This window comes from Mus musculus, chromosome 13, assembly GCF_000001635.26.
Source record: "Mus musculus strain C57BL/6J chromosome 13, GRCm38.p6 C57BL/6J".
Lineage (NCBI taxonomy): Eukaryota > Metazoa > Chordata > Mammalia > Rodentia > Muridae > Mus > Mus musculus.
The window spans coordinates 116,283,366-116,355,454 of NC_000079.6; the positions used below are offsets into that span (position 1 = coordinate 116,283,366).

General features: G+C 40.1%; 1 protein-coding gene across 1 annotated transcript, besides 10 other annotated features; it reads right to left on the bottom strand.

Moving 5' to 3' along the window:
• Positions 8,925-12,789: an enhancer, noted in NCBI's record as "Isl1-F". NCBI's record gives its function as "enhancer in second heart field (SHF)" and the evidence as "EXISTENCE:transgenic organism evidence [ECO:0001131][PMID:19580802]".
• Positions 9,349-11,205: an enhancer, noted in NCBI's record as "Isl1-F2; EcoRV/DraI fragment". NCBI's record gives its function as "enhancer in second heart field (SHF)" and the evidence as "EXISTENCE:transgenic organism evidence [ECO:0001131][PMID:19580802]".
• Positions 9,790-9,825: a protein binding site, noted in NCBI's record as "FOX3 site". NCBI's record gives the evidence for it as "EXISTENCE:protein binding evidence [ECO:0000024][PMID:19580802]".
• Positions 10,589-10,618: a protein binding site, noted in NCBI's record as "FOX2 site". NCBI's record gives the evidence for it as "EXISTENCE:protein binding evidence [ECO:0000024][PMID:19580802]".
• Positions 10,738-10,769: a protein binding site, noted in NCBI's record as "FOX1 site". NCBI's record gives the evidence for it as "EXISTENCE:protein binding evidence [ECO:0000024][PMID:19580802]".
• Positions 14,905-26,323, bottom strand: Isl1 (ISL1 transcription factor, LIM/homeodomain). Its single transcript, NM_021459.4, has 6 exons — positions 26,030-26,323; positions 24,909-25,098; positions 21,853-22,112; positions 19,681-19,967; positions 18,246-18,413; positions 14,905-16,231 (listed from the first exon to the last, which is right to left on the bottom strand). The coding sequence occupies exons 1-6, from the start codon at positions 26,055-26,057 to the stop codon at positions 16,115-16,117; spliced, it is 1,050 nt and encodes a 349-aa protein (NP_067434.3). The 5' UTR covers positions 26,058-26,323; the 3' UTR covers positions 14,905-16,114.
• Positions 26,120-28,837: a promoter, noted in NCBI's record as "-2772 to -65 promoter fragment". NCBI's record gives the evidence for it as "EXISTENCE:reporter gene assay evidence [ECO:0000049][PMID:24610003]".
• Positions 26,122-26,500: a promoter, noted in NCBI's record as "-246 to +133 promoter fragment". NCBI's record gives the evidence for it as "EXISTENCE:reporter gene assay evidence [ECO:0000049][PMID:20960024]".
• Positions 26,420-26,453: a protein binding site, noted in NCBI's record as "oligo3 containing octamer motif". NCBI's record gives the evidence for it as "EXISTENCE:protein binding evidence [ECO:0000024][PMID:20960024]".
• Positions 26,420-26,453: a protein binding site, noted in NCBI's record as "oligo3 containing octamer motif". NCBI's record gives the evidence for it as "EXISTENCE:protein binding evidence [ECO:0000024][PMID:20960024]".
• Positions 28,337-28,369: a protein binding site, noted in NCBI's record as "-2300 TCF/LEF site". NCBI's record gives the evidence for it as "EXISTENCE:protein binding evidence [ECO:0000024][PMID:24610003]".

Sequence of the window (72,089 nt, forward strand, 5' to 3'; positions counted from 1 at the left end):
ATTGGACTGAGCTCTGGCACTCTTATGGAAGAGTTGGGAGAAGGAATGGGGGCCCTGAAGGTAATAGGAACCCCACACAAATGTCAAAAGAGCCAACTACCTTGGACTTTTGAGGGCTCGGAGACTGAGCCACTAACCAAGGAGCATAAGAAGGTTGGACCGAGGTCTCCCCAAACATATGTAGCAGATGTGCAGCTTGGTCTTCATGTGGGTCCTCCAACAACTAGAGCTGGTGCTGTCCCTAAAGCTGGTGTCTGTCTATGGAATCCATTCTCCTAACTGAGCTACCTTACCTAGCCTCAGTGGCCAGACCTGACCCTGCAGAAATTTAATTCATCGGATTAGGAGTTAAAGAGGGCAGTCTCTACCCTCTCAGGAGAAAGGAAGGGGAAATGGAAGGATGGACTGTGTGAGGGGGCAGGAAGGAACAACTATCAAGATGTAAATTTAGTTAATTAATTAATTGGGAAAAAAGGAAAAGAAATATTCAGCCAGACATTGTGGCGCATACCTTTAATCCCAGCATGCAGGAGGTAGAGGCAGGCAGATCTCTATAAGTTTGAGACCAGCCTGGTCTACAAAATCCATTCAAGGATGCTACAGAGAGAAACTCTGCCTCAAAAGTGTGTGTGTGTAAACATATACATTTGTGTATGTGTGTATACATAAATACTTATACACATATGTAAGCATACATAAATGTACATGTACATGTGGTGGGGAATGATTAATCTTTTGAAGTTATTTTAAGTTACTAAGATTAAACAGCCTAGCATTTATATATGTACTCTTAGATGTAATTGTCACTTAATGGGCCTGCCTTAAAGGCACACCTATAGCTGTTGTACCATACCATTGTGCACAAGCAGACTACAATGAAGAGATTCTATATGGTTTTTCTATTTGTTTGTTTGTTTGTTTATATACACCCTAAGAGGGGCAAGTTACGAAAGATAGTTTTCACGATTTTCTCCTACAATAGACCAATCACTCTGTGATACAAAACAATATATCATCTTGTTTTGCATGTCTTTAGACTGACCCAGTGTCTGCTGAAGGCTGAGTCATCTTACAACATACACAAGTGCCTTGCTACTCAGCATCTGAATTTCTACGGCCCATTGATTTGTTTGAATTTAATGTGATGTTCAAATGCACTGCCATTTTCAGAGCCTTTCATTGAGGTTTTTTTTTTAAATAGGATAATACACAGATTATAGAGTATACCTTCTGATGAAACAGCAGATTTTAGCCCAGTGTCAACAAAACCAAGCAAATTGCTAACCTCTCAAACAGTTTTACAACATGCCAAACTTTTTTCTCCCTCCTAAATTTTTGCCTAGACTCTTGCAATTATTGGATAATTACCTGTCCCCACTCACTTTTCCTTTGACAGCTTAGTCCCAGACTCTGGGAGTTGAATGTCTAATTGGTCTGTCTGCTTGGATTGTGGAACCTTGACACTTCTTGAATTTAGCCAAACCAGACATCCATAGGAGCGAGGAAAGAAAAAAAATGTCTTCTGTAAGTTCTAGCCTTCCATAGCACCTAGAAGTACTAAAGAAGCAAGAGGCTCTGGTAGAGTCTATCCTCCCTCAACCATCTAAAGGGTTAAAGATGTAACAGGCTCTGATAATTCAGCCACTCTTCATGAACCTGGTAACTGGACACAGTGAATGCATGGTTATCAGAGTAGAGCCTCATAGAATCACTACACTCAATAAATGTCCAATAACAATGGTAAAGACTTAGACGGACTATATTTAAAATATTTCCCCCTTAATTCCCCTCCTAAATCTGGCTTCCATCTTTACCTCTTTATGGTATCCAATGACCTCCATTCAGCCAAGTTCAAAGGCATTTTCTCGGCCCTTATCTTCCTTGATCTCTCTGATGTGTGGGGCACAGCTTTTCATACCTGCCCCTTTGAAGGCTTCTGGCTTCAGTTCCTGAGACATTTCTATTGTCTTTTATTTCTCCTCATCGCCACCCAGATCTCTTCCCTTATTTCTCACATTTAGAAATGTCCTTCTCTCTTCTTTATGCCTTTCCTGTCACTTTTCTCCCAACAGATCTTTGGTGAAATTCTATATCACTTGTGTCTCCCTGATCTTTTTATTCGATGCATATCCTTTTGTTTTGACTGTCATGTAGAAGAATAACTTCCAGATTCTTCCCCTCCAACACTCATCTATTTCTTTCTGTGTAGTGTACAGACATCAAGAGAAAATCTAAATTTAAAAACAGAGTTTCAGGATAGAGCTAATATATACATATGTACTTAATTGTCACTTACTGCCCTCCATGTCTTTGAAAGATTCTCTCTCTCTCTCTCTCTCTCTCTCTCTCTCTCTCTCTCTCTCTCTCTCTCTCCCTCTCTCTCTCTCTCTCTCTCCCTCTCTCTCTCTCTCTTCTTTTCACAACATCTATGTAGACCTATACATCACAAAAGAAAATGCTTCATGAAGGCAAGAACTTTATGTTTTCTTCATTTTTATTTAAACAGAATATGAATGATGTGCGGCAAGCACTAAATAGTTAAATGCACTGGGAAATGAAGGAGGAAGTAAACAGAAGGGACATGCCTGGTAAAAAATCAATCAGGTTCAGAGCATTAGGGACACCACCATCGACTTCTTGCCTACCTCCGTGCTTTAGTCTGCATTCATGTATTCTAGACTCTGGAGTAAGGATGTATAGATACACTACATAGGCAGCACCCACCAGACTTCGTGTTTAAAGAAAATAAAAATGCACTTCGCCTTTGCATTTTAAGCTGAATATTTTAACTTGGAAGCCAGCTCCCCCCCCCAAGGTTATTTACAACATTTGTTATTACACAGTGTTACTCCCCATAACTTTTGTGGTCCCTCATAGCCTGATTTGCTAAAGCTGTGCCATGGTGGATGACAGACAATTGGAAAGAAAAAGGAGCAAAGAGGGAGCACATTCCATATTTCAAGATCTAAGGAAATTAAGAACCATGCTACTTCTAAGTTTCCCTTAGCAATAATCTAGCCATGGAACCTACCCAGAACCAAGGGGACGAGATGTGCTGCCAAGCCTGTTGATAAGAAGGGAGGGGATGGTGAGGTGGCTCTGTAAGTAAACTCCTTGCTGGACAAGTGTAAGCATCTGAACACAGATTCAGTCCGCAGGTATCTGGAACTCCAACACTGAGAAGGCATAGAGAAGAGAGCACATGCCTGTACCTCATTGGCCAGCTAAGCAATAATGAGAGAACTTATTTCAAACCATAAGGTGAAGAGTGACCCAGACAGAGAATCATACAACATTCACTTTTTGTCTTTATATGCATGCTTACAAGTGCCAATGTGCACCAGCAAGCATATGTGAATATACATAAACACACATGCACACACACATGTATACACACACACACACAAACACACACACACAACAAAAATGAGGGCAGTGGGTAGACAGCTACCAGTCTAAATAGCCATTCTCCGATTCTCTTTCTTTAAAAAAAAAAATCCCCAGCACTTGGGAGGCAGAGACAGGAGAATTTCTGAGTTCGAGGCCAGCCTGGTCTACAAACTGAGTTGCAGGACAGCCGGGGCTACATAGAGAAACCCTGTCTCAAAAAAAAAAAAAATAATCCCTTTTTTCTTAAATGCTGTCATGATTCATCTTGATGGCTAAACGTATATGAGTACACTGTCTCTGTCTTCAGACACATCAGAAGAGGCGTCCCATTATAGATGGTGGTGAGCCACCATGTGGTTTCTGGGAATTGAACTCAGGACCTATGGAAGAGCTGAACTCAGGACCTCTGGTAGAGCAGCCAGTGCCAGTGCTCTTAATGTGGGTGTGCATGCATGACTGTACTCATATACCTCATCTTAGAAGACAGACCTTTAGGCTTTTGTTTGACTTATTGCTCTTACTGTTGCAAACAAGTATCTGCTGATAATCAATTTGAGAGATTTGTTTGGTTGATAGTTCCATTGATGGAAGAGAGGATATGGATGCAGGAGGGGAAGGCATGACAACAGAAGCAGGAGGCGGGCTTATCAAATTACACTGCCACTCAAGAAGCAGAAACTTAACAGGAAGTGGATCCTGACTCTAAGGTCTCAAAGCCTGCTCCCAGTGACTCATTTTTTCCAAAAAGATTCTTCACCCTAAAGTTTCTACAGTTCTCTGAAGCAAAACCACCAGACCAGGACTAGATTTTCAGTCCAACGAGCCTATGAAGGACATTTTACATTCCAACTCAATAGCATGACTTTATGCTTCCATAGGTCTTGAGCAGAGGTTGAGGCCCTACCATGAGTGTGAGCAGCCCCATTTTGTGACATGGACTTGCAGAATGAATAAAGAAGGAAAACTGAATGGATCATTCATCGATCTCTGCTTCCTGACTGGAAGCAATTTGACCAGCTGCCTCACACTCCAGCCACGGAGTCTTCCTTACCATGATAGAACCGTCCTTCAGATTTTAAACTCTTCCAAGCATAAGTTGTTCTTGTCAAGAATTTTGTGGCAACGTGAAAAGTAACCAGCACACATATCAACTATAACAAACACTTCTCTAAACCATCATGACACACACCTCTTATCTTCCTGTCGGTATTCTTTAGTCAGCCACATTTATAGCAAAAGCCAAGTGACTTTTCCAAATCATAATCTCCATGCTGAATTCATTATATCAAAATGGGATCAAGTTCCATCTAGCATCAATAGTACTGGGTACACACTGGGTGTTCAGCACTTCGATAACTTCGAAAGGTTAGGTTTTATAAAAAGCCTGGGGTCTCAGATGCTTTAAGAAGATCACTGAGCACACATGTGCCTGTCGCCTCAAGCCTTTCTTATCATGCAGACTTAAAGTGTTCATCATGTGTCCATTATTTTTTCCTTGATACAAAGAACTTTCAGATGAATGTCTGATGGGGGAATTTAAAAGTCACACACACATACACATGTGTGTATATATCCATATATATGATCGAATTATCATAAAAACATATGTAAAACATATATAATATATTAGATGCAAATATATACATCATATATAATAAATATATGTATATAATGTATTTGTATATTATTTAGTACCTACATACACACACATAGAGAGAGATGATGGATTTATTTTAAAAAACAAAAACAGGGGGCTGGAGAGATGACTCAGAGGTTAAGAACATTGACTGTCCTTCCAGAGGTCCTGAGTTCAATTCCCAGCAACCACATGGTAGCTCACAACCATCTGTAATGAGATCTGATGCCCTCTTCTGGAGTATCTGAAAACAGCTACACATAAAATAAATAAATAATTATTTTTAAAAAAACAAAACAAGAAACAAAAACAAGGGGCTAGAAAGATGACTCAGCAGTTAAAAGAATTTGTTGTCCTGGCAGAGGACCTAGATTTGGTTTCCATCACAGAACCAATTCACAACTACAATTCTAGTTTCAGGTGATCTAAACTACAATTCTAGTTTCAGGTGATCTAATGCCCTCCTCTGGCTTCTGTGGGCACCATCCATCCATGCGCATGATTTGTAGAAAAACATAGGTATATGAGCATATATATATATATATATATATATATATATATATATATATATATATATGAGCATACATATGTATGTACATGCATAGAAGAAAAATAAATATTTATAATAACATCTAACATTAGCCCAATAATATGCATAAATAAATGTCCACAAGCAACAGTTTTCTATATTCCTTTTGTACAAAGCCATTTTAAGGTTATGTTTGTCATACGTTTGTCTGTTCTGAGCCTCCCTGAGAAGATTTTCTAGGGATTTGTGAGTCAAAAAAAAAAAAAAAAAAATGTTAGCACATGCCTATTTTATAGATGCTGGGTTTTGTTTGTTTGGTTTTTTGCTTTGTGAAAGGGGTTGATTTGCAGTTCTGGCTGGCCTAGACACTGCTGTGTACCCCAACCTAGTCTCTGCCTCCTGTCTCTGCCTCCTGTATGCTGGATTAGAGGTAAACAGCACCATGCCTAACTTGAAAGCAAAACACTTATCAGAATAATTCTCTCATGCCATTTGCCTTTTAAGCAGGCACTGAGGTGCAGAAGCTACAGCACGTGTGAGAGCGCCACAGACAGAAAGAAGAAACGGCGACAGCAACTCAGACGTCATCTAGCGACCAAAAAGCCAGAAAGTGAGGCAACTCTTTCTCAGCTTTTTTTTTTTTTTTTCACAAGCAAAAGTTATTTTTGTCATTAACTCAGTGGTAGAGCACTTGCCTAGCAAGCCCAAGGCCCTGGGTTCCGTCCTCAGCTCTGGAAAAAAAAAAAGTTTATTAAGATAACACATAGCGAGTTCTTTAAATGAAATAATAACATTGTAAGTTTTGCCTTTTAAGTTTATCATGTAACAACCAACCATAAATGTATGTGACTCTCTTTAAGAAAAATGTTTTTCTCTAAATGTGTATCATGGCCTGGAGATAAAGAAATGCCAAGATCTACTGCTCTAAGAAGATAATTGTTAGGTTTGGTTTTTTGCAGCTTGTGGATCCTGCCCACTATCTTCTCAACAGCATCTTCCTTGACACCTGGTGTACTGGCTAGTTTTGTATCAACTTGACACAGGCTGGAGTTATCACAGAGAAAGGAGCTTCAGTTGGGAAAAGCCTTAAGGCATTTTCTCAATTTGTGATCATGGGGGAAGGTCCCCTTGTGGGTGGGACCATCTATGGGCTGGTAGTCTTGGCTCTATAAGGGTGAAGGCTGAGCAATCCAGGGGAAGCAACCCAGTAAGGAACATCCCTCCATGGCTTCTGCATCAGCTCCTGCTTCCTGACCTGCTTGAGTTCCAGTCCTGACTTCCTTAAGTGATGAACAGCAGTATGGAAGTGTAAGCTGAATAAACCCTTTCCTCCCCAACTTGCTTCTTGGTCATGATGTTTGTGCAGGAATAGAAACTCTGACTAAGACACCTGGGTTTAAAGAAAGTGGACATCACTAAAAGCACCTATAGATAATACCCTCTGAATTAATGCCGACCTTACACAGTGGAGTCACCAATGACATTATATGACTTCTTGGATGCACTGTATATGAAAGAGAGATGAAGAGCCTGAGAGCAGTGCTAAGAAGCAGGTGCCCAGGTCACTGGGAACCAGGTCTTGGGCATGCTCCTAGCCTAAGTGATGCCTGGAAAATACTTTATGTAGAGACACAGTGTTCTGTCGTGGCAGAAACAACCACACTCTACCAGTGGTACAAGAGAAACCGACTCTTGTCTTAACATTCCCTGTTTTAAAAGACCTAAAAGAGGTTTTGGTCTACAGAGTCCCTTCAGAAGATTTAGATTCAACAACCTAAACATCACACAGATCGATGCTCTACTCTAAAAAGTTACAAGACCGCAGTCTAATGCCACACTTATCTTTGCCCCAAGAAACCTATAACCACAGCCAAGCAAGGCTACCATCATACACACCACAAAGGCATATATATTTATCCACAGGACTGATTTCACATTGTATACCCTTAGTGCTAAAGAAACACAAATAAACAGCCTCATTCAAATGCCAATATACAATCTAATGGAAAAGACCTCCTCTACTGAGGGTTTGTAAGCAGCATCAAACAGCTCTGGTTCTAAACATCTCTGTATTTTGCCTGTCTGTATTTTCTTGGAATATTAGTTAATTCTCTAAATTGGTGTTAAAATTCTAAAAGCTGTGGGGAATTATTTCCAGAACATTTTTTTCCCTTTCACAGAGCATCTGTGTCTAAAATAAATTCTAATTCTACCATTTTGTATGTTTACTTTCACTTGCGAGACTAGAATACTGACTGAGCCTAGATACGATCAAAATTACTTTGTAGATTGTTTCGGCCTCGGAACACTTTCTGTGAAGACACTGCTGGTTGAAATCACTCCAAGATCCTTTTTACGCATGATACTCAAGGACATTTTCCATTAATGTTAATGAGACATACTAGTCTCCTTTGATAGGTTTATAGAACTGAAATGCAAGCTTTTGTTGGTGATATACTATGCTTCACGCAATTGTTCCAATCTGGCAAAAGGGAGGAACTTGCCCATGTGCAAAATGCAAGAATGACTACTGAGACTGAGGTTATAAAAACAAAAATTAAGAATATGGGATAAGATAAAGTGTCAAATATACTTTCACACACACACACACACACACACACACACACACACACACACACACACACACAGCACCCAGAATTCTAGGTAGGAAACTCCAAAATATTTTCACTTATGAAAAAAAAACTGAGTGATTTCAGAATTTTCTACAAAGTTTTACTTTCTAGGAATTGATAATCCATATTTTACTCCTCCGATCTTCATAGGAACCAGCACTTAATTCTTAGTGAGAGTAAATGGCCATATCATCTAATACAAGGAAAGACACTCCTATTGTTTGGTGAATTAACATTTAATTGTTATTTCAGTTGCTTGGCCACTTTCCTTCAATTCTTTCTCTGTACAAAGCAACCTCCCATGACAAAAATTCTTAAACAACAGAAATAAAACATTAAATAACTCTGGGCTACATGTGACATTTTTATTAAAATGATATTTTAGCCCCTTAGCCCAAAATGTTTTCTCTTATTAATATTCAAAAATAAATTGTTTAGAAGTATGTGTGTCCATTTTAGAAAAAAACAAACTCTTTTCTTTCTTATTTTGTAATAATCTCGCCAGAAACCAACTATAGATTTGTGCTTGTTAAACATATTTCAACGACCATGAGGGGGACAGTGACCAGGATTTAAAGTGAATAAGTAAAGTATAAAATTAAATTAAAAAATATTTCAAAGTAAACGTCTTTATTTAAAATGTTAACAATTATTCCAATGACTCATTGTTAAAATCTTTCAACCAAATATTTTTCTACTGTTTTAGCTGCTCTATAGGCCTTAATTCTAACAAAAAGAAAAGCATTTACATCCCCTGAGAGTAAAATTTAGCGTATCAAAAGAGCTACAGACTAGAACCTACAAGTAATATTTTTCAAATCTTTCTTTTGCATTGAACAAAGACTAGTTTGCTGTTTTGTGTTACAGACCTCTATGAGAAAGATAATAAAACATACTTAGAACTATGAATTTTAAAAAAATATATTAGAGTAAACTCTTTCCTGGCTCTTAAAACTGAATACCCACCATGCTCCACCTTATCATAGTCAGTGGTCTGTCTACTACTATCTCTCTATACCTGCTAAGTTTAACAAGTTTCAAGCAACACGTTGTATTCATGACAGGCCCGTATAAACAATCACCTTTATCCATGAGAAAAAGAAACGATGGTGCCAAGTTACTGTTAGAGATTATTTTGTAGAGAAACAAAGGACTTTTACTTTAAAACCTCCCTACAGGAAATTGATACATTTCATGAAAGTGAACGACTGAATTTGCCTATCTGGGTTTCTGGTGGTACACAGTCCTTATGCAGAAGAGAGACTGAAAACTGCATTTGCTGCTCCACAAAAACAGGGAAAGAATGTTTCTCTCAACACTGCCTTTAACAATAATCCAGGAATCCAATTACTCTCACCTACACTTATGATTGGTATAAAAAGAGGCAGTAATAATTCTCTGTGTGTCTGTCTCTCTCTCTCTCTCTCATCTGCTGTCTTTCTCTCTCCCTGGTCTCTCCTTTCCTTCCCTCTCCCTCTTCTCTTCTCCACTCACTCTCTCCTCTTCTCTCTCCCTCACCCTCTCTCTCTCCCTCACCAAAAGTTGAGAATAACAAGAGGCAACTAGAACCCTTTCCCCTCTTTTTCCCCTCCTTTTTTTTTTTTTTTGAAACAAGAAAACAAATCCAAAGGGAATGAGTAAAATTATAATTAGGTTAATCATGTTCAATTAATTTGAAATACAAGCCACAAAATGTTTATGAATCCCCAAGACTGGTTGTTTGTTACCCCAACAAAGGATTGTACGATCTAACGCTTGGGTTCTCTTGTTCCCAAGCACAAGGCAGTGCCAGCATCTCTGATGGAAGCCAGTGAAGAAATACCAAGGTTTCCATGGTTTGTCCAGTGGAGTGGTCACAAAAACACAAGTCAGGACACTGACACTCACTTATGCTAGCAGTGGATAAAGGGCATCAGCCAAGCAGGGACACCCTGTCCAAGATGCTGACGCATTCTTTTGGGTACATTTTGAAAGGAAAGAAGAGCAGCTTATTATTGAACTAAATGTTTTTATTGATCGCCCTTGAGCCAGTGCCCACTGACCCCGCAAACCATAAATGGCTGTAGCACAGAATAGTCATTTCCAGGCAACTCTTGGAGATACTGAATTCTCCCACCGCTCTCTCCACAGTCCCTCGGATCCTCTGCCTCCTGGGTGTGTAGAAACAAGGAAAAAGGCGGAGGTTGGGTTTCCCCAAGGTTCTATCCAGGAGACCTGGAGGCCATGTGCACTCACAGGCACATGGCACAGCTGCCCAGTGTGAGGACCAGATCAGCCCAGAGCTGGAGGACATCCCCACCCAGCGCTGGTGGCATAAAGCAGACAGGGCGCGGGCGCGCAAAGACAAATGAATGTTTTGCAGCATTCTCCATTAAACAATAAAGCAAGCTGTAAAGCTTCAGGTGCTGTGTTTGCTGTGCGGTCTGCGCAGCGCGGTGGCTCCGGCCCCGGGAGCCGAGTGCAGTGGGCCGGGGAGCGCCTCTTCGGCTGATCCCAGGGAAAGATAAGGAGCCGCCGAGCCACCAGCTCTGTCTAGACTCGCGACCTCACAAGTCAAGCGCCTTGTTTGGATTAGCCCTCCAGATCTGCCAACCTGATCAACTCCTGAAAGAGAAGGGCCCAGAAACACCCCCTTTTCCTCTTCTGGGCTACGACGATTGTCGCTCTTTTAAGGGATCAAGGGCCGACTTGCCCGCGGGAGTGGTGGGGCTGGTTAGACCAGTGTGAGGACCCCCGTCCCACCCCCAATTCCCAGCACTCCTCGCAACTAGCTGGTCTCCCAGCAAACAGGAAATGTAGCCGTGGGAAGACCACTCGAAATGCATAAAGAAATAAGTAACCAACCCAGTCAATTGCACAAATTACATCACTCAAAAAAATGACGGTGAACTTTTTGATCAATAAAATCGAGAAGGATCCCAGTCAAGAAACAGGCAACATTCTAGTTAAGCGAAATCTCCTACCAGTTTCCTAAAAGTTTCCTCACCCTGCCTGATCGAACCATAAAAGTGGATATCCTTTCTGGAAACAAAACAACAGTATTTTCCTTTCATAAGTCATGTGTATATACCTGCTTCATATGTTTGCAGAAGTTTAACAGAATTATTTTTGCTATTTTATTTTTTATTTTTTGTAGGTACAAAGAGTGGTAAGTCCTCTGAGAGGAGACTGTATTAGTGAAGGATGAGATACTGACTTCTAGGAGCCCAAGTCTAAAGCATCATAAAATTAAAGAATGTGTTTGTAACAATGCTCACAAGCACCCCTCCCCCCTCCGCTGATGCCTGTGAACCAACGTCTCTGTCTACACTTCAGAAGTCTCTGGAGAGGTGTGGAGAGACCCTCCATCATGCTTGGGACAATGTAAGCTGTGAAGTTTATGTTTGTGGCGCCTGGGCTCAAACAGCCATTCAGTGGCTTGCTCGGTTATCAAGAAAACAACAATCAGGAAAGACGGGGAAACAGATTCTCTGCCAGAGCCTTGAATAAAGTACTTTTAGCTCGGAAAACACCAAGTCACAGTGTGTGTGTTATACTGCTTTTATTACAAATCTGTAACAAGAACTTTTGGTTGTTGTTATTGTTGTTGTTGTTTAAGGCAGATGAATACTTGGTATTGCACATGTCCAAAGAAAATCTAACTTGCTTTGTTGTGACATAATCTTAATTGTTGGTTTGCAGAGAGGGAAAGTTCAATCAGTAGAACTCAAGCCTAATTTGGATTATAAATCTCCTTGACAAAAGTTAACTAAACTGAACATTACAAATAAGAAAATAAGCAGTTTCTACTCGGTTCACTTGTGTTAGGGATGAGACCGAAAACCCAAAACACATAAACTCTTTTTGGGGCGTAGTGAAATGAATTAAAGGGATTTTTTTTTTTTTTTTACTCCTTTTGAAAAAGAAAAAAAGCTACGTGATACCCCAGGGGAATCAGAAAAGTTATACCTCAATGATCAATTTTATTTGTAGTTTATACGTGCAAAGTACTAAGGTATTCAGTGTTTCTAAGACAACTCATTGTCTAAGACACACATTGTCTTTCTGGCTGGTAGTCAAAGGGATTAAGACAGATCGGAAGGGAGGTCAACAAATAGAGTTTAACAAGCTGATGGGGTGAGTGGCAAGAGAGTACCACCAAGTTGGCCCTTGGATATTGAACTCCAGATAAGTTGTCCATGGGCAGCACACACACACACACACACACACACACACACACACACACACACACCTATGCCTAATGATAAATAATCAAAAGTGTTATTGCAATGGATTCTAACTTAAAAGGAAACGTTTTAATAGTAAGAAAAATGGTTCTCTTTCGATGAAAGAGGAACAGTAAATTGGATAGGTTAGTATTCTGAAGAAACTATAGCTTAATAATCTTATCTTTGAGAATGTAGGGGCTGATAGGAATCCCCTGATTTAGATGAGCACCCTAGATGTTTTCAATTGCATGAAATAATGGCTTTCAGAAGCTAGAGGAAATGAGTCAGGGTATCCAGAATGAAGGACTAGGAATGAGAAACAGGAGAGTGGGGGGCAAAGACAATAGCAAATAAGGGGTTTGTTTAGAAGAAGGGTGCTCAAAACTGAGTCTCCAGAGGTGTGCAGAGGAAAGGAAAGAGGGAACCAGGATAATCTGCAAACAGGAAGGCATGTCAGCTACTCATTTTAGCACACCCTCTAAGGAGACTAGAAGGGGAATCTTTCTCATTAATTATACAGGGACTCCACCCATCAATCCATCCACAGACCCCAGGCAACAAACACATTGGATCTAGCAAGTGAAGTCAAAATTACTCACCACTGTCTGCTATATTACTTATATTTCAAGCTATGGACTGGACTTCGGAACACACTGATAGCTATAGATGTGAGATATCACAACTACACACACACACTTTTAATCTCAGAAATCAGTGCATAGATGGAAGATAAACAAAGATGTGCATCTTGCACCAGTCCCTCCATTGCCTGAAAAGTCTAAAGTTGCGTTGCTGTTTCTGTCCTAATGCATGTCAGTCCAGCACAGGCTATTAGTGGGAAAGGGACTTCAGAGGCCTTTACACCTCCTTAGTCTTGCATAGTCTAGTATCTTTGTAAGCTCAACCCCAAATTCACACTGTACCTGCCAACCCTGGGCATGCTCTTCTTTGGTGGTTTTTCTACATGGTGAGAAAAGGGAAAGACAAACGGCAGATGAATTTATATAGCAGCCAAGAAACTAAGAAAATCACCTCTAGTGGTGAGAAATTAGAGACAGAGACAGTTAAAAAGGGGGGGGGGTGGAAAGAGAAGAAAAGAAGATGGTGGGGAGAGCCTTTCGTGGAAGAAGATCCGTAGGAGATAAGACAGAACTCTTGTTTTTTTTTCCCAGCAAACAACTACAAGCCATTATTACCACCCGCCAAATTATTACCCCTCTGTCAAGAATTAGACACAACAATCAAAGTAATCAAGGGCATGTCTAATGCACTGTAACGTTTCCAATGCAAAGTTTGTTTTCTTTCTGCCCTCGTGGTAGAGCCTGTAATTAACCCGTTATGTAGAACGATGCCAAACAAAAGCCTAATTGAGGCTCACTTCAAGATTTGCGCAGGTTTGGAGAGGGTGCAAGCAGACTTAAGAGCTGCCGGCCTCGGGCGTCACGGGGTCTCCAGCCCAGCCTCCGGCCTCCGCCCTGTTCTGAGTCAGGGGCTACAGAGTGTAACGTGCCACATCACACACGGTTAGGGTACTTAGCTTTCGTAGTTATTAAGTTGTCATATAGTGAAAATGGCATTATACTCGCACAGACAAGCGAGAAAGAACCTGGCATGGGGAGTGGGGGTCAGAGGGGGCAAACAAGAGCCCAATTTGAGCCAGGACTTTGTGTCCATCCCTAGGTTCTGTCGCTTGCAGGTGAGCCTTTGCTAAACGCGGTGTGGGTGGCAGTGTCTGATCCAGAGCGCACGTCCGCTCTCACCACCCCAGCCAGTGGGGCGCCTGCAACGCACAGAGCGGGGACGCTCACTCCAAAACAAGGCGGTTCCAAATAAAATGCTTTCCGCGCCTCCCTTTGCAAGCCAGCTACCTTTCTCTCAAGGGGTTGAAATTAGAGATGGGAGGGAGGAGCGGTGGGGGGTGGGGAAGTGGACGAGGTAAGAAAATGCAGACACCTACAGTTCTGAGAACTGCTGAGAGAAGCGTTTCCTCTCCCAGCCTTTCCTACCTTCTGAGCAAAGAAAGCGGAGTTTCTCAATCAGCCACCGCTAGTCTACCATGGCCACCCTTCACTGGCTAGGCTAAGTTTCTTCATCAAGAGTTTATGTTTGACTTGTGGGTGATTTTAACGATCTTAAGCTATGACTTTGGTATAAAGCACTTGGCGTTAAGAAAATTTAGCGATTCCAATCAAAACCCATACTTAGAGACCTTCTTCCTTTTGGGATAGATGCAGGGTGGGGGTGGAGGGAAAAGACAGGGGGAGGGAAAGGACAGTGACAGAAGAGAAAACAGCATCTCCTTTTCAAAAAACCCGTAACATTATCACAGCCAAGAGCGAAAAGACTTCTATTGAAATCGAAACTTGCAAACTCGACCTGAACTACTTGCAACACAATATCCCACCTAGTCTACTGTATGTCATTTTAGCCCAATTCGCAAGCAAATCCTTCATTTCAAACATGCCAAAGGTTTGCTAATAAACATATAAAAGAGGGACCCTGAATCATTGCGTTTATTTAATTATCTATGCCAAACGTTTATTAGTGAAATAGTCCTGAAGATATAATTCTACATATGGCGCTTTGATTTCACATAATATTTAAAGAAAAAAAAAAGACAAAACACATAAACTTAGACATATAATTCAAAGACCACGGTACAACCTTTATCTTCTTTTTACTTCAGCAAACAAAAAAAAAGTCAAATGACATGAAAAGTGGCAAGTCTCCTGACAATAAATAATAAATTACTTTTATAATTTTTGCAATGCAAGAGCAAACAAAAAAAGTTTCCTTTTTCCTCTTTATTTCCAGAAAGAGCGAAAACAGTCATTTTAACCAATAACTATACACATCTTTGGGGGAAAAGTTCTTGGACAGACAGGAGTCAAACACAATCCCGAGACGCTTGTGGCAAAATAGAGGTAACCTTGTTGCAATGCTTTATAAGTTGGTTTTTAAATACAAATTTAAAAACCTTTAAAGTCGCTTCAGACTTCTTGATAGAGGATGGATCTCAAAAAAATTGTAAAGAGAAATAAAGAAAAGGAAAGAAAAGGATGGGAGGAGAGGCAAACGTAAAAGAGAAACCAGCTACAGGGCATGCTTAAGAGACCCAGAATTTCACGTAACCCCTTGTCAAAGTCAACTAAAAACATTGCAAACCAACGCAGCTCCGCCTTCCTGAAAGGACACTTTCAAGTCACTGAGGCTGGTTTCTTCCGCTCTGTGCCGGAGCTCCTGTTTGGCAAGGCAGTGACCAATATAGAAACAGCACCATTCAGAATAGGATGGACTAGGAAATTCTCTGTTTCTGCTCTTCCTCTAGATGTGCAGTGAAATGAAAACGCGCATTTTTTGAGATCCTTGAATATAAATCCTCTACGTTTTAAAAACGGTCTCTCTCTCTTTTTTTTTTCTTTTTCTTTTTTAAGTACTCCTAAGGTCATTGAATAGCATATGTTGGGCTTAGGGTTTTGTTTGTTTGTTTGTTTTTATTCTAGTAAAATCCCATGATTGTCTTCACAGTGTTGCTACCATATCACTTTGTCATTAGAACAGACTTCATGCGCTTCCTGGAGCGTTCATTTCTTGATTCAGTTTCCATTGACTGGGTCGTTAAATACTTTTTATTTCGGAGTTCAACGTCATTTCCCACTTTCTCCAACAGGGGAAAAAAACAAAACAAAACAAAACAAAACATCTGAATGAATGTTCCTCATGCCTCAATAGGACTGGCTACCATGCTGTTGGGTGTATCTGGGAGCTGCGAGGACATCGATGCTACTTCACTGCCAGTAGAATTAGAGCCTGGTCCTCCTTCTGAAAAATTGACCTGTATGGAAGGTTGAGAAGTCAGCAAAAGGGGCTTCAGTAGTGTCCCGAGCTATACAAAAGTATTACATTGAGTCTACGCCTATAAGTTCCTGTAAGTAGAACTGGTATACCAACAAAGATACCTATGCCTGTCATAGAATTTAAACAGGCTTTAAAGGAAGCCCAGGAGAAGCACTTGCAAAGAAATGCTCTCCATTTCTCCATCTTCCTAAAGAGCTCTCTTTTAACCCAAGCTGAATTCCCAACATTGTGTCCTATTAAATTATTTAAGAGCAAATGTGTTTCCCACTGTAAAGTGGCATCATAACTCTCCCTCTAAGGCTTGAAATAAAATTATCCAGCTGCCTACTAGCCCGGGGAGTAGGAAAGTTCTCTAGGCCAGAAATTCAAGGCAGGCTCCTGAGGAACAATGCTTAACTCTTTAGTGGATTCACAGTGTGCTCTCATTGCCTGACCCCTCCTCCCCTTTCCACAAGGAGACCTACACATTCATCATCTCATTATAAATTCAGTGTGACGTAAACTGTCACCCCCACCCATAACCATACCCTCCTACCCCTTCCTCGGGTTCCACTTCACCGTTCTCACCTGACACTCAAGTTTCAGGAGGAACCAAGCCCCCTCTCACCTCCTTTTCTATTATTCAAAGTTTACCTACAGAATGCTTCCTAGGGACAATTTGTTTTATTTAAGGAAAAACTTTCTCTTTGGCTCCAGAATCCCTTATCTACTATCTATTAAACCTTCTCCTTGCGAGGTCAGGGGACTTCTCAAATTTGCCTGCTCACTAGATTGGCCCATTTACACATACACATACACACACACACACACACACACACACACACACACACACACACACACACACACACGGGGGTGGGGAGGAGAGAGAGAGAAAGAGAGAGAGAGAGAGAGAGAGAGAGAGCATGGTACCAAGCCCTTTTAAGCACTTGCCTCTGGCCAATCACCCTTATAACTGTTGACAAGAGAAAGCAAATATGCTTAGGGCACAGGATAGAATGGGGGGAAACCTATTCTCAATTGATGCATTAACTGTGCTTCTAAAGAAAGGGGTGTTTTTTAGGACTCAGCTTCGTGTTTAATAAAACAGTATCTATGGGGCTGATCATCCTTTAAGGAAGAAGAAAAAAAACCTTAAGCATATGCACCACACCGATCTATCTTTAAATTTTTCTTTATCTTAACCTTTTATAGGTAAAATGAATTAATTCTCTGCTATGGATGAATGTGTTAGACCCTTTAGTGCTAAGACAGGTTTTCACAAGTTAAATATGCATTGCCTCTGACAATGCTCATGTTCCTTTTGGCATACATGCCACACTGAATGTAATTGTGTCATATCTGAACTCATTTGTTTAAAAATATTTTTAAAATCCTCTGCTTTAGATCAATCTGTGCTTTGAAAGAAACATAACAATAATAAATATCAACCAAACTATTTAAATAACTATCCTCGTGGTTGACATAGAAGAGAATTGTGTTCAGACAGCTCCCTGCTGCTTATGCACAACTGCATTCTAACTGGGTATCACACTGGGCGTGCATCCCAGTCATTTTTACTTGAATCAGTCACAAGACACAGGTAAAGCAAAGAACTTACTGATTGCTGATCCAAATGCCACGGTGGTCTCTGAAGTCCTTGTAATTTAGAACAGCCTAAAATATGTGACATTGCCACTGTCTGTACCTCTGTACACAGAACTACTTAGGCACTGAGAAGCTCAACCCATAAGATATGCCTCCTTTGTAGGAAGATCACACTACACACTTAGGCTACATAGTTAAATTGTGGCATCTCAGTTTTAAACAAAGATTCACAAGAGATCTCCTTTCCTTCCATCTGCCTCCCTCCTCTTCACCACCACATCCTGCTTTCTCTCTAATCCCGGTACCCTCCCTCACCCCAGGGGACCTTTCAATGCCTAACAGTTAAAACGAGTCTCCTTTTTTTGTTAGGGATCCAGTCTTTTCCCATTTGGGAGCCAGACACTTACCAGTTGCTGAAAAGCAGGCTGATCTATGTCGCTTTGCAAGGCGAAGTCACTCAGTACTTTCCAGGGCGGCTGGTAACTTTGCACCTCTACTGGGTTAGCCTGTAAACCACCATCATGTCTCTCCGGACTAGCAGCCACCATGGGAGTTCCTGTCATCCCCTGGATATTCTGTGAATAACGCCCCCCCCCATCCCAACATGTTAATGAGCAAACTCCCTCCCTTCCTGGTCTGCATGTGCTAAGTAAATATACCCAAGTATTTATCTTATCTACACAGTGGCCCTGTATTGACTCAGTTAATCTGCTGTACCTATGGATATGAGTTTGAGTTCAGTTTTGTTTTTCTACTTCTGTGCAGTGGATTATGAGACTGGCTGAGATCTTATTAAAACAATTCTGCTGCATCTATCACCTTTTGCTTCACCTTCACAGCTTATGCCCTACCCCAACCCCTCCCACCTGCGTTAAGAGGCCACAGTCTCCCAGAACTAGAAAACTGAGGTCCAGCCAGGGTCTGTCTCCCTTCAGCCTTCTGATACTGGTTTTCTAGGCAGTTTGAGTTAGCTGAACCCATCCCCCTGCCCCTAAGCACTCTTCCTTCCAGAATCATACTTACCCCACCCTAGCCCCAAGGTTTCTGGGTCTGGCTACTTCTGTGCTATTATGCTCTAACTTAGAAAGTACCCTTACCCAGTCTCGGTCTGCCTGCCAAGTTTAATGACAATGGATTTTTTTTAAAAAATGGCATTTAAAAATAGGGCTGAAGTAGTTTAAAAAAAAAAAACAAAAAACCTTTACCTTAACTTAAGCAAGAGGTGGGGGAGGGGGGTGGAAGGGGAGTGTGTTGTTGCCTAACATAATGATACCAAAGGCTGGAAGGAAGCTTGGAAGAGGGGAGTGTCTGCATGGGCACCTTGAAGGGATCTCCCAAATGCAAAAACAGTGGCAAGTCTTGCCAAGAGTTGGGGTGAGACCAGAATGCTGGATAGATGGAAAGTATATTGAATCATGTTCTAGATCAGCACTCAAGATGTTGCCCTTCACAACGGGAGCAACTCTAATGGTGCCAATGCTTGCAGAACCTGAGTTCAAGACCTCGCACCATCTGCCCTGGGAGGGAGGGAGCCACTAGGTCCTTTAGGTTCCAGGGTGCCCATGGTGATGAAGACCATGACCCCTTTTGGAATCAGCAATGGATGGGGGAGGATGGGCACCACTCAGACGTCTGCAGTTTCTAACCAGCCAAATCTCGGCCTTCTTGTAGAGAGTAGACACTATACACCTGGGTTTAGGTGAAGTGAGAGGTCCACCTTGGTTTGGGCTCCTGCTGGTGCTCCACAGAGTACCAATCCATCAGATCACAGGGATGCCCCGCTAGCCCGGTCTTCCAAGGTCTCCTAGCATCCCTTCCTTGCTTAGCTTCGGGGCTACTCACAGTTTTGTCGTTGGGTTGCTGCTGCTGGAGCTGCTTCATCATGATGCTGCGTTTCTTGTCCTTGCACCGCTTGTTTTGAAACCACACTCGGATGACTCTGGGACTGAGGCCCGTCATCTCCACTAGTTGCTCCTTCATGAGCGCATCTGGCCGAGGGTTGGCGGCATAGCAGGTCCGCAAGGTGTGCAGCTGCTTCTCGTTGAGCACAGTCCGCACTCGGGTGGTCTTCTCCGGCTGCTTGTGGACGTGCGGCCGCAGAGCTGGCTGCCTAGCCGAGATGGGTTCGGCTACGGGGCAAAGGGACTCGGTGAGCATGCAAGGCCACTCCCGCCACCATCAGCCCACTCCATTCCCTATCTAGCCCTGGCTCAGCACACCTCGCAGAAACAGCAGAGGGTAGGGATGAGGAGGAAGAAGATCTCTCGCTCCTTAGTCAATAGAAGACAATGCAGAGAGTAATGGGGGAGATAAGAGATGCAACCCCTGTTCCTACTCCCCATTCACTACACAATTAGCCGAAAGAAGTCTGTCTCCACCCGCACCAGAGACATTTTTTTTTCAACAGTAAAATCTCTCCCTCCCCCCTTCCCTCATAACCAGAAGAAGGTCACAGATTACACCCCCACCTCCAGGCTTGCCTTTCCCTTCTGGATTAAAGTCATAGAGGGTACCTGAAAATAAAACGCAGAACACCCCAGTGACAGCTAGAGACACGACAGGGCTGGGAAGTCTGCGACCAAAAGTCAGATAATTATGCCAGAAAGCCTTGAACTTCAGTTCTAGGGGACAATCATATTTAGAAGCTAAAGAAATGCTGGATTCCAACTACCCGAATGGTCCGCCTGTCTTTCTTAGTACTAAATCAACAATGTGGGATGTTCCAGAGACCCGCTGACCCCAAGCAAAAGAAAACTGAAACTCTGTTGAACTGTCTGAGCTTGAGATGACTGAGGAGTGGAGACGGTCCTTCCCTTCCCTCCCAAGATTTCTGCCTCTTCTGCCGTTTCTCACCCTTGGCTTTATCCCTTGTCTGCTAGTTAGACATCACTCAGGGAAGAATTGCAGAGCAGCTAGAAGAGGTGAGTTGGGGGTTGGGGAAAAGCTGTCATTTTCTCACCTCTGGTATTTAGTAGGAGCTGATGGCTTTATACTAACGGGGATGGAGGGATGGAGACCTGCTTCTGACTGGAAGGCAGGGAGGAAACAATGTTCTGCTGTCTGCCGGTCTTGGTTTTAGCCAACCTTTGTGTTTCCACTTTCCTTTATGGGCAACTGGTCCTCTGATCTCCACGGTACAAATCCCACACCTTCCACGCCCCCCTGGGGTCAGGCCAAACACCTATGGGGTCAATTTAGAGCTACAGCTACAGGCTTGGAGATGAAATTCTCACCAAATCACGTAGAATGAATGGCTTAAAGAGGCAGGCTCCTTTTTAAAAGGCAATTACTGCAGATTAGGCTGTTGACAGTTTTAAGTTACAGTCCTGTGCAGTGCCTGCAGTTACTGACACTGTATCTTTTAGGGACATGGGGGTTTTTGTTTGTTTGTTTGTTTTGTTTTTTGACAAAGGCATAAAAATAAATTTTAAAAAGCTTTTGGATTGGAAAGTAAATCCCAAGGGGGGGGGAGAGAGAGAGAGAGAGAGAGAGAGAGGGAGAGGGAGAGGGAGAGGGAGAGGGAGAGGGAGAGAGAGAGAGAGAGAGAGAGAGAGAGAGAGAGAGAGAGAGAGAGAGAGAGAGAGGTGGGAAGCTAAATGCCTTGGGGCTGCTTAAGCTTCCTTCGCAGGGCTAGGGAGGAAACTCCTCGAGACCTAGGGCTCCACCCCTTTAATTAGGCGGCAGCTAGGAGAAAACCTGGCAGAGAGCTGAAGCCCATTTTCAGTAAGCTATGGGTTAGAGGCCAAAGTAAAGCTGACAGTACAGTTTGGGCTTGTGTATACATGTGTGCACAAGCGGGGTATGCTGTGTACTTGTATATAGACAGACATTTAGATGTGTGGTTGTGCCGTCAAGGCAGACGACGAGTGTATGGAAATTTGCTAGAAAGGCAAAGAGCACGTGTGGTTTACTGCAGGCCACTTTCTGCACCACTGTGTGACCCCTAGGTTGCAGGAAAGAAAGGTTATGATTTAGCCCCGCCTGCCTTTTCTCAGCCTCTGGGTGGAGGAGTACCTGCCATTTGCAGAGGCCGCGCTGGATGCAAGGGACTGAGAGGGTCTCCAGCTCCCAGGCTGGCTCTCTCCACCACATCGTGGTCTGCACGGCAGAAAAGCCCATCCTCCCGCAGGGCGAATTCGTCTCCCGGGATGAGCTGTCGGCTGCAGGCTACACAGCGGAAACACTCGATGTGGTACACCTTAGAGCGGGCACGCATCACGAAGTCGTTCTTGCTGAAGCCTATGCTGCACTTGGCGCATTTGATCCCGTACAACCTGAATGAACCGGCCCCGGCATGGGAAGAAAAGCACACACACACACACAAAAATGGGTGATTTCAGGCAGGTTCTGTCCCAAGATGGCCAGAGACCCGGGCCATAAACCTGACCTGCCTGGAAAAAAAAATAGCAATAGCAAAGTTGGGCAGAATATAGAAACAACCCCACCCCCTTCCTCCCTCCTCCCCCTTCTCTTCCTCTCCCTCCTTCTTCCTTAACCTCCCCTTTAACAAGGGGAACCTTTATGGTGAACCTCTGTGTCTGTCTAAGTTTGTACCTCTTAGTTCAGGCACTCAGCCCAAACCAAGGAAAATTTATTGATGGATTCTAAACCTCGAACCAGCCTCTGGTACCAGTCTCAGGATTATTCTTGCAAATACTTGCAGGGAGGGATTCAGGGGACATTAGTGGCCAGTAGCCCTATGCTTTCCATTCTCTATCCCTCAATTTCTGCTACTAAAAGTATTTCTGAAAAAGCACACCACCACCACCACCACCATCATCACCATCAACAACAAAGGTGGGGAAGGGGACTGAGGGTCACCCCACTCCATCTGAACACACAAAATCCCAGAACGCAATAACAAGATGAAGCACTAGAGAGTTTCCAGGTCCTCTCCAGTGAAGGCCTTCCAGTATTTATCCAACTAAAGATTTTCCACGGGGCTCTTGTTAATGGAAAGTTCTTTCTCCATTCTTCCTCTTTTATTTTAATGCCCAGCTTCTGTTCCTCCAACCAGTCTTTCCTCGGTTCCTAAAGCATGTACCTCTACTTCAGTTTGCCTGGGGGACAAGGCTAGCAAGACAAATGGACAAAAAAACAACAAAACCAACCCGCACTGCTAAAAGCTTCCTCCCCTGTCAGCCTTTCCTTACCACCGCTCAGTCCTTATAGTCCTTATAGTCCATCCACTGCTTCATTGCCTGGATATCCCTCAATAGCTATCAGTAATTTCTACATAGAGAGTGAAAAAAGATAGGACAAGATCCACACAAAGGAGGTGGCATGTTGCTTCCCCAATGAGAGACCTTAAAATAAAAATGGTCACTCTACCCTGCTTTTACAACTATAGATCCTCCAAAAGGGTTGTGCATGGGTGTTACACACACACACACACACACACACACACACACACACACACTTACAAACATGCTCCCAGGCGGAAGAGAAGAGAAGAGAAAAGGAAAAGTAACTGAGTGACTCCATCTGCAAATTGACAGATCCGGAATGAAGCAAGTCTGTATACAAGGGAGGGAAACAGTATCTTCAGAGGCGTAAAGATGCTTTTGGAGTTTCAAAGTAGGTTCTCCCTTCTCCCTCTCCAGTGTCCCGAGAGCCCACACCAGCCAAGTAAAAGATGAAAAGGGATTATTTCTCAGAGGTTGGAAGACAGACTTGAAATTTTTTTTCCTACCTTCTGCCTCTCCAATGCAAGATCATCCATTTTATAGAAGGAAGACTTACTTTGCCGGGTTCCCAAACCATTGACGAAATCCCTCCCCTTTCCTGTATCCCACTTCCTCCCATTCTCCTTGTCATTAAAACCAAACCAAACAAACAAACAAGCAAACCCTCCCTAGTATATTGTTTAATTTTAGCTATCATGAATATATCCTCCAATCTATGTTTTTTTTAAAGCAAAACAAAACAAAACCGAGGGAGGGGCATTATTCCAGCAGGAGAAAAACTGGTGGGGCTGTATTTTAAATCTTAACTAAACTTTAATGAAAGTTCTGAAGCTCCAAAGCGCTTTATGGCTTAGGAAAAGCCGATCACTTGCCAATGGCCACCTCTGAAATCTAAAATCGGCTACATTTCTGCCATCGCCAGCCTAACAGTGAAGGGGAACAGTATCTTGCTTTGTATTAGAACAAACACATTTTCCTTTAGAAATTCTACCAGGCTTTCTAAGGTAGAAAGTCAAGTTTCTGATATAAACTGGTAGGTCAGAGAAACTTGAAATTAGGAAAAAAAAAAAAGTGCAACAAAAGCCAGCTCAGATCCTCCTCCCTGGTTTTGGTCTTGTCCGTCAGCTGATTCCCTCATTTTATCAGTTACTAGATTTTAATGTGAGAAAGGAAGCTGTTCAATTACCTAAATATACCAATTGTTCGCAGACAGATGATGGGCAATTTGATCTGCTCTGTCTAATTCATCAGCCCAGATAAGATAAGAAAGAAAAGGCAGTTAGATATCACCAAAGGGTTAATATTTAAAAAGATTAAATTTCCGGTGGTTTTTTTTGGGGGGGGGGCGTTAAGGAATATTTTATTTTGGTTTTAAAATTTTTTATCAAAGGAAGAGTCACCCCAAAAGTAAAGGGAGCAATGTTTGTACTTGTTCTTCAAAAATCCTTTGGTGAAACTTTTGTCTGTTTATTTGGAGCCCCCAAAATAATGTAAGTCATTGATAAAACAGGAGAAAAATAAATAAGATGATAAACTATACAGTGAAAATAGAATTTTTAAAGTTTGAAACCCTAAACTTATTTGCCTTAATTTTGTTGTTGTCCTTAGGGAAGTTTAAAGAGGGAAATAATCTTTTGTATGAAAAATTCAAAGAGTCATTAACAAACCTTATCAACAAAAATTTATGAAACACAGCGACACCCCACCCCCCAAAGATATGAAATGAACAACAGTTTAATTTTAAAAACATTTCTTGTACACTGGGCACTCTAAAGTAAACGTTCTCCCTCCCTCTAAAAACAACAAAACAAAACAAAGGCACATCAAATAATAAACAAGGAGAGCCAAGAAATCTCAGAAAATAACCCTGTAAAAATGGCATACCTGATATAATCTCTTTTACAGTAGGTTTTCCCATCCCTAACAAAGCACGTACAGCTTTCGTCCAAATACTGATTACACTCCGCACATTTCAAACATGCTGCATGCCACTCCAAATCCGGAGAAACCCTCAGAATATACTGGTCGTGAATTTGATTGCCGCAACCAACACACAGGGAAATCAGACGTTTTTCTGAAATGAAAATAAATGCATGATTGACTAACCGTTTACTTCCTACAGAGATAAACACACTTTTAGTGTCGTTCTCTTATAGGGTGTATTCTGGAAGAATTTTTTTCTTTCCCTTTTTTTTTTTTTCTTGTTCTTCCCTTAAAGAGTATTGCACTTTGGGATGGTAATTGGAGTGTGCCATCAAAACCTTGACTCGCTTTTTTAAAAAGGGAGGTGGAATATATGTAAAACGCAGATTTGAATAGTCTACATTGTAAGCTTAGCACGCAATCAAACCCGCTCATTTTGTGTTTTCTCCCTCCTCCCTCTTTGCTATAATCATTAGGCAAGATTATGGATAAGTCATGTCAAAGAAAAGGTTTTGACTAGAAGCGTTAAAGCAACGCTGGGATGTCTATATTTTCCGTGAAGCACGTTCTTCAATAGCACGCGGGAATGGATATTGTTAGAAGAGTAGACATCAATACAGTTGTCACTCGCTCTCTTTTGCAAGTCTAATGCTAATTCATATCTGCCGGTGTGGTTTGTGCAGGCAGACCTTTGCTACATAATAACTTCTCCAAGAGCTCCGGAATCCGGAGGAGGAAATCACCGCTAAGCACCGGGCAGGCGGCTAGAGTTTGGGAGGGCACAGAGCATTCAAACACAAGGTATGATCAGTTTCTCAAAGATCGGAATTCACACCAAACATGCAAGCTGCAAGCGTGACAAGAAGAAAACACACACACACACACACACACACACACACACACACACACACACACACACACACACAACAGCAGCAGCAACAACAACAACAAAAGGACCACCTTCTCTTCTGTCTCTCCAGGCAGTGACTACAAATCCAAAGAGCCCTGTCATCGGTGCCTGAGAGAGACCCCCCCACACCACAACAGCACACCAAGCCCCACAAGGTTAAACCGCTTCTTACTTTTTGGTGGATCGCCCATGTCTCCCATATCTGTAAGAGGGAGTAATGTCCACAGTGAAATGGTGGTTGGACAATTGGTGAATAGCCCACAGAGAGGATGCTGGTGCTGTGGCTAGGTGGCAAATAGTGGCCCCCGGGGTTGCCAAAACTGGGGGAAACAGCTGCCCGGCTGCGCCGCGCCCTCGCAGATCTGGGAGTCCGATTTAAGCCGGCGGAGTTGGCAGAGCGGAGGCGCAGCAGCAGCGGCGGACTCGCACGGCTCGGGGCACCTCTCTTCCTTATCTCTTACTCAAACTTCTCAGCTCCAACTCAGCTCCATCGCCATTGGTCTGACGCAGCGCGCGGGGACGTCAGGCGAGCGCCGCGCCCATTGGCTGCGGGGCGCGCGGCGCAGCTGTTCTGATTATCATATTTCAGCCCCGGCGCCTCCGCGCGCCACTGCCCGCTCGGCGAGCCCGCAGGAGAGGATTAAGCCTCCCGAGGCCACGTCGCTCCTTGGGCGCCGGGTGGCCCGGGTCCCCGGCCGCCGCCTCCTTGTCCACCACCCCCTCCCCGCGCCTTCCCGGACGCGCCGCGTCGTGTCCTGGGGTTCCAGCGCCGCGGGCTCCCCGCGGACCTTGGGCTGCGCTGAGCTCGGGGCTCCCTTTTCTGCCGCCCGTGGCGAGTAGCTGGTGGGTAGGTCCTTCCTGTGAAGCGGGTCCCTACCGGGCTCCAGGAAAAGGGGGGCACTTGGAACGGGCCGCTTTCCTTCACTGACTCCCGTGCTGGCGCGCACAGCCCAGGGCTGGCCAATTTCGCTGCCTGCGGGAAGGGCGCATCTGCTGGAGCTAGCAGCGCGCTACGCGTTAGGGGACAAACCCGGAGTAGGACGGTTAGACCCAAAAGAAATGGGTTTTTTTATGACTTCGTTTTTGTGTTCTTTTTTTTCTTTCTTTCTTTCTTTTCTTTCTTTTTTTCTTTTTCTTGCTACCGTGTTGACCCTGTTACTCCCCAATCTGAGCTCTCCAAAGACTTGGGGTGGGAGGAAAGGGGAGCTTGTCTCCCTAGCGGACAATCGGGTTGGAAACGCAAAGGTCAAACGAAAAGGTAAAACGAATTAACTCCGAGGTTGGTTCCTTTCCTCCCGACCCGTGAGGTCTCCTGTTCAATTTTAAGTCTAGCATGAAAGTGTTCTAATCTAGAGTCAGAGTGCAGGACCCTAAAGTTTACGGGGGTGGGGTGGGGTTGTCCATGTCTGTCTATGGATCTGTTGTCCACTCTTTTTTAAGGCAAAGGTGCACTGGGCCCTTAAACGGCTTGGTAATTATAAGCGCAACTTTACAATATTCTCTAGAGACTTTTAAATCTTTTAGTATGAAGGCGTGAGCAGGGAGGGTCTGTTGCAAAAGAAGAGTGGGGCGCCTACTTCCCTCCCCTGAGGTTAGCTTTCTAATTTGTTTCCTCTGGGGAAGCCATCTGGAGGAGATGTTGGCTGCATCTCACCGGTAACTTTTGCCAATAATTTCTTTCCTGATTCCCCAAAATCTACAGTCTTTCAGAGGCAGTTATTAGGGGACACACAGAATTCCCACACTTCTGCCGGAGCTTCTAGAGGGACTTTGATCAGAGAGAGAGAGAGAGAGAGAGAGAGAGAGAGAGAGAGAGAGAGAGAGAGAGAGAGGCTACAAACAGAATCGTAGAAGGGTTCAGCTTGTTTTTTTTTTTGTTTGTTTGTTTTGTTTTGTTTTGTTTTCCTCTTAGAAGAGCCAGAGGTTAGGGAACTCCTTTTTGTGTTTCTTCCACCAGATCTAAACCATGATAAAACCTGTGAACCCCACCTAGGCCGCAGTGGCCGAGTTAGAAAGCCTGTGACTTTTCAGAGTACACACAGAGAGAAAAGAGGTTAAGAAGCAGGAGTGGGTTTTTCCCCCCTTTCTTGTTTTGCTGTTTTCTTTAAGAAGGCAGATGGGAATCTCTTCCCTTCCTGTTCTTTTTTTTTTTTTAATTATAAATTATTTTGAAGTCCGTGAGCAGGATGGAAAGTTGTGTAGACTCCGGTTAACTTTACCGGTTGGTTGTGTTTTTTCCTTTCAACCCCGGTTTCTGCTCTCTGACATCCTATGTGTGGTATCTTTTGTCAAGCTGCTTTTGCCAAGCCCAGAGAAGCAGTTCCCTCCGTACAAGGGCATGCTACCCTTCTATACAGCCAGGTTGACCATGATTTAAAAACAACAACAAACAACAACAAAGATAAATAGGGGATCTGAACCAATTCTATTTCTTCACGCTATGTTTATAATGTGGCATCTAAAAGAAGCATCAGTCTAGTGACTTGAGACCCACAAAGGACCCTCACTCTTCACCCTTCCAAACATATACAGGCATTCACCAAAACAATTAGTAATGTTTTAATTCAAACAACACATTATTACAAAGGGTCGTTGGTCATAGCAATTCCAAGTAGAAAATCTAGCGTACAGTTTGGGAACAAACTTTCAATGTGAGCAGGTCTTCCACAGCATTCACGACACGTTTTCCTTTTTTTAGTTCAGGGCACTATTGTAAACAGGCATTCATTCCCCTGGTTCTTAGACTGATAAAAGCCAGGATCCATGCAAAAGCTACTCCACTCAGTGGAAGACGCTGGAGGGAACTCAGTAATAGTAGGATCGGGTGATGAAAGTGCTCTGAAGATCTGTGTGTTTGTGATTATACAATTTGCATAGAAATCGAAGTTCCTGCTGCTGGCCACAATGTTTCCCTTTACCCAGAGATTCTCATATGACCACAGATTTTTTTTCTCCTCCTCCCCTAGTTGATTGCTATGTGTGTATTTAACACATCAAGCGTATCTGTAAAGTTGTCAGTGTTTTTTATAGAATACATAAAACTGATTACATAAAAGTGATTAGCAATATTTTTCCCCCTGAGCATTTGATTACAGGGGCGACCTCTTGTGTTCAATGAGGGATTAGACACTCTCCTGTCAAAATTGGACTTCTTGTGACCTTTGTATGCTGCTAGGTCAAATATCTGTCCTTCAAAACAGCAGGGGTGCGAATCTGTAGTTTGAGCGCCTTCATTTTGAAAATGAAGTAATGAATGAAATGCATAAACTGTTTCTTCATCCTCCCTCACCTATATAAGATTCCAGTGTCTTTGTACCATAGAGATACCCGCTAAGCTTACTTAGTAAGTTTCTCTTGAGTCTGTAGTATTTGCTTACATGACTTGGAGCACAGTTCCTGGCGCATGTTTGTTCCTCCTGAGCTCCCTGCTGGTCCATTTAAGACCGTTCTGTTTATCTGCTCCTGCTTTCTTATTTCTGTTTAATTAAGACGGAAACATTCCACATTATATTTAAAGTCAGACACAGATCCCTGAACATCATGAAACCACACCATTTTCCAAAAAGAAAAAAAAAAAGAAAAGAAAAGAAATTGTAGTATGTTTTAGCTGCCATTGGAAAGTAAATTCATACTCAGAACTTACTTATTCTCTAATGTCTGGCAGATAAAAGAGAATCCTAAGTGTTTCTTTGAAAAATCTGTATAATGAGAAAAGCTATGCTTTTCCACATAAATAATATTGAGCACAAAAGGGAGGCTTTCTTTGGTCATTTTTTTTTTCCTTAAGCAGTGACTACGTTCACTTATTTACTCCCAGGAACCAGAATTTGGTTCGAACTAGTAGAACAACTAGGCTTCCACTTTTAATGAGCAATCTATTCAGATGGAAAAGTGTAACAAAGGATATATTCCCTTCACCTTCATAAACACATAATTTAGGGGTCGGAATGAAACACGGAGGTGTTCATTCAGCTCTGAAGAGGACAAAGAATGCATGTGTACTCTTTCCTACTTTTTTCTGAACAGTCTCTGAACCATTGGCATCTTTAATCATGTCCAAAGATCAGACAAAACAACATGCTCTTAAAGGGAGTCAGGATTAGCACTTACGTTCCATGGGGAGCTGGATGGAGATGCTTAGAGCTAATTTATTTCTCTTCCAGTTGCCTGTGGCTTGTTGGGGATCTGGGGAGAGACTTCTCTGATTTCACAGGGAGGGAGGGAGGGAGAGAGAGAGAGAGAGAGAGAGAGAGAGAGAGAGAGAGAGAGAGAGAGAGAGAGAGAGATCCCCACAGAGAGATCATGTCGGAAATTATTATCCCTTTATTCGTCCCTTTTTTAATATTTTGCTAAGAAAAAGAAGCAACACCGCTAATAAAGGTAGCTGTTAACAATAACAAACCTTCGCTGTGATTCCCATCTTATCGCCTAGGACTCCTACTGAGAATATAGTTGTGTTGAGTGCCAATTACTAAAACAATCCCAGTGAATTAGCCAGAACTTTCGTCTCCCGGCAGAGGCTCCGAGCCTGCATTTCTGAGTTCAGGTGGTTGTTTCTGTCATCAGCATTCCTTTCTCCGGAATCTTTGCCGGCCGGCCGGCTCCAAAGGCAGTGATCTTGTGCGGTCTGCTGCTCGGCTCTCAGCCGGGATAGAATTGCACATTCCCGGCAGCGACGAAGCCGCAAACCTCAGATCAGTCCTGAGACTGAGGAGCCCAAGCTGAATGTTGTGAGGAGCTGGGTCAAGTGAGGACAGAGATTTGCCACCTTCTTTACAAACCGTGCTTCTGGAGGTATTTACTGCTTTCTCTTAATCGGGGAACAACCCTTTTCAAAGGAAATCCTCCGCTTCCCCTCTGTAACTATTGAATGATCAAGACAAAATTTAACCGAGTCCTGCCTAGGAACCAGAGATCATGATGCACTAAGAGGCTTGGCTCAAGTTGGCCCAGAACCCCACCTTTGACAAAACTTGCTCTAAGTGTATTCTTCCTTTAAGTTGATGGAGCGAGCCTACGTGGCAAAGGAGCTGTGGGCTCCGTAGTTGGGTTGTAGTCTACTAGATCTGCTCCAAAGCACTCACCTTGCCGCCCAGGTCTCGGAGAACCCAGGAGCAAAGTAGCCTCATTTAGTTGAGGAATTCATCAAATCCAGCTGATGGTCCTTTCACAAAGCCCGGACCATTTTTCCTCTTCTGCAGTCTGTCTAAGCCTCAGCTCTGAATTTAGAGTCTCTGAGTTGTTTTACCTTAGCCTCGGGAGGTTTACAGCGAGAAGGAGCGGGGGAGGGGGTTGGGGTGGGATACCTCAGAGGTCAAAGAGGTGGGGGAGGAGTCGAAAATTACGGGCCTGGGCTGGAGAGGGAGTTGTCAAGCTGGGAAACTACCAGGGTTGAGTAAAGGCAACCTTCCCTTAGGTTTCTATATCAGTGTGGGCAAGACGGCCTCCTAGGGCTGGGGTTGGCTGCCAAGGTGATGTCAAGAGTTACTCCTTGGTCCTTTGAATTAAGCTGTCTGTCGGCTAAAGCATGTTGTGGCGGGTGGCATAGCTGAGGTTCCTGAATATGGGTGCTTTTTTATTTATTTTTATAAAGGGGGCAGGGAGTCATGGGTGCACTATCAGCAGATTCTGGGCGCCTGAAGGAGTTTGGGGGCAAGAAAAAGATCTTTATACCCTAGTAAAATCTGAAATCATTTTGAGGAAAGAGATCATTGGGACAATTTTTTAAGTTTGGTGTGTGTTGCGCCCCCCCCCCCCCATGGAGGTTAATAAAGGGGTGAAGCAGCTCTTGTTGAGAATCTTCTATGCCTCTAGATCCACACTAATAAAACGCATCGCTTTGAGATTTCACACAGAAAGAAGGATATGTCCAGCCCTGTACTTGATAAATATGAACAGGGTACAATACAGGAGCTAGAGAAAGTACCCTGTTCATATTCATCAAGTACAGGGCAGGACATATCCTTTTCTGTGTGGAATCTGAAAGCGATGAGTTTTATTAGCTAGAGAAAGTACCCAAGAGCTGAAGGGGTCTCCAACCCTATAGGTGGAACAACAATATGAACTAATCAGTACCCCCCAGAGCTCATATCTCTAGCTGCATATGTATCAGAAGATGGCCTAATTGGCCATCGCTGGGAAGAGAGGCCCCTTGGTATTGCAAACTTTATATGCCTCAGTACAGGGGAACACCAGGGCCAAGAAGTGGGAGTGGGTGGGTAGGGAAGCAGGGTGGGGGGAGGGTATAGGGGACTTTTGGGATAGCATTTGAAATGTAAATGAAGAAAATATCTAATAAAAGATGTGGGAAAAAATATGAACAGGGAAGAGAAGGGGGGGGGGGCTACAGGAGACGGCTCCTTTAGAAAACAGCTTTACTTAATCAAATGGACTGAGTTATTAACAGGCTCCAAAAGGATGACCGGCCCCGAGATGCTGAGCAAAGTGAACTTCATTGTGCTAGATGAGATATAAAGGGAAATATCTAAATGGGGCACGAAGATGTGCCTGCTTCCCGGTATGGGCTGTAAACTGGGAGACCCTCCAAAATCCTAGGCATGCAATGTGAGCTTATAGATGCTACCTTTTGAGTAGGCTGAACATCCAGACTTAACACACCCATGCTCCATTATCCAGCTTTCCCCAACATGAGCACGAGTGTGGAAAGGAATGATCTGAGACAGTATTTTAGCAATGTCACAGACTGTCACATTCACATTTCCCACCATCGCTGGGGTCTCTGCTTTTCCTGAGAGTACACTTTTAAGAAAACCAACGAGATATGTATGTCTTGGTAGCAGCTTTTGGAAACGATATACAGTACATTAATAGCACTGGAACTTTTACATGCATATCTGAATATTAAAATTTTCACTCCGATGTTGGTGTTAGTTGTATCTTTCTTATATTTGTCTTATTCAATTTATTAAGCAAACATTTTCTCTGGGAAAGGAGAACGGTATGCAGCCCATGCTCAGATGTTAGGATGCATGGATGTTATGGGGGTGGGTATACATAGCCACCAGATCCAGACAGCTGGTATCTTTGTTGATTTAAGAGTTCCTTGGCCAAAAGGTAATACTTACCTTGTGGCCATTTTTCAGTCATCTCCTAACATATCTGATACACCTCTATTGTAAAAAATTTAGTCTAGAAAACAAACAAACAAAAAAAAACCAACAAAAACCAATTTTAATTAGAAAGATTCAAAAGATGCCTATTAAAGCTTTCTTTGGCTCTATTTATAGGTGGTATGTACCTCACAATCTGATATGTAAAGATATCAAAAGTATGCAGCATTTCCTTTAAGTGTAATTATGAAGTAATTATATGCTAATGATAGTGCCATTTTACTTTAGAAGATAGTTCCATAGAGGGGAAAAAAAAATCAAGTGCTCCTTCTAATATGCATAACCTTCTTCCAAGAAACTAATTGGCAGACTTAAAAATTATATTCAAATATGCTTTCATGAAGAAAAAAGAACAATATTTGAAACTTCATTAACCCAGGACCAATCAAAGAGCATGATCTAAAACTAGATGTTAGAAGTCAATGCTACAAGGAAATACACTTCTATGTTACACACATTTGTTTATGCACAAAAATTACACATTATAAAGTTGTGTACTAAATGTGTTACTGCTTATTATTCAGAAATCTTTAATTATGCCAGCAATAGCTAAAACATGAATAAATTCTAAATGATGCTTAAGGGCTAACTATGAACTTAACTTTTGAGATATGACAATATCACATGATCATTATTCAAATGTAAATGTTACAATAAAATTAATATAATGCTAGTTTTTATCACTTCAAAATTTATAAGAAGTTGACATAAAATAAGTAAGCACTGTGAATAGATTTGCTTTCTATATTGCCTAGTAGATATGTACCCATTATTAAAATATAGTGATAGTGGAAAGATTTCTGTGTGTAACAATTTGTTTTAATCATTATTATCTGAGGGTTCAGTCGAGCTAGAAGAATACTGCCCTGGGCAGTGATGGCCTATGCCTTTAATCCCAGCACTAAAGAGGCAGAGGTAGGTGGATCTCTGAGTTCAAAGCCAGCCTTGTTTGCAAAAGCCAGGACTGGGCTACAGAGCAAGTTCTAGGACAGCTAGTGCTACACAGAGCAATACCCACTGTCTCAACAAACAAAGAATCTTAAAAATATATGATGTGTATTCTCACTTGATTGAGCCTAAGTTAATGTTTTGCTTTATATTAAGAATCTCTAGCCTTTCCCTAGAGAGTATGATAATCCCCAAAGAGCCTTACATGCTAAACTTTATTGATATTGGAAGTTTTATGATTGCTTATAAGTAGTCTACAGAACTGCTAGCATGCAAACTTACTTTAGAATGTTCTGTTCTGTGGTTTTGGCCTGGTCTGGTCAAGGGGCTTATTACTGCACAGTGTTCTATTTTGTGTTATATGATTCATTGGTGACAAACACCATATGTAATATCACTGGTTTTGAATTTTTACACAGTATATGCAGAAGTATAATTCAGATCCTAACACCTTGTTTCTTGCATCTCTTGAAGTGCGATTAACTATCCAAGTTACTCAAGCCGTGGAAGTTCTGTGTCTGTATGTGACTTTGGCTATACTTCAGTAGTGCAAATGTGTTCCATTGGAAGCTGCTGTCTGTGAGGAAGGGACACGAGCATCTTTAAACGTGGAAGAAAAACTTAACTGGATGGAAAAAAATCAAACTTTTAAATATAGTGCTGGAGGAAGTATTGAGTTTTGGTGATGTTATCAAACACTAGAAGAAAGGATGAGAGTAGATTTAAGAGGAGAGAAGTAGGTTAAGATGAGAGAAGTGTTTTGTTTTATGGAGAGAAAGAGAAAGATTATTGAGAAAGAAACATCAGGTACAACTCAAAGGGAACAAAGAAAGGGGTGGCCCTTGTTGACCCAGCTTCTCCTGGCACAGTGTGTCCTTAAGAGGGAAACTCGGATCTGGGACAGATTATAGATAGAGGCCAAAGGAAAAAAGACAGAATTTATAATCATTTTCATTTGATGCTTAAAACTTTAAAAACCAAAGCTAAGGGTTCCTTTTGCAGAAAGTAGATTATTGGCGGGGGGGGTGGGGTAGGGTGGGGGAATTTAAAAAGTTTTATTGTTGATGGAAATGTATTACACTTGCATCTTTTATGAAAGACAGATTCACTGTTGGTATGAGGTGCTATCACAGAAAACATAAACAAGAAGTACTAGAAATACCATAATGTGAAATTTTATGATACTTTATGTACCTAAATGGAACAAGCAATAGGATTCCGGACTCAGAAAGAGAAAAGTCCAGATGTGAAGAGGAATCTGGAAACAAACAAAACAAAACAAAACAAAACAAAACAAAACACCCCAAACCCAATGACTTCAAAGTTTCCCAGAGTTTTTATTAGCCTTTGCCCTTTTTGCAGATTGGATTATAGCACAAAGTGTAATTCAAATATTTGGCACTGCTTATTTAAACCACAACAAAAGGGGAAAGGTGTTGTGAAAACACTGCTCGTGATCCAAATTATGCAAAGCGACTTGAGGAGCTCCCAGCAGCCAGGTTATCTTAGCAGTTCTCATGTGGCCTCATGAGACTAGCTACACTGCTCTGAGAAGAACAGACTTGCTAACCAGGAAGGAGGAACACTGCGCATACACCTGTAACTTGGGGAAAAATTGGAGTGTCTGGTGTCTCAGAAAGGTGGGATATAGTTGTTCTTGTAGAATGTGTTCTGCACATAATAGAGTCAAAACGCCTGCACATGTGCAGAAATAAACTAGTCCATAAAAGCCTGACAGGAGGCAATGGAGCTCTATAAAAGGGCGCACCCATCCAAAATCTGGCAAGATTTGATCAGTGTCTGCTATGGAGAAGAAATATGAGACTAACCAAACCAGTGGCAATAGCCACAACACAGCAGCCACAGAAGACAATTGATTGGCAACTAATCATAGTAAAAGACCAAGCAAAAGAGATAATAGTTCCTCCAAGCTTGAATTCTTTATTCACAGGTTTCAAAAGTATCTTTAAAGCACATCTAGACCGGCTAAGGTTGAGTCATTTAAAAAAAAAATGTAAAGGTTGAGAATGTCTAGTGGTGGATGGAGAACATATAAGGATCTTTTAAATATTAAGGTATTAATTCACATTTCAACGGTGCAAATACTCCTGAATAACACAAAACAATCAAAATTGCATTCTCTGCCGTGTTCATGGCATGCACTTTGGACTAATACCAGTTTATGAATATTACTGGTTGCTATTAGGCTGTGGCTCTCTGGGGCTGTCCTTCTAATGTATTCTCCCCTGTGTTTCTAGATTTAGCACTTGGCCTCATTTTATAAGCTCTCCTCATTGAGATAATTTGTGTAAGCAAACACTGGATACATGGCCGTCTTTGGAGGACTGAATAGGCAAACTCTTAATATGTGTAGTTTACTTTCTTCAAGACCACCCAAACCGAAAAAGTAGCTCCTCCTCCAGTGTCTGTCCAGTCACCTCAATTACCTATAGGAATGATTTAGGAATGACTCTTGGACAGTCAGGGAGCGTCTGTGGTTTCCAAGGGTTTTGTTTGGAGGTTTTTAAGTCCAGTGCCAAAGCTATGTAAAACTATATATAGGCGATTTCTTCTTTCAGTTCCTTTCCTATTTATGTGATTATGAAACTGTCAAAAATCTGTGTGCCAATTAAAAGAAAAGGAAGAGGGCCATTGAGATGGCTTAGTATATACATGGACTTGATGCTAAGCCTATGAGCCGAGCTTGGACCCAAATGGTGGATGGAATCAAGGACCAACTGTCCTTTGCCTGCATTCACTCAGATGTCACCTGATGGTTTGAGGAAGTGTTCTCTTGAGCACATACACGTCTTCCTGCCTTCCCTGGCCTTGTCCTGTGGGAGCAGCCATCAGTACTATTCACATTCCACTTCTTCACAGCCCCTGGACACCACCATTCTCAGGGATCCAGAGCTTTCTAGATTGCTTACTCATCTTTCCTTTTCTGACCCATAAAGATATCCTCCTTCCTCCTTCTTCAGAAGCTTACATTTCTGCATGCTAATGCTGGAATTTGACCTATATACAGCCATATTTGCCCTATCTTTAACTGCTGGTGTTTCTTTGAGACAAAGAGAAGGGGGAAAGAAGTTATTTAAATTTGATAGGCTAAAAGACCAGGTTTATATCTCTGCATGGAATTTGGATTTAAATCTTGAAAGCTCCTGACCAGAAAAAACGATTGTTGAGTTTTATTGTAGCTCATATATGTGATATCTTTCTTTGTTTGTTTGTTTCTTGTTTTTGTTTTTGTTTTTCTTCCAGGCAGGGTTTCTCTCTGTGGCTTTGGCTGTCCTGGAACTCTGTAGATCAGGCTGGCCTCGAATTCAGAGATCTGCCTGCCTCTGCCTCTTGGACGCTGGGATTTAAGTGCGTGCCACCGTCACCCACCAGGCCTGAGAATCCTTCTACAGTGTAAGACACACCCCAGTGAGGGAATTGAAAAGCATCCTGAAATGCAGAATTAAGTTAGAAACACTTGTAATAAGGAAGATGGAACAAGATGAAGAGTGGAGGAAAGAGAAAGGGCCTCTTCTTAATACTCTGAGCAGAGGCGCGCAACTGGGGTAAAGGTCATAAAACTCTGTGTTTATTGCAAATCTTCTACATCAGATTTTTCCCTCCTGTCACAAAGCTTCATTTATAAAAACAATTGAGAGACTAATTCAAGGAAAGTCCCTACTCTCACCTTTAGGGTTCATTGTTTGTTCGATAAATGCCCACATTCTCCAGCCTTTCTCTTCCTTGCTAATAGAGTCCTGTTTACCTACCAATTATAGTAAAATGATGGTCACCTTAAATGTCTAAGTCTCTCTAGAATTAGGAGGGGGCTGATTGATAGGTGTTCACAAGATAGCTTCTAGTTCTTTTAAATTTATTATTATTACTACTACCTATTATTCTGCTTTTACTTTCTATAACTTTTTTTTATTTCTAGAAATTATAATATTATATCATGTGCCCTTTCTCTTTCATCCCTCTGAATCCCTCCCTCCTATGTAGCCCTACTTGCTCTTTCTCAAATCTAAGGCCTCTTCTTTTTGTTACTTCTTGTTACATGAACATATGTGTGTGTATGTGTGTGTGCATATATTGTTTATATATATATATATATATATATATATATGCGTATATATGTATGTATACACATATATGTGTGTATATATGTATGTACACATATATATATATATATATATATATACATATATATATATATATATATATATTATTTAATACAATCTACTCAATCTGTAAAATATTTTTTGTTGTTTTGTTTTGTGTTGTTTGTTTGTTTATTTTTGAGACAATGTCTCTCAAAGCTGTCATGGAGTTCACTTTGTAGACCAAGCTGTTCTTCGCCTGACAGAGATCTGTCCAACTCTACCTCACAAGTACTAAGATTAAAGGTGTGTTTCTTCACACCTTGTCATGCTGCTAACTTCTTCTTGAAGGTCACTCTAAGAATATCTTTCTGTAGTATTTGAGTCATCTCTTAAAGGATTTCTTCTGAAATAATATAGTCCAGGATAATCCTTTATGAACTCAAAACCAACAGATTTTGAATCTTTTCAGTGCTTGCCCCCCCCCCCCAAATATACAAGTGAAAATCAAAAGTGAAATTCCTGCCTTAAATACCCCAGAATCTTGTCTGTCACAATGAGTAGACAATGTTAGGAACTCTAATCATGTTGGCCTATACACATGAACTCCAATATGTGTATTTTATGTGTGTGTGTGTGTATATATATATATATATATATATATATATATATATATATATATGTAATCATATATTTATAAATGTGCATCTATAACTCTATATTCATTTTAAGTTGAATAATAAAATTCATAGCATTCTGGCAAAGCTGTTAGTACCTTTCCACCCAAGTCCACTAAGCACCTACTTAAAGTTGGACAACTTGGGCTTAGTATTCATTGAACCAATGAATACAACGTCACCCGGAGCATTATAGTGTGTCTTCATAGCAGAGTGTTAGAAAAATCTAGAAAATTTGTCATTTTGGGGGTTATTTACAGAAAATTTCTGAGAAATATAGTCCCCCCACTCCCGGAATAGATGCTGTCAAGAATTTGGCATAATTTTAGGGATGAGTCATTCTGTCTCTTCTAAAAGGAGGAATGAGCACAAGGAAAATAAATCTGTAAATGGAAAGGAAGCAGTCACGCCCTGAAATAATTGGGGGAGAGAGAGGGATACCTGGTGTTTCTGCGGTCTGTACAGTGCCCTTGTTTCTGCCCTTTGCTTAGACAAAATTATGAAGTGGTCTTGGTTTTTTGTGTTACATACTCACAGCCAGAATTATCTTCTCTTGTTCTGTTTGTTCAACAAGAGATTCCTGGTCTCTCTGTGAGAGCTTGGCTAGCTCCTCGGGTAGTACAGAGGCCCAGCTGGAAGTGTTGGTGCAGTTCCCATGTCAGCGGCTGCTTCTTTCTTATTCTGGATGACCCCTCGATTGAAAGAAAAGAAAAGATACAACTGAAATTATACAGTACATTGTACTGTGAATACTGGAGTTATAAGCTGTCCTTTAAAAACATAATTATCTATGCAAGGAATAATGTAGCCTATAATTTCTGATTTTATTAATCACATTTGAGAAATGTTGGTGAGGTTCCAACCTTGGTACATATGTATGTGAGTATATATTCAGGTACATATATAGGTCATAACACAACATAGGTCACATGTTTAATACACATGATTATGTATGCACACATGAATCTATATATGCATACACAGATATAAAGTAAGTTGTAAGTATACATTTAATACATAGATATTAAAAGAAGCCATCCTTAACTAATATGTCCTGAATCAATACTAAGTTAGAACTCTTAAGATTTATCATGGTTGGTCTTTGTTTCAAAATTGTGTAAAAAACAGCTAGCTGCTGCTGCTAATATCAACATTTTTCTAAAAATATGTTCACTATGTTGTATCCTTCTAAATATTTATCTTCCAAAATAATCTCAATAAGCTATATTTTGAAAATCTTATTGGGTGGGCAAATAAATACTTCCAAGTGAAACAACTCGAACAAAGGCTTAACTCTTCCTTAGGACTTACAGAGATTCTCTTCCTAACTAGGGCAGTGAACATTCTTGGTTCAAAGTCCATCTAATCTGTAACCCCCTTTTCCCACATTAAATTTGTGGGAAGAGATTTAATCAGCCAGTCATACTTCTCCTCTACAAAATACAGGACCTTTCCAAACCCATCCTGAGGTCTCAACATTTCTATTCTCTTCACTAGTGCTACAAGTCTTGTTGACAGTGTAATTACAGGGTTATCCTAAAGGCAAGGTGAGTTGCTAGCCAGAATTAAATAGGAGAGTTGTAATTTCTCCTATTTAATTGAAAAGTGTGAAAATAAAAGCTATTTGCTCCTATTGAATCTCACTATTCCCAGAAGGCAATCTTCTGTGGGTGTTTGTTTGTTTTGTTTTGTTTTGTTTTGTTTTACTATTTTATGCAGCACAAAGGTGTGATGTAGGCAAAATATTGTTCCTTCTTTTTTATCACTCGGGATGATGCTGCGGATTCTAGAGTATAGGGTGTGCATTTTATTTTGAGGCCATGCTCGAGGTAAGTCGTCACCCCAGATCAGCTTAGCAGTCAAAAGGGGACGAAGTCACTGTATGAATTCCTGATTTCTGTTCCTGCCAGATGTCTCACCTACTTGCCTTGAAGCCTATCATATGAAATGTTGCTTCATATCCAAGTTACCCAGTGAACCAAAAGGAAAAGAGAGTGGGCGAAATTTAAAAAGGGACGAGGAAGAAACAAGTTGCTTTGGAGCATTCTTTACGTCTCTCTTACTCTCCTTGAATGTGGGGTGCTGTGCTCCAGGTGCTGGCAAACCCAACTCATACATACCAACCAACCCTGAATTTTATGAGGACTTGAGTTCAGGTGCTCATGCTAAATGAGCTCAACTATATAACTGGGGCAAGCTCACTCATCTCCATTTCATTCATTTTGTCTGGTCCCCACTGCTATTGGCCAATAAGGTTCAGTCATTTTTCTCAGATGATGCCCTTGGTGGGGTAAGACAGCCTTTTATCAGCTAATAGTTGCTTTTTTATTTCAGTTATGAAAACAACTTCAATAAAAGCAATCATTTAGGTGTCTGATTCAAGTTTCATAAAGAAAGAAAGTTGATTCCTAGAGAAGTCAACATATATTTAGTTAGACAACATGGTTGAGACATAAATAAATCCAAGTTTCCTTTTGCATGGAGTGTTTCTAGCACAGAAAACATGGATTCAATATACCCATGGATTCAACTAACCAAAGACAGAAAATACTTGAAAAAGAATAGTGTGTATTTTCCATGATTAATCTCAATTGTCAGCTTGATGGGTTGACAGACATTCCAGGTGTCAGTGAGATACACTTTTGAGTCTGTAAGTCTATCTTTTTAGGAGTTAACTGAAGAGGGGGAACTTACTGTGAAATGTGAGTATCACCATCCTTAGGTCCCTGGACTAAATAAAAAGAGAAGAAGGAGAAAGCCAACTATCACTACTATTTCCTTCTCTGCTCTCTTGTAAATAGAGTAGCCCAAGTGTTACTTCTCGTGCTATGATCTCTACATGATAATGAACTGCACTTCTTGGAACTGTGAGCTAAAATAAAATTTCATCAAGTTACCTTTTGGTCAGACGTTTGGACACAACAACAAGAAGACTGACGAACAAAAAATCTGATACCAAGATTGAGGCCATGGCTGTTGATTATCTAACCAAGTAGTTTAAGGCTTCTGGATTTGTTTAAATAATAATAATAATAATTAAAAAATGGAATTGGGGACTATAGGCTAAGAAGCCTATGATATTTTGAATGAGGATGATTCTCTATAAAATTCTTGTTCTCTAATTGGTGGAGCAGGTTGAAAGGATTAGGAAGTCAGGACTTGTTGGAGGAGATCAGAGGTGGGGTGGGCAGTTGAGGTTTCAAAAGTCTACACAAGGCCAAATGCCAATTCTCTCTCTCTCTCTGTCTCTCTCTCTTTGTCTCTCTCCCTCCCTCCCCCTCTTCCCCTCTTCCCCTCTCCTCCTCTCTCTCCCTCTCCCCCTCTCCCTCCCTCTCTCTCTTTCTTTGTCTCTCTCACTTTGTCTCTCTCTCTTTGTCTCTCTCTTTATCTCTCTCCCTCCCCTCCCTCTCCCTCCCTCTCTCTCTTTGTCTCTCTCTCCCTCCCCCTCTCCCCCTCTCTCTCCCTCTCCCCCTTCTCCCTCCCTCTCTCTCTCCCTCCCCCTCTCCCCCCCTCTCTCTCTGTCTCTGTCTCTCATCTCTGTCCCTCCTTCTGTCCCTCCCCTCTCTGTTTGTCTCTCACTTTCTCTTCCTCTCTCCTTGTACTTATTCCTCCCCCCCCCACCCCCTGCTTGTGGGTCAGAACAATGCTCTGAGCTATTGCTCTAGCACCAAAACTACCTTATTGTCACCATACTCACCGCTAAGATGATGATTATAGAATAACCCTCTGAAACTCTATGCAATGTCCCAAATAAACTCTTTACAATTTGCCTTTGATATGATGTGTCTTCTTCACACTGAGAGAACCCTGACTAGGGCAAAGGCTTACAGACAGGAGCTTACCATGGCTGTCCGCTGAGAGGCCCAACCAGCAGCAGACTGAGACAGACACACACACACTTATACCCAATCATTGGATTGGAGTTGGGGACCCCTATGGTGGAACTAGTGGAAGGATTGATGAAACTGAAAGGGAAAGGGACCCCATAGGAAGACCAGCAGTCTCAACTAACCCAGACCCTTGGCAGCTCCCAGACCCTGAGCCACCAACCAGGCTGCTTACACCAACTAGTCCAAGACCCCTGACACATACACAACAGAGGATTGCCTGGTCTGGCCTCAGTAGGAGAAGGTAGCACCCAATCCTTGAGAGATTGAAGCCCCAGCAAGTGGAGAAGCTTGGTGCTGGTGAGAAGCATCCTCTTGGAAACAAGGGTAGGAGGAACGGGATGAGGAACTGTGGTAGGGGGAACTGGGAGGGGAGCAATGGCTGATTCATTAATAATAATAATAATAATAATAATAATAATAATAATAATAAATAATGTTTAATACCAGCCCTTGTAATGCAGAAAGTTTTTTTTCTGAATCCAAGGCCAACCTGGTTTACCTACCAAGTTCCAGGCCACCAAGGGTTATATAGTGAGACCCTGTCTCAAAGCAAAATTATTCTGTCTATTCTAGAGGGAGTGCAGGTGCAGAAGACTGAGGCTACAAGTATAGATTCCCTGCTTAAAACTTTCAAGACAGAATGAGGAATTTGTTGAAATCAGCCTAGAGGCCATTCTTGTCACATCCCAGCAAAGACTATGGTTGTATTTGTCCTACGAATTTGAGCAAGGATAAGTTCAAAACAAAACAAAACAAAACAAAAAAGAACAATAGACTGAATTGATTGGTATTAATCTATGCGCTGCTGGTTTTGCAGACATGCTTGCAAGATGGAAAGGGGTCATGGAGGCTTGCAACATTGTTTCAGAAAACCAGCTAACTATGGGGTTTACAGCCTGATCAGATTCCATACATGGAACTCTTGCATGAATGAGACAGAATACTGCAGATATCAGAAACACCGGGTGCATTCGAAGGAAGGCTTCAGGCACCAGTTACAGCTAGCCCAAGAGAGAAACCACATTTGCCTCAAAGAACTTGAGCTGGAGGCACATGGTCATCCAAGGAGATGGGTGCTTCGATAACATCACCAGATTCTGGTCTTGGATTTGTGTGCAGAATTTGAAGTTAGCCGTGCTGGGTTTCTGTCTTGTTTTGATCGTACCTTTCCTTGCTGTGACTCAGTCTTCCCTTTTGGCATGGGGCTGTTCACAGTATATTAGAAACCTGAGGCATTTAAAAAAATTCTCAGGGCTCATAGTTACAAGATTACCTGGGTGTTAGTAGTAGAAGACTCTGAATTTAGACTATTGAACAGAGTTGAAAATGTTGAGGCTATGGGACTTTTGAAGTAAAAAAATGAATGCTTGTTTTTGTTATGAGATGGTCCTAAGCCTATTGGGACTAGAGGTAGAATGCCATGGTTTAAAGGGTTGTATTTGGATATCATGCAGTTAAGTGGTAGCTTTGTGATGGCTAATTTCACCTGTTTGCTGGGATATATTAAAAAACATCTAGATCAGTAGTGAGGTTTGTTCTTGTGAGCTTTACTGGAGGAAGGGAGACCCACCATGGATGTAAGCAGCATCCTGTGGACTAAGGTCCTGGATTGAATGGAAAGAGAAAAGAGAGAAAGCCAGTTGATACTGGAATTCTTCTGTTTGTACTTCCTGGTCAGTGCTTTAGAACAAGCCACCCCTGTCCCCGTGGCCTCCTTGCTATGATGGACTTTGTTCCTCTTAATGAAGAACCAAAAAGAAAACCTTTAATTCCTAAGCTGCTTTTTATCAGGCAGTTGGTCACAGTGACAAGACAAGTGACTTAATATGGCGTAACTATTTGCATAGAATTTACATTGTATTACTTAGTATATGTAATCTGGAGGTGATTTAAAGCATGTCAGAGGATGTCAGTAGCTTATATATGCGAATATAATTTCATTTGAAGGAGTTGAACATCTCAGGGCTTTGGCATAAAGGTTTGAAGGAAGCCCTGGTATTGATTCTGAATAGAGAATGAATAGCCATATGTTAATACATAAGCTTGATGGGAAAAAGAAAGTATTTGATATAAAAGTGATTTATAAATACAAAGCAGATTGGTCTGTAGGGCCAAAAGAACCACCATTTTTACTTTCATTTATTGTTTTTATTATTTTAATATCACCATGATTAATGATAGAGTCAGTAATGGCATTAAGAAGGATAAAATACTTAAGTTAGCCAGACATGGTAGTACACCCCTTTAATCCCAGTGCTCGGGAAACAGAAGGAGACCTACCTCTGTGAATTCTACAGGAGCCCAGACTTGGATCACAGTAACTTCTTTGCTCTGTCATCAGAGTCCTGTCTAGAGTGGTTGAATGTGTGTTTAATTCTCCCCAGGAAAAGTGATGCATCAGATAAGGACAAAACTTAAGAAGAGGAAATGCATTAAGTACTTTATTTCTAGTTACTCACCTGCTGATGATTTATTCTCTGTAGAAATATGCAGAATCACTATTTGCTTAAAGCTGCTAGAAAATTATATTATATATTATTATATTATATTGATTATATTATAGATAACATGCACAATATATTATAGCATGAATATGAACAACCACATGTTTGTTAATGTACATGCATTTTGTACATGCTGCCTGCTATGCTGGCTATTTCGACTTCAACTTGACACAGCTAGGCTTATTTTGGAAAAAAAAAAACCTCAGCTAAGAAAACATAAACCCCAGACTGGCCTTTAGTGTGTTTCCTTCATTGATATTTGATGTGGGAGAGCCCTGCTGACTTCGGGCAGTGCTATCTCTCAGCTGGTGGGTCCTGGGCTTTATAAGAGAGCTGACTAAAGAATCCATGAGTTACAAGTCTGTTAGCAGCATTCCTTCATGTTCTCTACATCGGTTTCTGCCTCCAGGTTCCTGTTTCAAGCTTCTGTCCTGACTTCCCTGTGTGATGGACTACAAGATGTAAGACAAAACAAGCCCTTTCCTCCCCAAGTTTCTCTGTGTCATTTTATGGCAGCAATAGAAACACTAACTAAGACAGCTACAATGTGGTTCAATGTTTCAGCATAACAATGCACATTTTGTACAAGCTATGCTACATTTAAACATTAACTTAAGTAGGAGTTGCAGTTCTTGTCCAACAATTATACATATTAATTAGAGACCCATGTTGAGTTCCACAGAAAACTACAATTATTTACAATTATGGAAAAATGTGTTTAGCTCACCTTGAAAATGGAAGAATTCACACAAACTTGTGCACTTGAAGCACTTGAAGCACTTGAATTGTAATTCACTATAAGCATCAGAAAGGCCAGTGAAGGCTACTCAGGTTGCTTTATCCAACTGCCAAGCACAGACAGCATGAACATGAATCTGGCCTCTTCTTAGCATGTCTGTAGAAGTGGGAATCTATCTTACAGCTTAAAGGCAGGAGCTAAAATTGTAACATGAATGTGCATATTTAATTGGGTTTATATTTTTTTTCTACAACACATTGATTTGAGGTATTTTTTATTATGCAGTATGTAGAGAGTGAAGCCTGTTCTTTGTTTCAGTGAGAATGCAGAAGGGACACTATTGTATCTCTGAATGTGAAGCTGTGTCATTTCCAGGAGTGCTAATGTGCGCTGGGTCATTCTCAGGCCTTTTTTTCTCTGATATGACATTAATGAATGACATGGAAGAGAGATCAGAGCTAAGAGTTGAGGTGGGAAAAAACGGCAGTGAAAACCAACTTTAATTCTTGTAAGAAATCCTAAGCCCACTTGCGGGAACTGCGGGTTTATTTCACCAGGTTTTATCACTCAGTCTAAGCATGAAAAAAATAAGAGACATATTTGTGATCTGTATCAAACAAGACTTTGGCAAATTTGAGGGGACTAGTGGGGAGATTAGAGAGTTGTGGAACATCTTTTTTTTACCTAAATTATTTTATTCAATGAGCTATGAACGTGTACAATGTAAAGTATATAACAGAACTGTCCTTGCATTAGGAACTCTGTCCCAGCTCTTATTTGGGTATAATTAAGTTAATCTATCTATCTATCTATCTATCTATCTATCTATCTATCTATCTATCTATCTATCTATCTATCTATCTATCTATCTATCTCTATCTACCTATCTATCTATCTATCTATCTATCTATCTATCTATCTATCTATCTATCTATCTATCGTTTTGAAAGAACTAAAAATCAAATGACTTCCATTGTGGATATTTATTTTCTAGATAGCTGACCAAACACTTTTATTCAATCTAGTTATTTTACTTTGCATCTATGTAGTTTCTAAAAAGCATCTGTGTCTATAACTTTTCTTTTCTTTTTTAGTATTTATTCATTTATTTTTATGTATATGAGTGATCTATCTTCACACACACACACACACACACACACACACACACACACACACACACACACACAGACACCCAGAAGAGGGAGTCAGATCCCATTATTGATGGTTTGTGAGACACCATGTGGATGCTGGGAATTGAACTCACAACCTCTGGAAGAGCAGCCAATACTCTTAACCACTCAGCCATCTCTCCAGAGCCCCACACTACCCTTCCTTTCATATTTTTAAAACTTTTTATTACAGTTTTAGTCATTAATTTGTATATGTAACAGGTTCTAAGGACAACTTGGCAGAGTCAGCTCGCTCCCTCCACCTTGTGAAATCCTGGAACCAAACTACCCCCTTTTTAAAACAGACTTAGTTCACTTTATTTTTCCTGTGTAAAAACCCTTATGCAGTAGCTGGAGTTGGAGCCTGGGTTTTCTGACCAGAGACTCTGCTGTACGTTTTCACAAGATGGTCAGTGGCTTTCTGATAAGACTTGGTGAACACAGTCTCCTGGCAGAGCTCAGAGGTCAGATAGCTGTAGGTGTTGGAGATGGAATCAAAGGTAGCTGAGGGTGGTAGTGCAGCCCAGGCTCATCTGTAGCACTCATCAACACTGGCCACCAGCAACAGCTACATGGGGACTAGTGCCTCTGGAAGCAGGGATGATACACAGCAACACAGAGCCACAGTGGCCTGTCACCTTGCAGGGAACCGTGTGGGGCTTGTCAATCTTGTTCCCCCAGTAACCTCTCCTCAAAGGGAAAATGGAAAGCTTGGCCAAGATGATGATTCCTTGGATGGCAGTGGCTACCTCCTTAGAGCATTTAACACTAAGACCAACAAGACCATTGTAGTTCTCAATAGCGACAAAGCCTTGAGCCTGGTCTGCTGGCCAGCCAGAGTTGGCTTCTTCACTGACACAATCCTTAGAGTCTCATCATCCTTTAGGGATGTGACAGGGAAAAAGTCAATAATCTCAGATTCCTTGATGGTTAAGGAGAATATGTAGGTCTCCTCCAGGGACTTGATCTTCGTGTTCTTGATCAGGTGGCCTAGCTTGGTGTCTGGGATCCATTCCCTGTCTTTGGCTTTACCTCCAGGAGCACTGTACCCTGGACCATAGCTAACAGCTCTTAAGCCCACAGCAATGGAGTCTTGAATGCTAAAGCCATTGAGGCCTTGGAATTCTGGAAACCAGGTCCTCCTGGGCCCTTCCACCATTCAGCATTTTCCCAAGGAGGAAAGCATTTCTTTCTTCTTTCTTTTCTTCTCGTCTCTCTTCTCTCTTCTCTTCTCTTCTCTTCTCTTCTCTTCTCTTCTCTTCTCTTCTCTTCTCTTCTCTTCTCTTCCCTCTTCCCTTTTCCCTTTTTTCCCTTTTTTCCCTTTTTTCCCTTTTTTCCCTCTTCCCCCTTTTTTTCCTTTTTTCCTTTTTTCCCTTTTTCCCTTTTTCCCCTTTTTTCGCTTTTTCCCTTTTTTCCCCTTTCCCCCTTTTTCCCCTTTTTCCCTTTTTCCCTTTGTTCCCTTTTTTCCCTTTTTTCCCTTCTCTTCCCTTCCCTTCCTTTCCCTTCCCTTCCCTTCCCTTCTTCCTTTCTTTTCTTTTCTTTTCTTTTCTTTTCTTTTCTTTTCTTTTCTTTTCTTTTCTTTTCTTTCTTCTCTGTTCTGTGATGCTGAAGATTGAGCCAAAAACCTCTCCATAGAAGACTGGTGCTTTACTACTGAGCTACACATCCCCAGGCTATGTGTAATAGTTTTGATAGATCATAAGCAAAAATAAATATGCCCCCAATGGGAAGATGCATTTTAAAGACTGAATTCTATTTGCCATTCACCTATTCTTGTAATGATCGATAACATCAGATTGGCTTTTTATTGCAGTAATCCTAAGACTTCATGAAGTGTCTACTCATTTTGTCTTGGCTAATTAGGACATGTGACAAATCAATTGTTCTGCTCTTTAGAATTATTTCCGTAGCATTTTGCATTTTTCAGTTTACAAACACCATCTTTTTGTGTGTAAATATGATCAACCACCGTTCTGTACCTTTTGTTGTTTGACAACTGAGGAAGATCCGTTTTCTTTTCTTTTTTATTGTAAGGGCGGCTACATTACGACTCAACTTAAAAAGATGAAATTAAACTTGACTTACTGATAGACAGCTGAACACACTTCCATAATTAGCCCCCTGTTTAAGAGTTCTCCAGCTAAGCTATATGACTTTGGTATCTCTGTGCTGTCCTTATACGATGAAGTTCAACAGAGAGTATCGTTTTATAACTATTTATTTAAGACGCGGATACTTGAACCTTAACAGTATTTTGAGGTACTCTAAAGAGAAACTAAACATGAGATCATTTAAAGCCATGTGTTTAGGAACAGACAGGATTAGCTGAACCCCTGGGACTAGAAGCAGTGGGGAGTTGTTCGTATTTGGGCTCTGGGGTCCTGAAGCTTCTGGAAGAATGGCTTTAAACTTGGCAAGCATCAACAGGACTGCAGGCTATAGTGATCTCAGAGGCTCACAGGAGGAAATGCTCTCTCCTCTCTTCTCTGCATGACCACTGTCTGACAGTCTCTCATCTAGAAGCAAAGGTTGGCTTCCTATGGTATAGACCAAGCCAGAGAAGGGACTGAGGAAAACAATATGGAGAATGGAATGCTTATTTCTGCTATAATTATGGACTTACTGGTTTAAAACTACATTAATTCCCCATCCAACATATGTGAAGATCAAAAAGTATAAACTGAAGAAAAAAAGAAATAAACCCCAGAAGCATGGAATACCTTCTGAAGGCTCAAGATGGTGAGCTCATTGCATTGCATTGCATTGCATTGTCTTTTCCAAACCCCAGTGCATGGTCCTTGCCTGCTGACCCTGGCCTCAGTCACAGCTCTGAACACTGAGCTTCAGTCATCACCTGCCTGTCCCACTGTGGTCTTCCTGTTTCCTCCTGTAAGGACCTTTGGGATTACATGTGTCCCACCTGGATAATCCCAGATAATCTCTTCATTTTAACATGCTTAATTTAATCCTACATATTGCAGTGTTTGGTAGCACACTCACAGGCTCTGGGGATTAGCTTGTAGATAGCTCTCAGGGAGCCACATTTCTTTCTACACAGAGCAGAAGGCTCTATCTAACTGTTGGTCTGGAAGGTGTTACTATCTGATAGAGAGAGACTAAAGCTAGAGGATGTTTTACACATTGTATAGTGAAAACAGGCAACTTTTAATATCTCTCTCTCTCTTCTGTTCATCTGTCTATTTTTATTTCATTTTTCCCTCTTTTCTGTCTGCCCATCTGTTTGCTTGCCTTCCTTCCTTCCTTCCTTCCTTCCTTCCTTCCTTCCTTCCTTCCTTCCTTCCTTCCTTCCTTCCTCCCTCCCTCCCTCCCTCCCTCCCTCCCTCCCTCCCTCCCTCCCTCCTTCCTTCCTTCCTTTCTTCTTTCTTTCCTTCCTTTCTTCCTTCCTTATTTTCCCTTCCTGCCTTCCTTGCTTCCTACATTTCTTCCTTACTGTTTTTGTCTTTGAGACTATCTCACTACATAACAAAGCCTGACTTTGAACTCATGGATACTCCTGGTTCATTTTCTCAAGAGCTGGAAATTATAGGTGTGTATCACCATGCTTCACAAGAATTGATTTTTGAAAATTGCTTTCTTTTCAATGAATGCAAAAAAAATTAAACTGATATCCTGGTCAATTTTTATATCTTATAAACTGTTATTATATATACACATATATTTATGTTACATATAACAAAACTAAGACCATTTTGATTTATTTTTGTTTTATTTCTTTTCTGTGAGACTATATATATACATATACACACAATATCTTCTAAATTTTCAACTGCTCGAGTTATGTTCTTTTTAACTTCACAGAAAAAATCCTATGACATTTTCCATAAACAAACTTACTTAAAAAAGATATTTTCTAGAATTTGTAGTGTTATTTTCCTACTGATTTTCAGGTTTCCTTTCAAAACAAGGAAGTTTGTGTTACTCATATTTTAAAAATAATGAAAGAGAGGGGTAAGATTAGGTTATTTGTCTTAGGTAGTGTAACTGATAAGTGAATATGTCAGATAGAATTTTCTTGTTTGCTTGTCCAAATCCTTTTTTTCCTTGGGATTGTGGCTGATTTCTACCAACGGGGTGTATCAACAGGATTCTTCAAGGGGTAGAAGAAAGAAATGGAGCTATTTCTTTCTTGCCCAAGGGCCACCCTCACTCCTTTCTTGTCTTTTATTTTTTGAATACCAAATGCTTTTTTAAAAATTATTTTTAATTATTATTATTTTAGAGTCCAGTTGTTATCCCCCTCCCGATCCACACTCAGACAATTCCTCCTCCCATTCCTTTCTTGTCTTGCTTCATTTCTCTGGATCTGTAGTTGGTGCTGGCTTCCCTCTACTCTCCTATGATTGTGGTAACCAGATCTCAAATCCTGTAAGTAACAATGCTGTTTCTTCTTTAAAATTTATTTTCTCTAATCCCTGAATGATTTTCTCTTTCTCACATTTAAAGTTATAGATCATTAAATAAATGTTGTTGGTAGTGGTAACATGTCTTTAATCCCACTATGTGGAGGGCAGGTTGCTGTTTGAGATGAACATAATTAGCTCCAGGCAGCTAGGGCTATATAATGAGATCTAGTAAACAAGCAAGCAAACAATATCAAAGACAGAAAGAAGAAGACGAAGAAGAAGAAGAAGAAGAAGAAGAAGGAGGAGGAGGAGGAGGAGGAGGAGGAGGAGGAGGAGGAGGAGGAGGAGGAGGAGGAGGAGGAGGAGGAGGTCAGAACTCCTGGATCTGGCATTACAGGCTTTTGAGAGCTGTCCAGTGGGGGTGCCAAGAACTGAATTGGGTTCTTGGGAAGAGGAGCAAGTGCTTTTAATCACAGACCCACCCTTCTAGTCATACCTGTACCATCACTTGCTTTAATCTCCCATCTCAGAAAACGATCTTTTCATTAAATTATTTACAGTTGAACTGTTTGGAGTGTGCCACTCTCCTCACTTTTGGGAAGCTAGCTACAATACTATTATAAAGATATTTAACAATAGAACCTGGTTTTTCACTATATTGTCTCTAGTCAAAATATAGTCTTCAAGCAAATAAATTTATAATTTGAAATAAATTAATTGCTGCTTGTCAATGACTTTTATGTTTGCTTTTAGTTACTGATCACTGAATTAAGTAAATATCATTTCAAATATGTACATAGTGTACTATAGGTTTTGTATAATGGGTACATTCTGTAATAAACTTTTATCAAACTAATATTTTGCCTGGTTTTTACTCTGCTATTAGTGGTCTTTGTTCCTAGCATTTACTGTGTTAGGCTTTGATGTCAGGCTTTGCAGTGAGTTTGAATTTGATTCACTAACGCAGGAAAAATGATGTTGTTCAGAGAAGTGAAGTCTTACGTATCACGATATACAATATAGTTTTCTTCTTTTCTGGATCTCTTTTCACCATTTCCAAAGTGTTGCTGATGCCCGTTTCCTTGACAACAAGGTGATGTGAGAGCTGAAACGAATGAGTGCATGTGAGGTGTATACACAAAGCAATTGTAGGTTTGTAAAGGAAATATCAGAGCAACCTTATCTCCTTTTGTGCACACAGATGCTAATGCTAATGTAGGAACATCACACTGAAGGTGGTTTCCATGGTGCCAAGTCGGTAAGTGGGTAGGTACACATAGCACTCAGTACTGGCCTGTTATAATTCTATCTCTGTATCTTACTACTGTTCATTTCTTTTTCTTCAGTTATTCTTTTGAAAATTAAAAACAATAGTGGTGTGTCTGTATCTCTCTCTCTCTCACTCTCTCTCTCTTTCTCTCTCTCTCTCTCTCTCTCTGTGTGTGTGTGTGTGTGTGTGTACATTGGATGACATGGCATGCAGGCTGGAAGGCAACTTTTGGAAGTCCATTCTTTACTTCCACTGTGGATTTTGGGGATCAGACTCAGGCAATTGGGTTTCTGTGGTATGCATCTATTCAGCAACCTCTCTCCAACCCGCGTCACAGCTATCCTGTGTCACACACACTCACCATCTAACGTACAATATGAAAGCTAAGCAAGCGTATTTGGGATATACAGTTAAGCACAGCATAATAGTCTTTAGTGGTCTTTGATTGGTGCAAGAGCATGTAATTCAAAATGTATTATAGCAACCAGAAATTGTGGTGCATAACTATCATCCCAGGACCCAGATAGCTGAGACTGGAGTATAACATATTAGAGGCTAGCCTAGAGTACATACTGAGACCCTGTCCCAAACAAAACTGGATTACAAGTGTATAGTGTCCAGTTAGCCCTGAAATCCGAGGCAGTCACTAGAGACCATGTGTACTAAATGATCTCTAATCCTGTGAATAGCAGTGCTTGTGAAGGCCTTGTGGCCAAATACTAAAGACATAACTCCCACTCAAAATGATGTGTCTGATATCAACAAAATATAACAATGGTTCTTCCTAAAGTAGAAGGTATCAAATGAGATACATTGGTAAATGACCATTTAATTTATTAGTTGCTCAGCTTTGGTCCCTGTGGCCAGGAGTTTTGAATTCAAGAGCAGCAGCAGCAGTAACCTTTTCAACCTCTGTGAGTTGGAACCCACATTGACTATCCTATTAGCCACTACCCCTGCCATTCTGTCTCCCCAGTTTGAGCTCTCTTGTCTCAGTGTTATGGTGGTTGGTAACCAGTGTTGATTTTTAAGTTGGACAAAATATTCTATCCATCAGGTGTCTGTTGTCTATGCCCTGGTGAGAACTGTCTATGTCAATACTTGCAGAATAGGATTGGGCCTAGTGAGAAAATGGCTCCTGTCAAAATAAGGCCTCAGTGGAGATCATTTATAACATTTTCAAGAAATTACTTTAAAAATATTAAAACAACAACAACAGCCAAAAGGGAAACAAAAGGAAAACATGTATTCTTACTCGTGTGAGTGAAACACTTCTGAAAAAAGGACTGTGACTTGGAATTCAGCTCTGTGGTCGAGAGACCTCCTGCCACAAGGAAGGTTGTGTGAGTCTGACCTCCAGCACGCCCAGAACAGAAACAAAATATAAGCAAAAGTTTATTTATAAAACATCTTAGTCTGGCTGATGCAGGATGAGAAACACAATGAGAATTGAGAGTCAGAAAAAAAAACATTAAAAGTATATCTTATGACTTCCAACAGATATTTAAGTTTAATACAGTTTTGCATTTTGTAAATATCTATATTTTAAAAGACTACCCACATGACAATATGCAAAACTCTTTTGGGAAAATCAAGTCTCTTGCAACTCCATTGTTTGTGTGAAAGTGAGAAATTCGGGCTACTTTAAACTCTCCCAAAGGAAGATTTATTTAAGTTTCTATTCAAATAGCTAATGGTTGTCTGGGAGTTTTGAAAACAGCTTTTGATTAAAAATTTTCATTTGCTCAAGATTGGCCAAGGTCTATACTTATAATCAACATCAGCCCCTTAGGAACAATGATTTCCTGGGTTTTCCCATTAATTACATATATGATGTACATGTAAACTTTAAAGGCAATAGATAGGAATGAATGCACATGCATTTGAGGTGTTCTTAGGTTTAGCCTATATATTAATTTAGATACCATTATTCATCATTTAGCCCTTTTTTGTTTAATTCTTGTTTTTTTTTAAAAGTGGGCATTAATTAGTTTAGAAAATATTTGTGTTGTAAGGAAATGAATCTCTAAACTTAAATATCTTTTGGTTGACTTCACTTAGCTTTATGTAAAATGATACTGCATTTTCTCGCCCTTAAGAGGCTGATGTAATACTTTCCAATTTGCTGTGTGCTTCTTTTTCATTGTAAAAGTTATGGTTTCACAGAGAATTATTACAGAAGGCATGTTAATTATTTATACACATATATTATTTTATTTCCTCCACTTTTAAAAACCTCTGCACATGGGTCTCTTTAAAAAACCCGTAGTCTGACAGTTGGCAACTAGTCAACACTGAGCCTACTTCCTGCAAAGGGACATTATTTTGCATGTCCTTGGAGACTGGATAATTAATGTGTAATGCTTTACTTAAAACTGTAATTAAGTTTAAATTAAAATTCTTTGGGTTTTTAACAGAGGAGGAAGTATTTTGGTGCCCCTTTCACTTAAATGTAATATTTGCCAGCTAGTCTGGGCTAAACCACCTCCATTTATAGATTCTTATATTGTTGTTTTAATGTTGGCATTTGGTCTGGGAACTGTAAGAAAACTGCTATGTTCTTCCTACGTTCTATTATTGCCCTTTCACTTCAGTTTTTGGTAATGATGATATCAAACAAACCAGCCACCTGTTGTCTTTCACTATTTGTCACTATTATTATCACAGCTAGAAAGGTACTACTTAATTTTTCCTAGAAGCTCCAGTTAGAAGCACTAGGAAGTAAGAAACGGCTCCAGGAGACGTTGCTCATGTTTGCCAAGGATTTAAGCTGATTTGCAGATACGGCTCCACAATTACCCCAACATGCTACTCTGTGGAGTCCTGTCTTATAGTCAGGACAATTCCTACAAGTTCACCCATGCACTCATCAGTTGAAGAATCATAGGTACTCAGTTCTTTGTTTCCATCTTAAGAATATTCTGCACCTCCCTTGCTGAATGCTATTTATTGTCAATTTCTGGACTCAAAATGTCTTAATTTCCACAGTTGATGGAACTTGTTGTCATTTTATTTTCAGTTTTATCTTTTGGGAGTTGTTAGTTATAAATCATGCACTATTATTCTTACCCATGAATTTATTTGTGACATCAGAACTTGCTTTGTACACCAGGCTAGCCTCACACTTTTCAAGATTCATTTACAGTAGGTAATTTTTAATGTCTGAACAACACACCAAGTTGGGAAGCCAGCAAGCCTTAGACCTAAACAACTCTCTAGTGTGAACTAGTGGGTTCAATAGTACCTCAAAGTAAATGACTTGTTAGCCATGAGCAGGATTTATGATCGTCATTTCTGGAATCAATCTGGCAACGGATTTGTTTAAAAATTTAGTCATTTGAAGTGTGGAGCTCCACATAAAACCAGAGACACTGAAACTCATAGAGGAGAAAGTGGGGAAAAGCCTCAAAGAAATTGGCACAGGAGAAAAATTCCTGAATAGAACAGCAATGGCTTGTGCTGTAAGATTGAGAATTGACAAATGGGACCTCATGAAACTGCAAAGCTTCTGTAAGGCAAAAGACACTGTCAATATGCAAAAAGGCCACCAACAGATTGGGAAAGGATCTTTATCTATCCTAAATCAGATAGAGGACTAATATCCAATATATATAAAGAACTCAAGAAGGTAGACTCCAGAAAATCAAATAACCCCATTAAAAAATGGGGCTCAGAGCTAAACAAAGAATTCTCACCTGAGGAATACCGAATGGCTGAGAAACACCTGAAAAAATGTTCAACATCCTTAATCATCAGGGAAATACAAATCAAAACAACCCTGAGATTCCATCTTCCACCAGTCAGAATGGCTAAGTTCAAACATTCAGGTGACAGAAGATGCTGGCGAGGATGTGGAGACAGAGGAACACTCCTCCATTGTTTGTGGGATTGCAAGCTTGTACAACCATTCTGGAAATCAGTCTGGTAGTTCCTCAGAAAATTTGCAAAACACATGAAACTCAAGAAGAATGAAGACCAAAGTGTGGACACTTTGCCCCTTCTAAGAATTGGGAACAAAACACCCATGGAAGGAGTTACAGAGACAAAGTTTGAAGCTAAGACCAAAGGATGGACCATCTAGAATCCATCCCATAATCAGCCTCCAAATGCTGACACCATTGCATACACTAGCAAGATTTTGCTGAAAGGACCCAGATATAGCTGACTTTTGTGAGTCTAGGCCGGGGCCTAGCAAACACATAATTGGATGCTCACAGTCAGCTATTGGATGGATCACAGGGCCCCCAATGGAGGAGCTAGAGAAAGTACCCAAGGAGCTAAAGGGATCTGCAACCCTATAGGTGGAACAACATTATTAACTCACCAGTACCCCGGAGCTCTTGACTCTAGCTGCATATGTATCAAAAGACAGCCTAGTCAGCCATCACTGGAAAGAGAGGCCCATTGGACTTGCAAACTTTATATGCCCCAGTACAGGGGAACGCCAGGGCCAAAATGTGGGAGTGGGTGGGTAGGGGAGTGGGGGGGTGAGGGTATGGGGGACTTTTGGGATAGCATTGGAAATGTAAATGAGGAAAATACCTAATTAAAAAAAAGAAATGTAAATGAAGAAAATATCTAATAAAAAATGTGGTAAAAATAAAATAAAAATTTAGTCATGGTCTGGTGAAATGGCACTGCAAGTAAATGGACTTGATGCCAACCTGATGACACGAGTTTAACCACGGGAATCCATAGAATTCGGAGAGAACTGACTCCCAAAAGCAGTCCTCTCACCTTTGCACAGGGTGCCATGACTTGTGTACAAATGTGTATCTGCACACATGCATGCATGCATGCACAAGCATGCACACACACACACACACACACACACACACACACACACACACAATGAATGATGGAGTGAGTGAATAAATTTAAGTGTAAAACAAACACACAACAACAACAACAACAAACCCCACCAAAGTTCTAGTCATCATCAGGTTTGTCATCAGGAATAAGGTTTAAAAAAAAAAGAAAGAAAGAAAAATGAAAAACAAAACATCCCTCTTACCTCACTGCTCACTAGGAAAGTAACTTTAGCGCTCTGTGGCGTGCTACTTGCTATATTACTTCATTTCTTAAAATCCAAGACGTGTGTGTGTGTGTGGGGGGGCAAATAAATTTGTTGGATTGTGAAAAAAAATTTCTTGAATTTTGCTATATGTTTTCAAATTACACTATGGCCAAATAGCCAAGTCAAAATTAGTGCAAATCCCCGAATTAACTGTAGTTTGTGCCAAAATGGAGAGAGATAGATGATGATGGAGAGAGATAGATGGTGATGCATTGAATGCACAAAGGCACTGTTCTCCATGGTCGGGATTCATACAACTTAGTGAGACAAGCAGCACTCCAATGCCGTCCTCTGGAAGAGAGCATTTCACGCCAAATGTATACCAACAAGTCCATTTATGGGGAAAATGTAATGTGAAACATTAGTAATAGTTTCTAAGAGATTTATTTCGTATTTTCAGCAATTATCATATTTTTACTCCTCAATAAGGAGGAGAAGAGACTGCACTTAACTAGGTCAGTTAATTAAATCCTAAAGAATCCCAATGCTTTTGTGAAGAAATTGAGTATTTGCAATATGTCACTGTTTTTCTAGCATAAGAACCTTTGGTTTATTTTATTTATTTTTTTAAAGAAGTGTATACTCTTGTCTTTTCAATATAATACAAGCTATTGATGTCATTGATCACATCTGCTAATTAAGTAGCAGTATCTGTGTAATTCAGAAGCAAAATCCATCAGCACATTATATGTAACAATAAGTATGTAATGCCTTAATATGTATAGTTTGGTTAATAGAGGACTAATCATAGCCAATGGTTTGTAATCATTTAAAATAATCTTCTGTATATCATGTATACTAAGTCTTCAGTTTTAAAATTGAAAAAAAAAACTGAAAATGGGCATATTTTAGCACATCTAAGTATATATTTTGAGTATCAAATTAAATTAAATTTGTCATTTTATTCCATTTAGACAGCTTCAAGATATATAAAAATATAAACCCATGAATTTGGTCTCTTAAATTTTCTAAGTATAACAGACAATGTTAGCTATACCTAAGTATAAAAATTCTATTACTGTTGTTAAATAAAAGGTTTAACCAAGCTGAGCAGTGGTGGCGCCCACCTTTAGTCCTAGCACTTGGGAAGCAGAGGCAGGCAGATTTCTGAGTTTAAGGCCAGCCTGGTCTATAAAGTGAGTTCCAGGACAGCCAGAGCTACAGAGAGAATCACTATTGAAAAACCAAAAGAAAAAAACAAAAACAAAGATTTTACTATTAAGTGTAAAGGAATTTAAATCCATCAATGTGGTTGCTCTGGTCACATCCAAAGATGCTGGAAAGCAGACATGCCCTTAGTACACATCTTTAATCCCTGGGACTGAAACCCTTTAGTAAACACCTTTGGTTCCAAACAATGGCATCTAATTAAGGGACAGATAAAGTGATGAGTCAGAGAGAAAGATGTGACAAAATGAGTTAGAGATAAGGATATGCCTAACACTCAGGAGAAAAGCTGTTTAAGAGCAGCTCTGGGAGAGAGAGTTTGCCTGTGAGTTGGGAATCAGTGCAGTGAATACAGGGGGTTGAGTTCATTCATGAGTTCATGCAGTTTAGTAAACTCAGGTCATCAGAGGCTGTAAAAGCCAAAGAATAAGAAGGAACCAGGAGATTATATCAAACTGCCAAAGTTAATTTGAGGCCAAGCAGATCAATTCATTGAAAAGCTCAGAGAAGCAAGATTGAGTCCGTCAGCTTGGAGAAGAGTTTGAGCCAGAAGAGCTGAGTTGAATCAGCCAGCCAAAGGTAAGGAAGAACTAGAAAGGGTAAACTTATTCAGCAATAAGCCTCTGAGATGACAATTATATCAGGCAAATAAAAGTTACTTTTGTAATTATGCTAATTATTGCTCAGTATAGAAACCATTGTCCTTGAGCTGTGCACATGTCTGTGTTTTCGGGTTAAATTGATTTTCCCTTTAAAATTGACAAATCTTTCTCAAACTTGTTAATTATCAAACTACTAAAGAATATTAAATTTTAGATTTTTTTCTGGGCTGGATTTATTACAAATATGTATATATTGTGTTGTTTAATCTGTCTTATTTTCTGAGCGATTGCTTGATAGCATTTCCTTATGTCATTACTAACCATCTAGTCCAGTCTAATCTTTTATATAATCTTTTTACTAGCCTCTATTTTTTGTACCTCTCTTTTATATTTTAACAATAAAGATTGGACTTTGGCAATTTTTACATGTCTATAATTTATTGTGGTTATTTTTCTCTCTTATTTCTCTCCCATGCCTGCAACAATTCTTCACCCCAGCAAACCTATACCATACATTTGGATTTCTTTTGTGTTGCACAGACTTTAACATAAGTCATCCAGGCTCATGTTAATCCTGGGTTTGGAATTATCTATTGAGTCTGGTGAGCTCACTAGTGGATATGCCATCCCCTGTCTTTGAATCTGTTGCTAATAAGTGAACAGTAAGTTGTAGGGTCCTGTGAGATCTTTTTCTTCCAAAGATGATTACTACAAGGCCTGATTTATATGAACCAAGAGTCAATAGCCATAACTGCTGTAAATTCATGATTTCCATGATCTGGCCATGCTTAGGAGATGACACGTTGCCATCTTTCTCCCTATCTTTCAATTCTACCTACTCTTTCTTCTACAGGACTTCCTGAGCCTTAAGGGAGTAGTAGTAGTATGTCTTTTTTAGGGATATGCCTTCACCTGTCCTTTTCTTTCAGCATCTTGTCCAACAGGGAACTTTGTATTTACCTCTGAAGAGTGCTAAGAGAAGTCTCTCTGATTAAGCCTAAGAGTAGCCTTTGTATGTGAATATATATATATATATATATATATATATATATATATATATATATATATATATATTATATTATATATATATATAATGTTTTTTGATGATATATCAACTCAGCTAAGTCAGCAGTATTAGGTTCACTCCTAGGACCCAAGTTTTCTTCAGTCATGGGTTTTGGAACAGGTTTACAGTACTAGACAAGAATTCCCTCTTATAAAGCAGACCTCAAATCGAAGCAGATAGTGGTTCTTCGCTCCCATAACTGTCATGGCACTATTGCAAGAATACACTCATTTTTATTGACAGGTAGGTATTGAAGTTCACAGAGTCTACATCTTGATAAAACTTGGATGGCTCTAGACTCTTCCCCTCTACAGTCTATATAATACAATCTAGTGCTATGAAAGCTATCCAGCAGTAAAGTATGTGCTATCTTATCAACTGAGCAAGACAGCCTGGATATAGCAAAATCCTGTACTGCTTTAGTATGATCTGGAACTTCAGTTACCAACGACTCCTATGGAGATATTCCATATCTGGCACTAGGGGTTTCATTTAGTGTTTCATTCCTTCTAGAAGTAGCATTGGATAGCCTCATTTGACATCTGCCTTCAAAGACTCTTTTATGTCTTTTGATAAGGTTGACAAATAATAGGTATACAGTGATGATTCTATTTTAGTTCACTCGTGCTCCCCTCTCCCACAATAGTGACTTCTGAGTGGCTTTCTCGTGTCCTTGTATTATTGATTAAACCCAATTCTCCTAATTCTTCTACCTCTACCACCTCCCTGTTTGAGCCTTTCTACTCCCAATAATCCTCAACGTTCATTTTACCTATGTACTTCCATCTAGCCTTGCTCAAGGCCAATCTTTAGTCTACTGTTCCCTTCTAGTTTCCCAGCTTCCAGAAAGGGTCCAAATTAAACACACAACACGAAAGAGTTGAGGTTAGCATCTACATATAAGAGAAACATAAGACATAATTTCTGGGCCTAAGTTATCTTTCTCAGTATAATCTTCCCAATATGATTGATTTATCTGCTAACCTCAGAATTTCAATTTTCTTTAGAACTGACTATGTACATGTATGTCTTAGTTAGGGTTTTACTGCCGTGAACAGACGTCATGGTCAGTGCAAGTCTTATAAAGGACAACACTTAATTGGAGATGGCTTACAGGTTCAGAGGCTCATTCCATTATCATTAAGGGAGGAGCATGGCAGTGTCCAGGCAGGTATGGTTCAGACAGAAGCTGAGAGTTCTATATCTCCATCTGAAGGATGCTGGCAGAATACTGGTTTCGAGGGAACTAGGATGAGGGTCTTAAAACCCACACTCATAGTGAGACACATGCTTTGTATATAGGTTCTGGGACTCAGGTATTTTGTTTATCAACAAACACTTTACACACTGAGCTGTATCATCAGCCCCATAGGAATATTTTATGACAGTGTTTTTTTTCTCTTCATAAATATCTTATTCGATGAATTTGTTTTAGTATATCATGGTTTCTCTATTCCACAATATCTTTCTTTAATCACTGATATGCTAACTTCAATTTTCTTAAAGATATTAGGCATTTTTAAAACTATTTATTTTATTCACTTACATTTCAAATGATATCACCCTTCCTGGTTTCCCCTTCCCAAACCTCTTGTCACATCTCCCCCCTCCCCCTTCCCATTGCCTCTATGAGGGTGCTCCTTCATCTACCCACCCACTCCTGCCTCGCCACTCTAGCATTCCCCTACACTGGGGGCATCAAACCCTAAGACCAAGGGCTTCCCCTCCTACTGATGCCAAATAAAGCCCACCTCTGCTATGTATGTGTCTAGAGCCATGGTTCCTTGATCCTGCCCTGCTTTTTCCCCTCTCCTTCATCTCTCCCTCCAAGTCCCCCCTCCCTCTACCTCCTATGAGTATTTTCCCCATCTATGTAGGATTGAAGCATCCACACTTTGGTCTTCCTTCTTCTTATGCTCCATATGGTTTGTGGGTTGTATCTTGGGTGTTCTGAGCTTTTGGGCTAATATCCACTTATCAGTGAGTACATACCATGTGGATACTAAGAATTTTATTCTTGTTAATTTTTAATCAGTATAGTATCGATAGTTTCTATGGTATCATTTCTGCCATTGGTATATTTCCTGATCACAATTCTCTTAAAATTTCCCTGTGAATTCATGTTGTTTGAGGCTTTCCCTGCAGGAACTCCTTTCAATGTTCAATTACACTCTTCCCAACCCCTCAAAGCACTTGCATGTTCTTGGAGGAACTCTGTTGAAATTACTATCTTCTCAATTTGGGTTTGGACTTTTCAGGATAACTTGATGGTAGGAATTTTCAGGTAATACTTCTTCATAAGTTTTGTCTAATTTGAGCCTAACTCCAATGATCAAAGGTTTCCTTCATATTCCTCAATGTGATTCTTTCTTGGGGAATCCTGTGTCTATGCAGGATATACTCATACCTATATTTTCTTTAAACTTTTTTCATTATTGAGCATTTGATACATAAAAAATGTAATATGATCATATATGTTTCCGACTTCCTCCTACAATTCCTCCTATGAACTTTATGACATGTCTTCTTCCCAACTCTGTTTTTTTTTAAACAATTCACTAAATACTGTGAGAACTACTACCTGTATGTTCATGTTCATGGGTGGGGTCATCCACTGGAGCATGAGAGCTATTGGTGAAGGAGATTCCCGAGGGCCATAATGCAGCAGAGACTATCCTCATCACCCTTGATTATTCACCATAAATACACAGCAAGTCCCCCTTGCTGAAGGAACCATTTGTTTTTGCTGATGAACATAGATGAGATCAACCTTAAACCAATCAGGGAAAAATCCTTCTTGCTGCATCACTTTTGCAACAACAGAGGATGCTCTGTAGGCTGCTGGGGAAGCAAGAAAATTAATGGTCTTACCCTATATTAGTGTCTGTTTTTATTCACAGATCTTGACTTTCCTCCGATTTCTTTGGTCCTCTTTAATGAATATCAGGGACATGAAAGATTGTCATATGCAACTCTGAAGTGTCTTGGCTTACAAAATTACTCTTTTGACTTGAAGCACTCTTATTGATTCTGATTTTGGTAAAAATTCCTTCTTTTCCTTACTATATTAAAAAAAAGGTTTACCCAGAACTCTAGAAGATTTATACAAATATACCTTTTGCTGAAAATGGCAAGAATTGCCTGTAATCCCATTACAGGAGAGGAGGAGAGAGAGGCAGAGGGACATCTACACAGAGAATTTGAGGCTAACTCCAGTTCCTTGAAATCCTATGGGGGGGGGGGGGAGAGAGAGAGAGAGAGAGAGAGAGAGAGAGAGAGAGAGAGAGGAGGGGGGAGAGAGAGAGAGAGAGAGAGAGAGAGAGAGAGAGAGAGAACAAACTTGAGACAAATACTTTGCAATAATTACATAGCCAGTTTTACTGATTCGAAATCAAATCACAAGTATTGATAAAAAGCCAAGATAGACTTCTATACTCTATCAGAGGTAATTTCCAAAGGTGCCTTTTCTAGACCATTGATATTAAATTTAAAAAGTCTTTGACACTTGATTATAAATAATATATTGTTTAAAAACAATCTCCTTTAGATTACATTAACTTAACCATATGTTGGATACCATGATATCTGCCACTAAAATCCTAAAATTTCAGGCCAATGTCCTATCATTTTATAAAATGTATTTTCTTTATATTTTACTGTTACACTGTAAGTTTTCACATTTTCATGGTAAAATAAACCTATGTCCATCTGTAAGAGAAAAAAAACAAAAGAAACATTAATGAAAACATGAAACTGGCAAATTATATATGCCTGTTGCAATAGTAAATGTTCTTGACAACTTCTGAACAGGAAATACTTTTAGAAGTTAATGTTATATTCAAATCTTATTTTTGCGTGGGTTGGGGAGGAAACAAATAATCTGAATGCATCTGTTAGGGATTTAAATGTATAACCAGGTCTTACCAGATTTGCCATGTAATCTTTAATTGCTGGAAAACATTGATTTAACATTTAATGTAAAAGATATTCCTTTAGATTTCACTATTGAAGCCAGAATTTCATGCATTTTGTGGTGTTCAAAAAATTACCAAGATATGTGTGTATTCAGGTGAGTGACTTTTCCACAGGTTTTTAAATTCCTTATTTTTAAACTCCTCATGAAAACAAAACAAAACAAAACAAAACAAAACAAAATACTAGAAAGCAGGATCATACCCATAGAAACTTTTCAATTTTACCAATTTCTTAATTCTAAGGATATTCTTCCCACTTCATTATTAAAAGTCTCATTTAAGTTTATTTATTACTATTAAATACATACTTTTTAAAAATGAAACATTCCAGTTAAGGGCCTGAGGTGAATAAATTTTGGCTTTTCCATAATTATTCAGTATTTGTAGAATGCTTTGTGTGATTCTTATAGAGAATTTACACGCTATTCAAGTTGGGTAACACTATATAATCAATTTCACAATATGCCTCGTTTTCATCTAAGTATTAGTCTTGAAATTTTATACTTAAGATGTGTCAGGGCTCATGGCATAAAACAAAATCTCTAGAGTAAAAGAATTTCAGGCGTATACGATTGTATTTCATTTTATAATGTCAGAAGATACACAGAAAATATTCATAACGGTTAAGAAGTCTGACCTTTAAATTAGTCACATCAAATTCCAGGCATGAACATTAAAATTAGCTCATGACCGATCTATTCCTGAAAGAGAGAGAGGAAAAAAAAGCAGGGTCGGGGGAATCAGCATGGTCATATTACAAAGGCTGTTACATTAGAAAGATCTTTAAAGAGGGTTAGTTGTGTGGAAAAAAAGAATTCTAAGGTTTTGAATTAAGGATGAAGAATATGATGTGTTGACTCCTAGCTCTTGAATGTAGACACTATCCTCATATTATTCACGTTGCTTCTCTGGTGGTAGAGTCTGCAGGCTTTATTCCATTGTAATCTTGTCCCTGGATTTCCTTGTTATTAGAGTGCTTTAAACTTGGTACGCTGAAATTAGTGCTTAAGATGTGGCTAAAGTGAAGTTAATACATGTACTAGAGAGTTAACCGTGACCAGGTGGACAGATCTTTACTCCTTACCTCAAAACATTCCCAGATCTCCCCATTATCTCTTGGCCAAAGTTTAAACTTGACAGTGTAGAGGAAAAAAAAAAAAAAAAACTCAGACAAACATGCCCTCAGTCATGAACCCTCAGGGTTTGTTTTGTTACCCATCTCCCTCCTATTTTGTGTCATTTTCATCCCTTTCTCTCTCTCTTTTTTTCTTCTTCAAGTTTTGTTCACTTACAAAGAATTAAGTTTCATTATGGCATTTCTCAAACAGAATTTGTCTTGCCCGGTGTACTGTCTTCTCACATCTGACTCTTTGAACCTCTCAGTATCTTTTGGTCCACTCTCCTTGCTTTCTATCTGGACTTGGAGTGCATACCTTTCCAAATCTGAGGGAGCAATTGTCTCGTCCTTTGCTTTAGGCTTGGGCTTCTTCCCACTCCCATGCCTCCTCAGGCTTCTCTGTCCAGTGTGTATCAGCACATATTTTAGAACCCCCCTTTCCTATCAAGCAGTTGTGTTAACCATGTCTAGAGCACAGAATTGAACACTTGAGAAAGGTTTTATTATGACTTCGGGTTCTATGAAGAAAGACAAAGATTGCCTATGTTAAGTTTCAGGGAACAACAGGAACAAACATTAAAATATACAAATCACTGCAATGGTATTTGAAAGCTCTAATTTTATTCCTTTGTTTTGTATTATTTTTGTCTAAGACAATATTGATTCTGATAAGCTAGTGGGATACTATCTACTCCACATTATTAATAATAGATTGATCAGTTTGATTAATTAAACAGGTTGATCTATCTGATTATGGGTATGGCATGTTGATTACTTATTTATAAGCTTAGACTGTGTGAAGCCTCTTCTGATAATACCTAAGACAGAAATATTTGTCCCCAAAAGAAACTGTCCTCTTTATGATCCAATGGTACAATTGCTAAGCGAGTGGTAGATAAATTCGATCAAAAAGATATTCTGCTATAAAGCAAGCTCTATGACAAATCTGGATTAGTTAAGTGTTGGATAAATTGTTAAAATTCTGATAAACTGATAAAATTGGTCTGATCAAAATGATGAATTGTATACATGTACCGTATTGCTTTGCTAGCTCAATGAATATGCTGTGCATAAAGTATGTCTTACTTAGAATTTCATTTGCTGTGATAAGCACCGTGACCAAAAGCTACTTGGGCAGGAAAGGGTTTATCCCAGATTACAACTCCTACGTCACATAGTCTATTATGGAAGAAAGTCAGGGCAGGAATTCAAGTCAGAAACCTGGAAGCAAGAACAAATGCAGAGGCCATGGACAAGTGCTGTTTCCTTGCTTGCTCCTTGTGACCTGCAGACTTCGTTGTCTTATAACACCCAGGACCACCTGCTAGGGTTGGCACTGCCCAGAGTGAGCTGAGTAGCCCCCCCCCCACCAATTATTAATCAAGAAAATTTACTGCCCATTTTCTTATAGGCAAATCTTATTGAGGCATTCTCTCAATTGAAAATCCTTCTTCTCAAATCACTCTATTTTGTGTCAAACTGACATGAAACTGACCATCACAATGTATAAATAAGATAATAAACTCATAACATATAAAAGACACGCTGAACATTTATGGCAAGCACTGGAAATTACTCTAAAGGAGTCAGTCTATCTGAGAGTATGGATTTTAACCTCACATTTCATTCTCTTTATTTGTAAACTGGAAGATGAAAATACGTTGAGTGACAGGACACACTGGTTTTGGAGCCTGCGTATGTCTTGAATAATAATTCTGAAAATGGAAGAACTGTTCTGTATTATTGTAGAGAGGGAGTACCATTGTCATGTAAACAAAAGGACCCCAACAGTAATTTAACCCAAGTTACATACTTGACAGCTTACTCCCTTGCCAGATTTCCCTATTCTTTCATTATAAAAATAAATAATGGATTTTTACCTAATTTGCTTTTCTAAGTAGGACATCTATTTAATGTAGTTGCACATTACAAATACATATATTTTATTACATACAAAAATTTAATGTGATGTTCTGTAGGGATTAAGAATTAAGTACTAAATAAAGCAATTAATGTGTGATAATATAGTTTTAGATTATGGTTTGGTTGGTGTGCAAATATGTTACCCAGCCTATATTTATGGTTTTTGTGATTCAAATGAACAATTTGTATACAACTACCATGTTTTTGTGCCAAGAGAATTCATTTTACTGCCTTGAATAAAATCTTTTCATATTTGTCATAATGCAGTCAAAATTCTTTGGAAATAATACAATGAGATATTTTAATAATCAGCTGTGGAACTGATAAATATTCTTTTGTTAAAGAGCAAAAAAGAACATTTCAGGTGGAAGCACCCGGGATGAATATTATGTGTAAGAGAAATTATCTCTTTAGAAGGACAGAGTTCCTTTAAAAAATCTTTACTAAACCGAGAATTAATAACTATTTCCTCTGACTATTTGGTGCTCTGCTTAGGAAATTAATATAGAAGAAAACTTCTCCTGGAGCTGTTAATGTAGTGGAAATACGTTAATTATGTTGAATTTGTAACTAGTTTATAGTAATTAAATATATTTTCTATAGTTCATTTGTATCTCATATTAGAAATAATATAAATGGAATATAGCACATCTTTATGGGGTGAGGAAATCATCCAGAACAATGAGCTTATTTACTTATGATTCTTTCTGTAACAATGTTTCTAACCTTTATTTTATGTGAAGGGGTATCCTGCTTACCTGTGTGTCTGTACATCTTAGGCATGTTGAATCCCCTGAGATCTGAGTTCCAGACAATTAATTGTAATCTGTCATGTGGTTGCTGAGAATCGAACCCAGGTCTTCTGGAAGAACAACCAGTGCTCTTAGTCTTTGAGCCATCTCTCTAGTCCTACTTATGACTCTTAAAAGAGGGCATTATGCAAATCATAACACCTATTTTATTTATCTCTAGATTATTTAAATGCGCCCAGTACGAGAATCTTACAACTGAAAGTAGCAACTGTATTTAATTACATCACTGTTGAAGGTTGTCATAGTGCTTACAACTGTTTATTTAATTCATTATATTTTGTTAGCTAATTAATAAAAACTCAAAAACAAAAGGAATTGCAAAGTGGTAAAGCAAAGAAGTATGAATAGACAGCAGAAGATCTGATGGGAAAATCTATAAACAAAACTCAAGATGTTCAATAAACATCTGTGACAAACACAGGTTATTATTATTGCATGGTATTTGTTGTACTTTGATTTCTACTGTGATGATAAACCATGACCAAAATCAATTTGTGAGGGAAGAGTTTATTTAACTTACACATCCTGATCACAACCCTCCACTGAGGGCAGCCAAGGTAGGAACTTGAGAAGGGCAAGAACATGATGGCAGGAGTTGATATAGAGGTCATGGAGGGACCCTACTTACTGGTTTGGTCCTTCTGGCTTTCTTAGCCTGATTTTTTATGCATCCCAAGAACACCTGCCAAGGGGCAGCACCATCTACACTGGACTAGGGCATCTTACATCAATCAGTAATCTATGGAATGCTTCCACAGGCTTTTCAATAGGCTGTGATGGAGGCACCTGTCTTCCCAGGTAACAGGAGTTTGTCTCAAATTGGCAAAACAACAGTATAGAATATTTGAAGCTGCATGTAAATCTGCCTTTATATTAGTTTAAAGCTGTGATTTTTTTCAAATGTTTTAAATCTGGTAAGAAAGCACATATAAGCTCTCTGTTCACCCAGACCCAATCCCTCAGGCTAGTGCTACAACAGATCCAATGATGACCAACTAGAGAAAGTACCCAAGGAGCTGAAGGGGTCTGCAACCCTATAGGTGGAACAACAATATGAACTAACCAGTATCCCCAGAGCTCATGTCTCTAGCTGCATATGTGGAAGTCACTTTCTTAACCAAATACATGTAGTATAGCAAGGCAAATTCTATTATTCAACAATGAAGTCTTAAAAACAGTTTCATCAATGTGGTAAACATCAAGAGTCATTACCACATTGCAAACTTTATATTTTAATGCTACTTTAATACTTTTCGATTCTGTATAATCTGTTTAAAAAATCATAAGAAATGAAAAATTAATATCTCCATACAGGCAATGTGCTACATCTGAAGTTATTGATCTTGTAGAGAAAAGTAGCTGCCTTATTTTTTTTTAAGGTTTTGAGATCAATAGGAATGGGAATGACTATAAGTGTAAATGAACAATTAGGAAATAAATGAAACAACTAGAGGTTTAATGTAGTTGTAAACACCTTTCTAGAGGAATTTTAGAGAGTGTTATATAATGCTCATTTTTAGCTTTAAGTCAGACCATGTATGTGAGTTGATGGTCAAATACTGCTTGGATCAATTCTTTGGAAGGCACTGAAAGAAATTTTATGATCTTTCTTGAGGATACCATTCTACTCACTGTTATTGAAACTTTCATCTCCCTAAATAACCACCAAGCCTTTTAATCTGTCAATATTTGTTCCAACTGATACATTTGCGATGCAATCCCTAAACCTAATGCTTAAGAAGTATTATGGGAGAAGAGGCAGAAGGATTATAAAAGCCAAAAGTCCAGGATGTTTTTTGATAGATCATGTCCAAGACATGTGTCTACACATGATTGAGAAAGTGGACCCATGAACACTGAACAATATGGTCACCTGAACAAGACTAGCATAATGATAGTTGGCATGCTGATGACGACATTCCACATGGTCAAACCCGTAGTTGAAGAGGTACAGGTGATCAATGGCTGCAGGGGGAGAATCAGATGTCTCAAAGGATGAACTCCCACACAGCTGTTTAATCCTAAGTATCAGCTTTGCATTATATGAGTAAGGCCAAATGGATGCAGTAGGTTATATATATATGTGTGCAATTATGCACATAAACCTGTGTTTATATATATTGAATAGTAATAAAATATGATTTTGGAGTAAGGACAAGAAAAGACTTGGGTTGGAGAGAGGGAGGGCCAACAGAAATGCAGATATATATTGTCCTCAAACCTTAAACATTAAAAAAATATGCTACTATGGAGAAACACCAACTGAGGTTTTATCTCTTTCTCTGGAGAGTTTAGGTATAATTGGGTAAGTAAGAGATACTCTAGCTGCCCTGAAGTTTACTTTGTAGACCAGGCTGGCCTCAAACTCAGAGATCCATTTACCTCTGCCTCCAGAGTCCTAGGATTATAGGCATGAAACACTACCTCCCAGAAAGTATATTGTGTATTTTGACTTTAAGAAATCTTTTATTTTTTTACATTGTAATAATATTTTTACATCATTTATATTTTACACTACTCTAGGTAGCCAAGTACTAGGTAGTTCTAGGAGAGCTTGTTTTTAGGAGGGAGGGGTGTTGTTAAATAAGATATCTCTACATAGAGAACCCTGTCTCAAAAAACAAAAACAAACATTAAAAATAACAACAACAAAACCCCCCAAACAAACAAAACCCCACAAGATCCTACTTGACTTCAATTAGAATGACTATTAAGAAATACTAGCCATAAGTTAAGGGTGTTATTCAATTGTTTACTGCTTGCCTTGCTTGTTCAGACCCTGGGATCAACACATACCATGGCAAACAAAATGTATAGTACCATCCCACACTGTTGGTTTTCATGTAAAAATTAGTACAGTAATTATTTTAAAAACAGAATAAAGCCTACTTGTGTATATGTGTATGTAGTATATGCATATGTTTGTGTGTGTATATAATATTGCATGTATTGGGCAGCCAAGAAAGGTTTCTCAAAAAGAATGATATTAAATCTGAAAGCTTAATGTTATAACTATTCACCTACATTCTGCTCATGTGTGATCAGCAGAGAAAAACAAGACTCTTCCAAATATCCCAAGTGTCACTTTAGGACCACTAATATACATTGGCTATATAAATGAAGTATATCCATGATATGAGCTCAGAGATCCAAACATGAGCCTAATGACTCTTCATAGAATTTCAGTATCCCTGCGTGTAAGAAAATACGATCCATGTATGTTCTATAAAATGTCATTCCTGCCGACTTGCTTGATGCTCTACTCAATATGATTATTCTATGAAGTTGACTTGCCCTCACAAAGATACCACTTAAGAAGGTTAAGGTCTGTAGATGATCATGATAATTTTTATTCTAAACAGCTAAGCGTGCACGGACTGAAGGTGCTTCAGCCGTAATAACAAAAAATCTGTAGGTGGTACTATTTCATTCTGATGACTCTGTCCTGACTTATGCTTCCTTATTTATATGGGATATAAACAAGAGGTAGTAGTTCTCTCTGTTCCCTTTCATGTTAATTCTGCAGATGAAGAAAATAAAAATGGGTGCATGCTGAAGCACACATTAATTTTGACAAGGCAGTTTTGTTTTCATGGAAGGGAACTAAACATCTGGCTAGATACCCATGTTGAATGTACAGGACTCTCCCAGATGATGATAGCATACTCTATAGATAAAAAAAAAAATAGATTGGCCAGGCATG

Coding starts and splice junctions, on each gene's coding strand:
- Isl1 (NM_021459.4), bottom strand. CDS start 26,057: ATGGGAGACATGGGCGATCCACCAAAAA. Junction 25,099..26,029: donor CATGGGCGATCCACCAAAAA/GTAAGAAGCGGT, acceptor TTTTCATTTCAG/AAAAACGTCTGATTTCCCTG. Junction 18,414..19,680: donor AGCAACCCAACGACAAAACT/GTGAGTAGCCCC, acceptor CGTTATTCACAG/AATATCCAGGGGATGACAGG.